This window comes from Anolis carolinensis, chromosome 2 (assembly GCF_035594765.1).
Source record: "Anolis carolinensis isolate JA03-04 chromosome 2, rAnoCar3.1.pri, whole genome shotgun sequence".
In the NCBI taxonomy this organism is placed as follows: domain Eukaryota; kingdom Metazoa; phylum Chordata; class Lepidosauria; order Squamata; family Dactyloidae; genus Anolis; species Anolis carolinensis.
The window spans coordinates 155324083-155396171 of NC_085842.1; the positions used below are offsets into that span (position 1 = coordinate 155324083).

Here is a 72089-nt window from a genome sequence, read left to right on the forward strand (position 1 = left end):
TTCCTACTTGATAGATGCAACTATCTTTCGGGTTGCTAAGTCAGCAACGAGCAGGGGCTATTTTTTTTTTAATTGACGGGTGGTCACCCCACCACGGGCTGGCCTCGAACTCATGACCTCATGGTCAGAGTGATTTATTGCAGCTGGCTACTCACCAGCCTGCGCCACAGCCCAGCCCCTATACATTACATATTCAATTGGTAGCATAGCTCTCCGAACTGTGTGTCACTTCTGTCTGAGGAGACATAGTTAAGACAGAGTTCTTAGTGCTGGAATGATTTCTCAGGGTTCAACTGAGAAAGATCCATGGACAAATGAGATTTGGCCCATGAAGAAATTCTTAAGACAGCTCAAAGCATAGCAAAGAGGAGTCAAACAAAAGGAGACTTCCCCCATGCAGCCTTGAGTCATTACAAGGAAGCGTTAGTTGGATACATATTTATTCATGCCACCCAATTTCCTGTATGTATGAATGAACCACAGCGGGTGTAGCGGTCTACTCGCTTGGGTGTGGAGGTGGGAGGAGTTTACTTGTATGTAGTTACTGATATAGTTTAATGGGTGGTGGCATATCTTTGATGTGGAAAAGGGGTTTAATAAATTTGCTTCTAGTCAATCCTATGAAATATGGATATGAGAAAGAAACATAAAAATCTGAAAGCCTTTGAAATAGTTACATAAACAAGGAAAAAACGAACATTTAAAAAATAAAAACTATGTTAAATAATACACTGTAGTAACACCATAAAATTCAGGTAGTCTGGGGACTGTTGACCTGTCTGTCTGAAAGAACAGTTGGCCCTTTGTGCTTACAGAACTGCATCCATGTATTCTACCACCTATGACTTGAAAATATTTTTTTCAAAATCCAAAAAAAGCAAATATCAATGGCTATTTTATATAAAGGGCACTGTTTTATTATGTCATCATATATAAAGGGAGTTGAACATTCATGGATTTTGGTATCCACAGGAGTTCCTGGAACCAAAGCCCAAGGGTCCAGTGTAGAAGTGTAAGTGATATTTTGCACAATCTTGTATAGAATATATATCCTTCATAATTAGATATGTGGAATTTTATGCAATGCTCCTTGAAACAAGAGACACCCAGCACAGAAGTATATGGTATATTCCACTGGCCAACACACATTTTGGTGCCTCAAATGATAATCCTCTATCTGAGAATATTTGACTGCTGATTCTAAAAATGGCACCAGTTTCCCTCTATCACTTTTAGTTTTTGAGATACAGAACATATGCCATCTACCAATTGCCATCTATTTTCCCATAGAAAATTTTAATAACCATATCGAAGAAACTAGAGCTGAATTTTATGAATCCACTCCCCAAACAATTCCAGAAACAAATACCAAGCCCCCAAGAAAAAAAAATGGTTGGGCTGTGTTATAGTAGGCCATGTTAAATTACTCTGAACATAGACATGTGTAGTTGCTTTAGATAAGTGGTTCCCAACTTTTTTTGACCAGAGACCACTTTGACCAGAGACCACTCTCCAACATTAGTACCAAAAGGGTTACAAATCAGTTTTTGGTTAACTTTAGATTTGGTTTGGTTATTTGGGGTGCTGATTCTGAAAACATCATTGAATAGACCACATCAGCTTTAGTTTCTGATACAGACCATATGCCATCTAGTAGTCACCATCTGCTTGCCCACAGAAACCATATTTAATAATCTAGACCTGATGTGGTCTATCCAATGCAATTTTCTGATTCAACACCCCAAATAATCCCAGGAACAGGCCTAAAAACAAAGACACCAAGCTGCCCCTGCTTCCAGGTACCCCATGGAACAGCTCCGCTTAGAGGGAGGGAGGGAGGAGGAGAAGCAGCAGTCAGGAGGCTTGTTGTCACGCCTTTTGTAGGTAGCCAGCCTCTCCCTTCCTGACACCCCTGTTGTCTCAGCACTATAAAAGGGTTTCACAGGACCAGTCGCTCTGATTGTAACAGTGTAGTAACTATGAGACTACAGACCATATTTTAGTTCTTGGAGACCATTTATGGTCCACAGACCACAGGTTGGGAACCTCTGCTTTAGATCAAGATGGGAATCTTGAGCTAGCATTCTTCACTACATGCTAGACAGACTGGAGCTGATGGGAGTTACTGTACAACAACCTCTGGAGAAAGACTTGATTAATTTAAATCAAAAAAGTTTTTTTCAAGCTTTCATGAAGAACCATATGCCAGAATTCTCCTGATGGAATGTATAGGCAAATTCTTTCATCTTAATCAAGAATGAATGACATTATTTTAAAATACTCTAGTATTTTATTAACTATTAAGCTATATATTAATACATTGTAAAGGAAACTCAGGAAAAAAGGAATTTGCCTTCAGCAGCACCATACAACCTTAAATAACAGACTTCACAGTGAATTGATAACAAGTAAGCTACATGAGAATAAGAAACTTGAAAACAGTCATGGTCCAGACATTGCAGTGCTTCTCAATCTTTGTTGGGATTAATACATCTTTTAAAAAACTCGATCTGGTGTATTAGATCTATAGAAAACTTGAACCTGGTTTCCTTTTCTTTGTGCAAACAGGATTGAGAACATGTCTTAGCAGGTGTGGAATCCAATCTTTATATTCTCTCAACAATCCAGTGGTGGGACTAGCTTTAACAGATGGTTTTTTAAGTATGCTTTAAAAACTACTAAACATGGTCCTTTTGAATAACTTGTTTTATATCAACCTATTATATAAAAAAAGAAACCTACTACATATATGTAGGATATTTTAAAAAAGGAAGATGCTTGGTTATATAGGAATTTACCCATATATACCTTTAGGACAAAACTGTTGAGAATTTCTAGTACTCTCATAAAATGGCAGCAAGGTTGCAAATAGTGCCTGCTGAATGCAAAGTCCAACCCCAAAGCACAGAAATGCCACTTTAGTGTAGGATATACATTTATTAGCCAACAAAGTGAAAAACTAAGCATTATGTCTGAAGGATTAAAATAACTTAAACATATGTGCATTGTTTATTGTATTAAAACACAAATACCAATAAATAATCCAGGAGAATAGCATTTGGCCTCACATTTCCTGCTTGTCTCTTACTATAACACACCACCCAGTTTTTATTTGCAATGTGTACAATGGTGGGGATCCAAATCAGCAATGTCCCCTATTTACTGTTTCTTTGAAGACCCTAACTGGGATGGTTTCTTTGTTTTTGTGGCACTGGTTTCACATAACCTCTTCAAAGTCACAATTCACTTGTCTAAATATTTTTCTCCTAGCCTTTCTCTGTCTTGGGTGTATGTGGATCCTTTCTTCACCCCAAGATTCAAACAGAATGCAATCCTATGCAAGTTTATGAAGTTACTGATGAGCAGGTACCATTGAAGTCAGAAGGTCTTCCTCCCCATTAAGTTTGCATCCTTGGTTATCTTGACTTTCCAGTATTTTGTTGAGACATCCTGTGGGCAGAAGTGACACCAGGAAGAGTGTATACTATGCATCTACTCTTCCCCTATTCCCTAAAAAATCCAGGAGTTATGTGAAGCTTATTGCCTTCATGGCAGCATAAAAAGCCAAGAGAGCAGAAGGAAGTAGACACAGCTTGGCAAAGTCTTCTTTACATTTTTCCCCCCCACCAGTGGACCAAAAAGGGATTAAACAGAATTAAGTACGGTAGTTAGGTTAATAATCACATATACAGAACTACGAAGAACACAAAGGATGGTGATTTGTCACTAGAACTAAGCCAGGACAACTCACCTTTTAAAGGCAAATAGCAGTTGAAAAAAATCTTTTCACTGGTTTTTGGTACTACTTTTGAAAATCTATTCCATTTGAAGTACCACATTTGCTTTCACCATCATATATTTCAGTGACATTGACAGTCAGATTTGACTGTCTGGTAAAGTCACCAAAACAGTCAGATTTGAGTATCTGGTAATGTCACTGAAATATATGATAGTGAAAGTAATATGTACTCTACATGTTTATGGGATTGACACAATCTCATTCCCTGTGTGATCCTTGATTTTTTACAATAAAATTACCACCACCACTATTAACATACAGTGTTCCCTCACTACTTCGCGGTTCACTTTTCACGGATTCGCTGTTCCGCGGTTTTTCAATAAACTCTAAATAACTATTATAAATCATAAAATATTATAATTTGCAGACTAAGGAAGGGAGGAAGGAGAAGTTTAAGGGAGAGAAAAGGAGCCCAAGTGGCAACGGGAGGAGGAGGAGGCGATTTATCAACACACGATTGGTTGATAAAAACTTAAAATAGTGTATAACTACTAAAATAATGTATAAATATTAAAATAAATATAGCGTCCCTACTTCACGGATTTTCACTTATTGCGGGTGTCCATGGAACCTAACCCCAGCAATAAGTAAGGGAACACTGTATAGGTAATACTTATTGGTGGGCCTGGTGGCACAGTGTGTTAAAGCGCTGAGCTGCTGAACTTGCGGCCCAAAAGGTCCCAGGTTCAAATCCCGGGAGTGGAATGAGCGCCCGCTGTTACCTCAGCTCCTGCCAACCTAGCAGTTCAAAAACATGCAAATGTGAGTAGATCAATAGGAACCGCTCCGGCGGGAAGGTAACGGCGCTCCATGTAGTCATGCCGACCACATGACCCTGGAGATGTCTACAGACAACGCCGGCTCTTCAGGTTAGAAATGGAGATGAGCACCAACCCCCAGAGTCGGTCACAACTGGACTTAACGTCAGGGGAAACCTTTACCTTTTAATACTTATTGTCCACATAATGCTGTGGACAGTGTTTGTTTACTGTGTGAATATTACTGGAAGTTTATGGGATCCCCACATCCCAGGACTGATGCAGGAATGCAACCAATGATGCCAAAATGGCAAGAACAGACATAGCAGATCTGAAATCAATGAAGCACTTTGCTTGTAATAAACAAATAAATAACCTTCCTGATTTAGAGCAAGTGTGTCACTTCGTATCCATTCTATTTCACAGCAACTCTGAGACTCTCTTGATATTATGTCACAGATGGAGATCAAAACTTAAGAAGCTGGCTTCTTAAAGCTTGTCCAGCCAACAGGCACAAAACTGCAATATTATCATCTAATCTAAGTCTTAGATCCCAAATGCTGGACTCAACAGCCCTTAGAAGTAAGAACACCTTTCAGCTATGGCTATAATGTTCTATGAAAAAAGTACATACAAGACCATCAGTTTTCTCAACTCAGGTAGACAGGCAAAATGATACACTTATTAATTCATCCCACAAAAAGAATCCCTTGCAGAGCATCATACCACTTATTTTTCCTAAAAAGAAAGCCCTGAATTATCTGCATATGAAAAGACTGGATAAAAGAAGTTGTTTAAGAAGAAAAAGGTGCTTTTTATAATACTGGTCAAAAGACTATGCTGTTAGCTTGTGTTTTCTTTCAATTAATCCCTGTAACATACCAATAGTTACACTATTTGTATTCACTACCATAGAGTATACTATCAGAAAGGCTGAAGTAGTCCTCTGTGCTTGAACCCACAAATCATGACAAAGAAGGTTCCACTGCCATATCCAAATCTGTAAAAAAATCTTGCTTCCAACTGTTAACCTTGCTAATCGAAGGTTGAATGTGGACACCCATCTATGGTCTATGAGCCAATGGATGGAGAGGGAAATTATAGAAGTTATTTTGATCCCATTAATGTATACATGGGACACCTACTCCATGGAGCTGGTTTCAACATAATAGCATAGTTCACCAGATGGAGGATGGTGATCCTCATCTGAAGAAAACTCATAGACCATGCAGACAGGCTTTGGAGTTGCTGTCTCACCACTCTGGCTTCCCTTCGCTAAATCTCCAGTTTCAACACTCTCCAAAACATCTTCATCCGTAGCAGTGTGCAAATGTGAGACATCCTCATATTGACAATTGCCCTCTTGTTCTTCACTGTAGCTTACATATGGATTGTTAATGGAAGCCTCTCCACTGCTGCTACTATAGCTTGTTGAGAGACCAGCATCTGAAATGGTTCCCCCAGCTTCAGATATATCACTTTCTGTTCTAGAAATACAAGGGTGTGACTCAACTGCACATCTATAGCTATAGTTTCTAGAAAGTAAGCCCTCTGGGGAACTTTCATTATCTTTGCTACTGCTTCTAGAAGGACTAACCTCTGAAGCAACTTTGCTTATTTCACTGGCACTTCTAGAGACCCCAGTGGCTTTAAAGCTCTCGCTGTCTTCACTGTGGCTTCTAGAAAGGCTGTGTTCCATAGTGCCTTCATTTCTTTTGTGGAGGGAAATAGGAGTAGATGTTTCCACAGGGCCTTCACTCTCATCACTCTGCATCCTAGAGACGCATCCTGCTGATGTACCTCTACTTCTGGAAATACAAGACTTTAGAACATCTGCCTCTCTATGACCTTTTTCATCTACATATCTTCCACTTACATTGCTATCACTTTCTTTGCTTTTATTGCTATTGCCTCTTAGAAATCCTCCACTTCTGCTGCTTTGGCTTCTGGAAAGACTGTCTTCTGAGATGTCTTTACTTCCAGCACTGGGACTTCTGGACAGGGCACTCTCTGAGACTCTTCTGCTTTCCTTATTAGAGGTTGTGGAAACAGATAATTTTGCAAATCCTCCACTTCCATGACTATGACTTCTAGGAGCTGTAGCTTCTACAAAGCCTTGACTGTCATCATTTGGGCTTTTAGAAAGGCCACCTTCACTTCTACCACTGTGAGTTCTAGCTAAAACACTTTCTGCAAAGTTTCTGCTTCTATTGCTTTGGCTTCTAGAAAAGCTACTCTCACTACTTTCTCTTGCCGCACTGTGAATTCTTGATCTTGGTTCCTCTTGAATCTCTTGCTCAGCATTGCTTGAAGTTCTCATAAAGACACTGTCTGTTAGGTCTGCACTTCTGATGCTCGGTGTCCTAAAACTGCTCCCTTGTGAGGCACCCCTACTTCCACTGCTATGAATTCTAGAAACACCTTCAGTACTACTGGCTCTGGAAACAACAGGCTCAGTGCCACAAAATTTATTTTCACCACTCTGACATCTAGAAAGGCTGCCTTCTACTGACCTATCACTTCTAGAAATGCCACCCACTGGAACACCACCATCTTCGGCACTTCTGGCTTGGGAAACAACAGAGTCAGTATATGATCCACTGCTACGGTTGGCACGAAACTTATTTTTATCACTTTGGCTTCTAGAAAGGTGTCTCTCTGTAGACATGTCCCTGCTTATCCCACATTGATGTCTAGAAATGCCACCCACTGGGACTCCACCATCTTCAGCACTTCTGGATCTGGAAACAGTAGGCTCAACATAATCTTCACTGCCATGAATTTCATTTTCATCACTCTGGCTTCTAGAAAGGCTGCCCCCTGAGATGTCTGTGCTTGTCCCACTCCGATTTCTGGAAATGTCATCCACCAGCACTCCAGCTTCTTCAGCATTTCTGGTTTTGGAAGCAGCAGGGTCAACATAACTATCACTGCCATGGCTGACATGAAAGTCTTTTTCTTCACTCTGGCTTCTAGAAAGACCACCTTCTACATAGGATGTACTGCTACCACTATTGCTTCCCAAAAAACTTCCCTCTGAGATAGCTTCACTTCCACCACTGTGAATTCTAGAAAGGCTGCTGTCTGATTTGTCTCTGCTTCTGCTGCTTTGGCTCCTAGAAGCATTGCCCTTTGGAACATTGCTGTTTCCAGAGCTGAGGTCTCCAGCATGGGTAGTTCCAGAAACAATATTACTTTCTCCACTTTGGATTCTGGAAAAACCAGAGGGTGAAAGTCCTACACTTCTGTGGCTTTGGCTCCTTGAATAGTTGCTCTCTTGTGCACCATCACTTGTACCACTGTCAGTTCTGGCAAATACACTGTCAGTCAGACCACCACTTCTGTTGCTTTGGCTTCTAGAAAGGCAACTCTCTGAGATGCCTCTATTTCCACTACTTGGGCTCATAGAAGGCCTGTCTTCTGGATTATCCCCACTCTTGTTGCTATGAGTTCTGTGACTACCACTCCCATGGCTATGACTTCTAGAAACACTGCTCTCTGTGGTGTCTTCGATATCTGCAAAATTTCCACTTTTATTGCTAGTGCCTCTGGAAGAACCACTCTCCAAGGTACCTCTGTGGCTGGTGCTTCTAAAAGCCTCTGAGACACTGCTACTCATACTGCTATGGCTTCTAGAAAGGCTACCATCTGCTGTACCTGCACTTCTACTGCTATGGCTTTTAGACAAATCACCTCCTGAAACTACCCCAGTTCCACCACTCTGACTTCTGGATAGTCCACTTTGCAAACTGGTTCTACTGTGGCTCATCTTGTCTGGTGAATCTTCTCTTGCTCTGGTTGCCAAATATGAGCTGGTTGTGCTGCAAAAATTTGGTGAAGCTGAAAAAGAAAAATAGAAGGAATTTAGTTATATTTTGGTTGCAAACTTCATATCTTTTAATTTAGTGTTCCCATTTAAATGACATTCCATCTGAGCATTCAATTCAAAATGGTATCCGCAAATCACCCCATTAGAGCAACCTCTTGTTTCTACTCTAGATTAATTCACTAGTGCAGGACATTTTTAATATGAAAAGTTTTTTAGATAATCCAATGAATTTCAAAACAAAACAAACAAACTTACAGAGCTTTGGAGTAGAGTAGATTCTGCTAATAACAGCAGGTGGTGGGGACTCCATGCTGTGAGGAAAGAAAAACAACTTAAATAAGTTAAGTTGTACAATAGGAAGTTATTCTTAAGAAAAATAACGGTTGTTCAGATGAATAACTTGGAATCTGAACTTCTTTAAATAATAGAGTCTGATAAACATAGTCCCTTTGGGGAAAAAGAAGGAGAAGGAACCAACCCAATCTTCACGCCTCCTTCTCCTTTCCTTCCAGTTGTATTATTTGTAATGATAAATCTTTTCATTAGGCCTTCCACTTTTCCTGTCCCACAAAGAATACACAATCAGGGTTTGAATTCCTACTTAGCCATGAAATCCTATTGGGGGGAGTCATATTCTACCTGTTTCAAAGGAAGGCAAAGCTGCCCACCCCAGGAAATCTTGCAAAGAAGCTCCAGTTATAGGCTGTAGACAGGGCTGTAGCAAGGGGGGGGGGGGGGGTACGGGTTCAAACCCCCCCCCCCCATTTTAGGTTGTTGTTTTTTTTAAAAAAAAACTGGTTTACTCATGAATTTTGACTGGTTAACCAAATCCCCATGAGTCCACTGAAGTTTATCTGTCTTGTGTGTCCACTGAAGTTTATCGATTGAGCCTGACTTCTAAATTATTTTGCATAATGGAACTACTCTTCATGATTCTCTAAAAAAAGTTTCAACCCACCCCCCAAATTTTTTTCTGGCTATTGACCTGGTTGTAGAGTCTCATAAGTCAGAAACTACTTGAAGGCAACAACAGCATCAACAACATTGGATACAACGTAAGTGACAATAACCCAGCAAGAATCCAGCTGAATATTCAAAATATTGCTCAAACGTTGAGAATCCCAAGCATCCAGAAAACCTGTCCCCATGTTAATTGCAAGAAGGGGCTCAGTGTGACTAAAGGGTGAATCAGGAAGATCACATAGGTCTTTGGCTCAGACCCCAACATCCAGCACCAATGCACATATAATTCTGTGTAGAGACCTCTGTGTAGACCTCATTTGTCCAAAGAGATCTCAACTAGCCCAGTTTTCTCCTATATGACTTGACCTCGTCACATTTAGGCTAAAAGTTTCAGCTCTGCCATTTGTTCAGTTCAGAGAGGCTCCAAACCAGTTTACCCACCTGATCTCTTCACCTTCCATCAACTTCCTATAGGTGAGAATCTCAATGTCCAAGGCCAGTTTGATGTTCATCAGCTCTTGATATTGCTTAACCAGCTGAGCCAAGTCTTGCTTAGCATTATGAAGGGCTTCCTCCAGTTTGGCCAGTTTTGCTTTGGCATCATTGAGGGCAGTTTCTCCTTGCAAGCCAACATCTTTGATGTTGTCCTCCAGACGCAGACACTACAGTAGACAGGGAGGCAACATGGAAGATGAGTGAGGACATTTTTTTTGTTAACCTTGTCTCTTCTTTTCCTCACTGTTTCACATTTGACCCTGATAAAATGGCTGGATGAAGAGATCAGAAATAGACTTGCTTTGGGAATATGGGTAGGTAAATAAGAGGAAAAGAATCATAGGTTGCTGTGTCTTTTAACAACCCCCCATAAACTCTCTCATTTCCAATATAATGGGCTAATCTGGTAGTTGTTTTCCAAGAATACTTCCAGAAGCATGTTACATTATGAAATCTGTTAATATGGAAAAAAAATTGGACTATAAAAACCCCAAGCCACATTTCTGCCCATGCCTTCACCATGATGAAGCAGAGGCTGTCAGAAATGCAAAAATACCTGCATTGGTGGAACTCTTTTTCTGGGATTAAAGAGTGCCCTTTATAATCAACTGAAATGGTGAATTATCATCCTTGAGGTTTTCTGGGAGGTAAATCACCTTCTTTTTGCCAGAAATAAAGGAAGCTGGCCAAAAAAGATCAGGGGACACCAACCCCCCCCCCCCCCCAAAACAAACAAACAAACAAACGACTTGCAGCAACCTGTGTTCCTCAAGCTGTCCTTTGCCAATCCTTGCACTAATATATCTGTTAATTATTTCACTTTTATTTCCCCATCAGACATTCATTTCTGGGAATGTGTTTAAGGAAGAACCTTTGGGATAGCTCGTATATTCTGGTGAAAAGCATGAGCTTTGAGTGATGACCCCTCACATCTGAATATTGTCAATAGTGACATATATTTTGCCTGCCATTTCACTTTGGTAGACATGATTCCATGATTAATTTTAACAGCTCCCAGTATGGTAACCCCCATATCTAATTTATTTGTCCAAGGCAATACATGCATGTATTTGTGGAAGAACAAGTCCCCCAAAATTCCCAGTGAAGTTCTCAAAAAAACAGAAGAGTTTACAATTTCATCTTTAAAGTGAGGACAATGTATCTTGTATATGAAATTGTACTTTTTTCCTGCTTTTCTTTTATTCAGGTTAGTCTTCAAGTTTTCCATCAGCCACATCTTACCTGACTTTTTAAGGACAAAATGCAAGACCTCATTTTCTGGATCTGTATATTTAACTCTGCAATCGCCCTCCGGTCATGAAGAAGATGGTCCCCATACTTAACTGAAAGTACCTCTCTTTCATTCAGCTGCATAAAAGATACATAGTATATTACATTCTTATCAGCAAAAACGAAACATGGTGGAATCAAGAGATGCAGGGCTCCAAATAATCACATTTCTGAGGAAAAACTGCAACAATGACTGTAGGTATTAATATATAGAGAAATAGACGTATGGGCATGAATGTACAGCTTCCTTATGCTTTAAGAAATTCTAGTCCCCAGTTTTTAGTACACAGAGAACCAGCATAGTGGTTTGAGAACTGGACAACTCTGGAAACGGTTTAGTTATCCACTCAGCTTTGGAAACACATTGGGTGATCTTGGGCAAGTTACATAATTTCAGTCCCAGGAACCCTAGGATAGGTCTGCCTTAGAGACACTGTAAGTTGGAAACAGCTTGGGGGCACACAATTGCTATTAAGCACACATAGATAATATGTGACTAAGATGGGATCACCAGCTCCTCCCCTAAAGAATGTTAGCACAGTCCAAGTGTGTGTGTGTGTGTCTTGGTTGTCCATGGGTGAGCAGATGGCAATTGGTAGATAGATAGCATGTATCTCAAACATTAGAGCTGATAGGGGGAAACTGGTGTCATTTTCGGAACCAGCAAGGCAAATATACTTAGAAACAGGTCTAACATTTCAGGCACCCAAATGTGAGTTAGCAAATGAAATTTGGACCTGCTTGTGCTGGCTGAGTCTGACTTCAAGTACTAATTCAGAGGATTCAGATAGTATGAGAGCCAGAATATATAGTGCTGATCCACACATCCTTGAGATTTCACAAAAATCAAATGCCACACACATTTGTGTGTAGTACCCCTTCTCTACTGTCTTAATATAACTGTGATGTCTTTTGCATCCTTCCACCATGATGGATGTCCACCTTGCAAGGACATACATTGGACAGTCCTCAGTGGCAAGTCAGTGCATACCTTGCTTCTGGTGAGTGCTTCTAATTCTTCCCAGCTTCTTATAGCCAGGGCTTCGTATTGAGCTCTCACATCCTCCACAATCCTGTGTGGATCAGGATTGTATCTGTTGTTGTCGATCCCCAGCACAACTGAAACATCCTTAACCTGTGACATCACTTCTTCAAGTTCCTAAATAAACAGGGGGGAATATTATGACTGAGTTACAACTTGCAGCTAAGCACCAGTTATTAATAACCAGTTATTAATTAACAATTAGCTCTTTAACATTTATTGCCTTTATAAATTCTACAACAACTAAACAGTGCTAAAGTTAGATGGACCTTTAACTGATTGATTGAGTGACTAAAGGTAAAAAGTGTTCACCAATGGTTGTATCTAAGAGTAATGGAGCTATTTCCAGCGCCTTGTGTTGTTTAATATCAATGGTATAAATGATAAAACAAATGTGTGCTTCTCATATCTGCAGATGACACCAAATTAGAAGAATATCTAATACTGCAGTAGAAAGGATCAGCATTCAAAATGAATTTTGCAGATTAGAGAACCTGATCAAAACTAACAATATCAATCCCAACAAGGAACAATATATGGTATTATATACAGAAAGGAAAATGAAATGCACAAATATAGGATGATTACCTCCTGATTTTGAAATAATGCACATGACAGAGGTCTAGGGGCCTTGGGAGACCACAAGCTAAACATGAAAACTATTCATAAGTGGGATCCTATCCAGAGAAGGGTAACCAAGATGATCAAAGCTCTGGAAACCAGCCCTTATGAGGAACTTAGGGATATATTTAGCATGGAAAAGAAAAGAAACGACTGTTGTAAATTTCTGAAGAGATATCACGGAGAAGATAAAATCAGCTTGTTTTCTGCAGTTCCAAAGTAAACTTATATAGCAACATATTCCAATTACAAGAAAATTGACTGCACTTAAACATCAAAAGAAAAAAACTTTAATTTTGGAGGAAATTTTCAACAAAAGAATAAGTTATCCTCATGAGGAAAAGTGGTTATGTTATACTCTACTTGTTTGACCAAAATAAATAAACAAAAAAACCCCAAAAAAAACAAAGACAGTAGAATAAGTTCCTCTAGAGCAGTGGTTCTCAACCTGGGGTCCCCAAACGTTTTTAGTCTTCAACTCCCAGAAATCCTAAAAGCTGGTAAACTGGCTGGGATTTCTGGGAGTTGCAGGCCAAAAACATCTGGGGATCCCAGGTTGAGAACCACTGCTCTAGAGAGTACTCTTCTTCTTAGAAGGCTTTAAAGAAAGACAGACATCTTTCAGTAGTAATTTAGCTATATAGATCTGCATGGCTGAGGCCTAGATTAGATGGCTCTTGTGGTCCCTTCTAGCTCTTGAAATCCTATGATTCTATGGGAAAACCTCTGTTCAATCAGGAACCTCAGCTACAGAAAGTTTTGCACTGTGTGGAAAATTTGAATGAAGAATTACATGTAAAGATATGTGCAGTGTAGCAGAAGCTGCATGGCAGTGTTATGGCACTGGAGGGAGGGTTACTTGGAATAGTCCTTCCTTCCTCCCAACGCTAATGCATTCAACTCAAGAGTTTGTTTCTTAACATGAGACTCATTAATGCATCTGAATCCTCCTTCAGTTCTGTCTCTGTTCAGTTGCTTACCACAAAGGGGAAGGTAAGCAAACCTGGTCTTCCTACTAACCTCTGATTCTACTTCTAGTACTATTGCTAAATGGTAAGCAGAGCTTGGATTTGCACAGCAGTTTGCCTTGTCCTTTTTTTGCTCCCACTTCTTGTGTCTTCCACTTTAATTTTCTTTTATAACAAGAAGCAGTTCCCTGACCTCTGGAACATACCCTTGTGGTAACTGAGGCTGTCAAGATGCAGAGGAAGGGCTCCATGGCCGATCTAATAAAGTCAGATATAACTCAATGACTTTCAAAAGCATCATAATCCCAGTGAGTAAAACCACACACATATGCCAGCATGACTGAGAGGCAGGCAAGAACTAACCTGAAAGATTTCAAAGCCAGATCACCTCTTATGTGTTTTTCCCCTTAATCTTATACTTTTTGAGCCATTGCTTTCCTAAATGCATGCCTGATTTAAGTAGTTATTCACCTCAAAAAAAAAAAAAAGGTGTGTGTGTGTGGAGGGGGGAAACGGTCAATTGTCTTATTCTCTGGCTTCATCAACCAGAATCTTTCTGAGGTGTGCTTTTGTATCCCTTTCAGCCTCTCCTTAGTCTGCCCCACACCTTACCTTCATGAAACAATTTAAAACTGTTTTCTTCTACTGATTCTCGCCTGACTGAGAAGGAACAAAGACTGGAGCTAGAGTACATAGTTTACCCATCGGCAAAGAAGGATGCCTACCATCAAGTCAAGTCTGTAACTCATTACCTCTTCCATTAACATTTAATTCCTTGGTAAACAGGCAGGGCCCTTGCATTTAAACAAGCCTTCGGGGATCACTAGACAGAGGTACATGTGTATGCATGTGCATACATTTGAAATATTCACAGAAACTGGGAAGTGGGATACTGTGACCCTGAAGGAATTAAGATGACCATTTTTGCTAGGGGAATGCCAAGAGGTGAGTCTAGAAGAATCTAGTGCAGATCATGGGTAGAAGCAAGGAATGATGTTTTTCTGCTTTCCAGATCACAGATTTGCTGAATAGATCATGACAGTTATGTCTAAATGAATGGCAATCCTGAAAATAAATTGCCAGATGATTCAGCTATCCCAATAACATCCCACGGAATCATGAGAAACCTTTGAATTTTCCACTCTTCCTCTCTACCAACCATATGGTCAATTTCATTTCAAGTTGACCTTATTGTGTTTTATTGAAAACTTGATCTGCGTTCTGATGTATCAGTAGGGGCAAGATTTCCAACGTTTGTGCTGAAGAAACACAGTTCCTCTGCCCAGAGTTTTAATACTTGATTCTCAAAAGTACCATGTAGAAATCAATAACAAGAACAGTAACCAGAGTTTCCAATTATCTGACTTGGAATGTGAACTTTCATGACCCCTTAATGTTTACCTCAAATCCTTGAATTGTCTTCCATCTCTGATTGAATCCAAACCCAAAGAAGAATATAGTTACTTCTGCCTGCCTGCCTCCACTCATCCATTCTTCCATCTCTTAGTGTGCTTCAACTTCCTCCCTCTAGTTGATCCACATTTGCTAATCTTGTTGGAAGATCCTTTAGCAGCATCCCAGGTGCAAAGATTGCTGTGTAGTTTCCTCTATGTGCCAGAGAGCCATGGGCACTGAAACCTTTGTATTAGCCAAGCCTCTTTTTGTTTGATTCGCTGCTATAGCGGAACAGGAGGAAGAGAAAGGACGCTCTCTCTCTCACTTCCTCTTTCTTTCTCCCTCCTCCCTTCCAGGCCAACAACAACTGTAATGGGCTTTTTTTTTCTCAGGAGTGACTTGAGAAACTGCAAGTCACTTCTGGTGTGAGATAATTGGTGATCTGCAAGAACGTTGCTCAGGGGACGCTCGAATATTTTTTGATGTTTTACCATCCTGTGGGAGGCTTCTCTCATGTCCCCGCAGGGAATGCTGCAGCTGACAGAGGGAAGCTCACCCTGCTGTCCCCAGATTTGAACCGCCAACCTGTTGGTCAGCAGTCCTGCCGGCACAAGGCTTTAACCCTTTGTGTCACCAGGGGCTCTACTGTAATGCGCTGAAAGGAACCGAAGTTTGTGGCCATGCGGATGACAGGGATGGTTGTTTTAGGAGTCAATAGGTTATTAGCTGAAACACCTAAAAGCTCTCCCACGGTTATTTCCCAGGAAGCAATACTGAGAGAAATGCTGTCTCTAGTCCTGAAGACAGCAGATGTAGCCATTCTGACTAGGAGCCTTTGATAGTTTTATCCTCCCTGCATTCAACCCTTTCCCCTTCCAGAACCACCAACGTTGGTGGCCATAGCTTGTGGCATTTCACTATACCTCATGGCATTGTGTGAAGAGGTGCCTCTGACCTTTTGCATGTTCTTAGGCTTCCATTATTCTGCTTTAATGGATGTCCTAGAGCCCAAGCATTTGGGGAAAAGGAACTTGTCACTGTTTGCTTTCTCCAAACCATGAATAAATTTGTATAACACTATTGTATCACCCCTTATTCAACCTTCCCCACCCGAAGCTATGAAGCCTCTGAGGAAAACTGATTGAACCATAGGATAATTTTAGTTGTCCTGCAACTTTTCCAGGATGATGTTACAAATGTTTACAGCACTGAAGGCAACTGGAACTAAATTTGCCAGGCTTCCTTGCACAGAGGGATGGTGCTGTGCATATCTGCAAAGCATTTAAGCCATTGCTTTGAGATCCGCTGTATTCTTGCAAGGAATCTTTTCTGCTACCATTTCCAACCTCTGGGTGCATTTAGGAAAGGAACAGAATTGCAGGGAAGTTTTGTGGCTGGCATGCAGCCCAAGACAATTTTCAGGTGACAAGTGCTCTAGAGGAGACTACCTGGGCTAGATTTTGTGGTGAATTTAGATTCAAGGAGTGCTAAGGCCATGAAGTTGATACCACCCTTTTTTTGACCCTCACCTGATCACCACTCTAATCTAAGGAAAAGATAAGGCAGAGAAGAGGCAGCAAATTATTACTTCTGTGAATAAAGGGTGGGAGAAAAAATGTGGTATGGTGCCAAAGTCAATAAAGCTAAGAGCATATCACAAACCAGCTCAAAGTGGTGGAGTGTGTATGTGTGTGGTGGGGATGGAAAGAGGAATCTGTAGATAAGGAGGCAAACCATGTAAGGCAAGTACTGTCAATTTATAAGTTGGTACAACTTTACACCAACAAAAGATATACCAGTTAAAGCACTCCCACACTCCTAAAGAACATTTTAAATAGCTAAGGCACTATTTCCCCCAGTCAGAATTGAAAGTGTTTTTGATAGTTACAGTGGGAAAGTGACCCATCCGCAGAAAACCCCATCATTTGAGTTTCTTGCCAGTTCACTGTTGTTTGTGTGCCTGCTCCTGGGTGATAGAAACACAGAGAGATATAACAGGCAGCCTCCTCTGAGGACAAATAAGTTGTGGTATTTTGTGTTGGAAGTGATTGAGTGATCAGCTGAAGAAACAAGACAGAAAAATATTCACCAACAGCAGGATGGAAGCTAAAAGAAGGCATGGGCAGTGCAGTAAATCACACAGAGATTCAGTAAATAGCTTTCTCAAAGGAAAAGAGCTCTAGTCTCATAAGAAAATTGATTGATTTCCTTCCTGTGACACAATATCAACTTTCTTATTCCTTAGGAACAAAGGACACTTTACACATTTCAGATGAATAAATGCAAGGATTTTCTGTGGCATGCTTTCACATTTTGATTTAGAAAAATATAAGTAAGAACTGCCAACCGTTCCTTTAAAAATGTTAACAGTTTTGGTCAGGCATGTAGTGGGGGGGGGGGCTTCAGCCCCCCCCCCCCGAAATTCTCAGGGTGGTCCGCGAGAAGGCCTTACATTTATTATTTAAACTGTTATGTTTATTCATATCATGATCTGATTACCATGCTCAAAATATCCCATATGCATGGGGGTATTGGGATAACGATACGAAAGGTTTGCTAGGGTAGATCCTGTCTCACCAGATTCAGCCCCCCCCCCCCCAAATCAAAATCCTGGCTACCCTACTAGTTTTGGGTAAAACACAGGGATTAGGCCTGACAAGTTTCTGAATTCATGTTTTTAGAAAATCAAAATTATCAGAATAGCAAAATTTATGTTGAAATAAACAAACAAATAAATGAATGCATTCAGACTTGGATGAGGCAAATTTACATCCTTTTCCCTGACATTTGATTATGTATGTCCAAATTTTGGGCTATAGTTTTCACAGTCTCTTAGCATTGGCTATGCTGTGTGAAACTGATGGAAATTGTAGGCCAAAACAGCTGGATGGTATGTGTTTCCCACTCTTGGCTTAGTCATGGCATGGGTGAGCGTCAGTCTCTTTGTGCCAAAGCTTTAACTTTCATTAGTCCTCTGAGTACAGCTAAAGGCAAAAGGGCATATTAGGACCTCATCACATGAAGTCGCCCAACATGGATGATGGGGGGGATTAAGCAGGCAGCATGGCGAACCTGGCAGGCACCAGGTGAATCCATCACCTCATGCCCTACATTGCCCACAGCTCTGCTTTCCCCATCACACAAGATAAAGCATTGGTGCCTAGGTTCCCCCCCGGGTTAACCTCGTTGCTCCTTTGTACGATGCTTTTACCACAGTTCAGAGATGGAGCCCCACCAGAAGTAGCTCTACATTGTTTGATGGGATCTAGCAAGCTCCATCCCCAAACTATGGTGAAAGCATCATATGATGGGTAAATTTGGCCATGTGATGAAGTCCTTAATAAGCTTTGCAAAATAGAAGGTGGCCTAAATGGAAAAGTAGAATCACAGGGAAGTGCAAGATACCTATAGGCAAAGGGGAGGAGAAGAGGCTATTAAAAATAATGGGTGTCCCATGGGCAACCTGAAGCCATCTATTACCACAAGGAGCATCACCGTCTTTGCCATGTACCCCAGACATCTCACACTAAACATAAGGAGAGATGGCAACAGACTCATTCTGTCAACAAGTGTTGTGATTAATACGAGGCATCTCCATTCATGTAAAAATAGGAGCGGAGTCCTTGCACTGTTGATGTAGTGGGAGCAATGAAAATGAGAGACCCTAAATAAGTGCCCAAGAAAGTCCAGAACAGCACACCAAGGACCAATATAAGGTCTGCTAGCAGTCTCTTCCTGAAGTCAGTTTATATCTCAAGGCAGAGTTGAGCCCACAGAGCTATTTCGAACATGGGGAAGGAGATGGACACTGAAGGCTGATTACAGAAGTACTAGTTAAAAAATTGTTTTGAGAGGGTTCTGAGGCAAAATATAAAAGAAGGTTGGCATACACATGTCTTCAACTTCACAAAGCACCATTTCCAGTAGCCCCTTTGAAAGACAAAGGAGTTTCAAGAGAACTGGATGAGGCTGAGCATAGTTCTCCTCAAAAACTGACAGGAAGGGGAATGCTAGATTGAGAGTTTGTGGCTAAAGCACTCCGGTAAGCCACCCTCCTTGAGGATATTTCGAGTATTTTGAATTCCGTGTTTTAAAGGTCACAAACTGATTATGAGTGCAGGGTAAGCATGATGAGGATGATAAGGGCAGAGTGAGGGCTGGGGAATTCCTTCCTGAACTCCCTGGAGATAATTGTGGATTGGATCTGGTTGCTGATAAAAGAGCTCATAACTTGGGCAGAATAGAGGCCCTGCTTCTCAAGAAGTGCCATAAGTTAATTTTAAACGAGAGTACATCCATTTTCTTTAGGCATTTTGTCAAGCTAGAGGGTTGTTTAGAAAGCTCATCTATTACTGTACACTTGTAAGGAATACATATTCATTATACATCAACTGTTGATTGCTGGTAGATTTATTGTAACTTTTAAACATTTTCTTGTGCGTTGTTTCCTAACCCTGTTTATTTGCTACAAGTGGATCCAGACAAGCTCTTAAAAATCATTAAATGATGATCCTGAACTTACTATGAAAACAACATATCCCATTGAAATGAATGGCTTCCATCTCCAGAAGTTACCATAAAGTTATGCTGGATTCCTGGATCAGTATTCTATGTATTTATTAGGTCCTCCAGTGTGACTTTTGGCAGAAGGATACAATAGATTTGTCTGGAAAGTTCTATATTTTGTCAGATGCAGGTAGGTGCTAGTTCTGAAGGTATAGGAGTCGTATTTATTTATTTATTTATTTACAGTATTTATATTCCGCCCTTCTCACCCCGAAGGGTACTCAGGGCGGATCACATTACACATATAAGGCAAACATTCAATGCCTTCACGTAGAACAAAGACAAAGACAAATGCAGGCTCCGAGCTGACCTCGAACTCATGACCTCTTGGTCAGAGTGATTGGTCTCAGCTGGCTGCAGCTGGCTGCTCACCAGCTTGTGCCACAGCCCGGGCATTGTAAATGTTGCAGTAAAACTGAATCTTAGAAATGTTTTATAGCCTGATTCCCCATTCCATACAATTTATACCTTATTTATTTATTATGATTATTATTTACCTGTTCTTGGATGTTTTTCATTAACTCCACCCAAGCATGAAGTCCACTCAGCTTTGCTTCCAGTTCAGTTTTGTGTAAGAAGCCATTGTCCAGATCCTGCATCGAACAATAAGAAGAAGCATTTTCCATTTTAGTCCAAAGGATTATCGCATGTTTAAGTTAAAAGGTAAATGAGAAGCAATGTATTATGTGGGAATACTAATGTTAACATTGTGCTGCCCCCTTCTTGGGACAGATCATTACTGTTCAGTTTTGACCAAAAAAGGTATAGGGAAGTGGTTCTCAACCTGTGGGTCCCTAGCAATTGGTAAACTGGCTGGGACTTCTGGGAGTTGTAGGTCAAAACACCTGGGGACCCACAGGTTGAGCACCACTGGTATATGGCAAGGATAGGAAAAGTGGGAATGTTAAGGAGTCTTCATTCTAGGCTTGATTTACATGTCATTTCTCTTCCATTTTGCACTATATAGCCATGACTTCAGCAATACTTTAACAAGGGGGAACAGAGAAAAAGTGTTTGGCCATCCTTTAATTATAAGAAATATCAGACTGCTGAGCAGTAGCTGCAGAGTAAACAGAAAGACATTTGCAAGCAGGTTTCACTAGAGGATGAGCACAGTTAAAAGGTATTTACAATTCATAAAGCAGATCACCATAGAGAACATTTATGATGCCCAACCTGTTCCATCCCCAAAGGTCTCCATAGCAATAGCCTTCAAATAACATTTTAAAGCCATCCCTTCAGAGATGGAGTGAAGCAACTCTCTAGAAGCACAAGAGTGTCATGAAGCTTAAGAGCAGGAAATTCTGGAAAATTCTCTTTGCGTATAACACACCATGATAATCTTGACAATCTTAAGCAGACCGGTTATAATTACTCAGTTTTGGCTCAGACGCTGTTGCCTGAGTGCCAGGTGATGTTGAACAATTACAGGGCGTCTGGCCTGTTTTTGTTTTGATTTGCTTTGTTTTATGAACTCTTGTTTTTAAGTGAATAATCACAATAAGGTCGAAACTGAAGACTTGTTTTTTTATTAATATTGTACTACAGTTGTAGCTATTGCCTCAGATTCAACAGCCTGATGATTTAAAATGCTGATGATTTGATATCAGTATATCACACTTTTCACTTGCTTTACAAGAATAAATACAGCATTTTATATTCCGCCCTTCTCACCCCAAGGGGACTCGGGGCGGATCACATTACACATATAGGCAAACATTCAATGCCTTTTAACATAGAACAAAGACAAACAAACATAGGCTCCGAGCGGGCCTCGAACTCATGACCTCCTGGTCAGAGTGATTCATTGCAGTGATTAATTGCAGCTGCTCTCCAGCCTGCGCCACAGCCCGAGCCCAAGAAGGTACAATGTTGAGTAAACCAAGCCAATGGATTAACTTTTTCAGAAATAAATAGGAGGAAATCCAATTAAATGTTTTAATGCCACTAAAACCACTAATACCAATTTCAGAATTCAGTTGGTTTCACCCTTCTTGTTCAGAGTTTCAGAAATACTTTGCAGTGTTTCAGTGTATTTCTTTATCTCATCTCAGTCTCAACTCTCTTTCTCTCCTCACCTTCTGTGTATGGGTAAATTTAGGTTTAGAAGTAAATAACTGCATTTATTTAGCTGTTCTCAGTATTTCAAGTAAGGCAGAATGTGATACCATCTCATTTTTCTTTCAAGAAAGCCCTGCAATTGAGTTAGGCAAAGTGCTCCCTGGAACCTAATGTGACCCCAAGGCTGGGTTCAGAGGGATCAGGAGGCACAAGCTTTTCCCAAACAATTTTTTCCAGGGAAAAAAGGATTAAAATTTTTCACTGGTTTTCTTATATGAAGGAAACAAACCAAGCTAGCAATTAAAAAAACTGAAAAGACCTGTTCCTTCCATACAAGAGTTGGACTAGACCTACATTGAATTTATTCCCAAGACAATGAGAATGTATTGGTTTGAGCGTTGGACTATGACTCAGAAGAAGCCACTGACCTGTGGGATCCAGCAAGATTCTATTCTTTCTCCCATGCTCTTTAACAGCTCCATGAAACCGCTGGGTGAGGTCATCCGGAGTTTTGGAGTTGAGTGCCATCTCTACGCAGATGACACTCAACTCTACTACTCTTTTCCACCACATTCCAAGGAAGCTCCCTAGATCCTGGACCAGTACCTGACAGCTGTAACAGACTGGATGAGGGCCAACATACTGAAGCTTAATCCAGACAAGACGGAGCTCCTCTTGGTCAGTCGTAAGGTCGATTGGGATATTGGATGGCAACCTGTGCTCGATGGGATTATACACCCCCTGAAGGCACAGGTCTGTAGTTTGAGGATTTCTCCTGGATTCATCATTGGCACTTGAAGCTCAGATGTCAACGGTGGCTGGGAGGGCCTTCGCACAACTAAAACTGGTGCACCAGCTGTGACCTCAGGAGGTCTATGCCTTAGTTACATCTAGAATGAACTACTGCAATGCACTCTATATGGGGCTGCCTTTGAAGACAGCTCAGAAACTGCAGTTAGTGAAAAGATCGGCAGCCAGATTACAAACTGGAGATGTTTGTAGGGAGCACACCATGCCCCTATGAAAGCAGCTCCACTAGCTGCCAATGAGTTTCCAGACCCAATTCAAAGTGCAGGTTATCACCTATAAAGCCCTGTACGTTTCAAGTCCAACTTATCTTTGAGATGTATCCCCTTCTGTGAACCGGCATGAGGTTTAGGATCTACCAGGCAAGTCGTCCTCTCAGTCCCACCTCCATCTCAAATGCGGTTGGTGGGGATGAGAGAGAGGCCTTCTTGGTGGTGCTCCCCCCCCCCCCCCCCAGGTTTGGAATGCCCTCCTGAGGGAGATCAGGCTAGCCCCACCCTCCAAACCTTCTGCACACAATTAAAGACATGGCTTTTACAGCAAGCCTTCGACCAGGTTTAGATTCTTTAATAATATATATGAGGATCTTCAGATTCTTTAGCATTTTACAATTCTTTGATTAAATACTACTGTTTTTGCATACAACAATTGCTTTATTTTTTTTTACTAGGGGTACTGTAAATGTATGATGCTATGTTGACTATTTATTGTTTATGTTTTGTTTTGCACTTGTTGTATTTTGAATGTGCACCTTGAATGTTTTGTGAGCTGCCCTGAGTCCCTCCGGGAGATAGCGGTGGGATATAAATAAAATTTATTATTATTTATTATTTAATTTGGAGGTCTAAAAAGAAGTCTTAGTTTTGCATTTTATAAGTCACAGTACCTCAAAAAGTGATTCAGACCAACCATTTTGGGGGGTGGGCAGTCAAAGGTCTCTCTTTTCCATATAATTTTAACTTAAATCTGTATGTGATCAATCTCTTCTGCTAAATCAGTGTATACTTGTGGCATTAAAATGTTTACATACGCCTACCTTTTTCAGAGCCGTGAAGGTGAATTCCATCCCAGTACGTTTGTTTATTTCTTCCTCATAGCTACAAGAAAAGGGGGGATAATTGGTGTGAATGAAATGACAAAAGGTATCATTTAAGCAGTACATATAATTTGGGTCCTCTATATTTACTTCCTTAATCTGTTTGGGAAATAAAACCAGTGATCATACACATCAACACATACAAAAGCCACACCTGTGCCATCTGCTCATTAATCTGCGAATTACCACAGCTTTTAATGGGTCATATAATGGGCCAATTTTCCTGGATACAATACAATACAATAATGTGAGATATATCCACTTCCAAAAGAATTCCTGGACCTGCTGAAAAATGTGTGGGAGGCTAAATAATGTCAAACATAATCATGCTGGAAATAAGAGTGGAAGATGCCATGGTATGGGATAAGTCTAGAAGAGCTGGAAACAAACCTCAGTCACTGTGGTGGGTGGTTTGTCACAAGCCTCAAACAATGAAAACAATTTCCTCCCAGGATCTCCACCCCATATCCTTCCTTCAACGTTCATTTTTTTAAAATGATCTAGTAGATTAGCAGTTCCACTGTGGTTATTTCATGTATTCCACTGGTAGCACCTGAAGTTCTATGTTTCTACAGAAAGTCCTAGTATTTCCACCTTTCTCTTCTTTGGCATTTATGTTTGAATTTGATTATTGTGCTGGTAACTGGCGCTCGGGACTCCCTCTCTCTGCATGAGTCTCACTTTATAGTCTTGTTCCCACATCCATCCTGCCCATGGAACCTTACCTAGCCCATCCTATTATTCAGTTTTCTCCAAACCTAGATATCATATCTGAGTTGAATTAGAAAAATGTTTTCATACATAGTAAATTTGGATTTAAGCACTGTTATTGTGCATATAAACTTCTAAATAAAGTACATAGCATGTACATACACATGATAAATTTACTTCTTATAGTACAACCTTATAGTAGAGTTCTTATAGTAGAGTAGGGTTCTTATAGTAAAACCCTATTGAAATGAACACCATATGATGGAAGTTACTATAGAGTCACCATGGAGGATGTAAATTACATTAGTGATTGAAAATCACACTCACTCTGAATCTGATGCTGGCAGTCTTCATGACTCACAAGGACTTCCAGTAAGTAATTAGGGCCTGACTTTGCTCTGCACTAAACAAAACTGAAATGCTGGGGTATCCATGGGCTTTGCGGACTAATAGACATTTGGTCTGGGCCCAATCTGTTGTCCACACAGAGACTGCCACCATCTTTCTTTCCCTGCACTGATCAATGCAAGGAAGTGGATAGCCCATCCTTATGTTGTTGGCAGCACCTCTCACTGATCATGGAGCTCCTGTGAGTGCTTGATCAGTGCAGTCATATCTGCTGAGGTTAAATGGGACTTCCACGTGTTCAGAAAGGAAGAGAAGATCTGGAGCATAGGGCTCTGGATTGGCTCTAGATAAAATAGTCAGTATAGAAAATTCCTGGACAGATTCTGTGGTAACTTCTGCTGGAATCAAGCCATAGAATCACCTAGAGTAGGGCTTCTTAAACATTTCCCACAGGTCATCACTATCCACCTGAGAAACTTGTACATGACTCCGGGTATATAAAATGGGTATAAAAATCAAACATTTAATGATAAATCAGCATTTGTAAGACTGACTAAATAGGCTGATTTTCCACTGTAAACACTTCAAGTTGTTGCTAACAGATTTGTGTAAACGGATATTGTTCAGAAACCTATTCCTGTGCCAAATCTTTGTGATTGCAACATTGAACTAAGGGTACTCCATTTGGGATCAGGACTCAAAGTTTAAGAAGCAGTGACTTAGAGGATCTTACAAATTTCCTAGAAAGTTCCACAGGTATGGCAAAGGTAGTGAAGTTGAATAATAAATATTATCTAACCAGTTTTATACAGAATGGCCTGAATCCTATTATGAGTCCCAAATGGAATAGACATATTGAATCAATTGATTTCTCTACCTGTTGTCTCGCTGTTAAATCATCTATTTTGTGGGTTGAATTTAGTCATGACTAACCAACAGGATGCAGGTCCACAACTATGTGCCAACTATAGAATGTACTCTGCCATGATCTCATCACTATTTTATAAACTTTTTCCTGTTGGCCAATTAATGAATGTATTTGAAGCTTGATTTAGTAAATTAAATTAAGAAATTAGCCAACTCTGGGTAAAATACGTTGAAAGGAAATATCATTTGGTGAACAGAATTGTCATTTGATGATTGGTTTGGCAAATGAAATCTAAATACCAGGGTGAATCCTGGCCATAGAATATTGAGAATGAAATCAGCATTCCTACTGAAACTCACAGTGAGATCTGAACTATTTTCAGGGAGCTGAACTTGAAATATTTCTATGGAAATATTTTGAACTGTAACTTGATGAACAGAGAGTCTTGTGGGATGTCAATCTGAGCAGTGCCTGAATGAAACAGCTGTCCAAAAATAACACATTGCAATACTTTCTTGACCACTCTTTGCATTGCATTCCCAATGGAAGCATTGGTTACTAACTGGCACATTTCTTGGAAAGCACTTCCAAATGGCATGAAATCAGGTAGGAGTGGAAGGTCAAGAAAATTAACTTGGTCAGATGGAAATCACTCTCCCTGAACACAGGGGGAGGTAGTTTTCTTAGTCTATGTAATCCAGTTAGGTAAATTTTGACCAAAAATGGGCAACAGTGACTGCATTGTATGTAGCTTTAAACAATTCTTCCTCTGTCCTCCTTATTTAGTATGAACTATGCCCTAATTTTTCTTATATGTACTTTACAGCAGCAATTATGTTAGTAATTCCCAAACATATCAGAGATCAAGCTTTTTGTGCATCTACCCATTTCAAGAATAATCCTGCAAAGTGATAGCAAACTATGCTTCACAATGTCAGCAATTCCAAGACTGAGAGAACTGGATTGATGAGGTGGTGTCCCATTCTTCTTAAGCTCGCAGAAGACATTTCATTAGTGTAGGTGTTCAAAACAGGTTTTTAAAGATCTGAAGATGGGATTGGGACCAAGGCAGCTCAGTTTTTGTGATACTGACAGCCTGCAGTCATGAAGATGCTCATGGCCCATTTTCTTCTCACTAGGAAATCATGGGGTGTAGCTTTGGGTGGCATGTACGAGTCTGTCCCACACTAGCCTCTGAGGCAAGCTTTGAATATAATGAATGACACTAACAGCCCTGCCAAACAACCTTTGTATCATCTAAATAACAAAGAAAAAGCATACTTCTGATGAATTTGAATAAGAGGGACGCTGTGTCATGTTAGATAATACAAATGCTATGTACAGTATTGCAATAAAGTATGACTGTTACTTTATTGACAGTGGATTTGGATACATCTGCTCAGAACCATGAAATATTGCTTGTTCCTTTCTAAAATGCCAGCTGTAAGTTTGCAGTAGTCCTACACCTATCTACTGTGAAATAAGTCCCAGTAATTTCTAGTGGTTTACTCCTTGGTGAGTCAGTTCAAGAGTGCAAGTCAAACACCCTCTTCTTCTTAGTGGCCAAATGGATGCCTTGGGAAGCTCACATGTGGGCAATAGGCTTCTCCCATAGTCATTCTGCAACAACACAGAGCCCCCCAGAGCTATAATTTAATATGCATCGTGATTAGTAGCCCTTGGTATCATAATGTGCCATGAATGTGTCAAACCAGAGCTGTCTATAACTTTGACATACAGTGGCAGAATACACAGAAATGGAAAATGGTGCTTTACGCCAAGTCAGACCATCTGTTTATGTAGCTTACCATTATTGATAGCATTGACTGACAATTTGGACAGTTTCAGGCACAACTCTTCTGCTGCTGTGTCTGCAGATGCCAGAGACTCAACCATGGACTTTATATTCAATAAGCATATGCTGTACCACTGATACAAGTCATTTATTGTGGAACAGTCATTCTTTGTTATTTTTAAAGGCATCTGTATAATGTCATTACCAAACTATTAACCTCATCTGTATTTCTAGGATTCTCCCTTCTTTTATTTAGGACCCCAGAAACAGTATCATAGTATCCACATGTGTGTATTGACTTCATTAGAATTATTCCTGATTTTAAAAAGAGGTTTTTTTTTCAATGTATGTAGATATGTAATGCATGGGTAGACCTGTTACTATACAACTGATCCCTGTTCACTCTTTTTACACAGAGTCTGTGTCAGACTGGAAGTAGGGCTACATAGACAACCTTGACCAATTTCAGACTTGGAATAAAATCTCTTAATTGGAATCAGGAATGCGAAAATTTGTAAAATTCACACACTTCAGGATTTCCTGATCTTTACCTCAAAGCAAGTTCCAACACAATCAATATTGCTGGAGGCTTCTATATATTTTTGCATTTACTTTTCCATATTGTTTCCATTGACTACAGTGTGTCTGTGCATATTCCACCCTCACCCCTAATGTGTGCATTTTTTCTGTGCATGTTCAACTGTGTACATTTTCCAAATATCTTTGGTTGTTAAGTTAATATTGCTAGAGGCTAATATGTATGCAAATTCTGATGAGAGTTTGCCTGCAGGGCTGCATTTGTGTCTAGGAAGGTTGTGAACAAGGAAGTTTGAATGAATTAGTGAACTTAGTCAATTCCTCACATGTCCTTAAGTCAAGGAGGGATGGATGGGCATGAAAGTTTAATGAGTAGATGTTATAGGTCTGTTATTAAGACCAGGGCAGAAATCCAGTATTAAAATGTGCCTTGACCAATTCAGAGTCCACGATGCCGAACACTGCCATGCCCTCATCTTTTTTTGAAGGAAACTCTGAGATCTCAACATACATCAGATCTTGGCAAAATCACAGCCTTGAACTACAAGGCCCTCAATTCAAGCTCTCAAACTGCAAAACCAGCAACATGCCTGTTGCAGATTTAGTAAGTGTAAATTAAAAACAAGCAAGTATCAACCAACAGAAACAGCCTATGGCTTAGGGAAGAAGTAGCTCTTCCAAACAGAAGGGTACTGACAGAATCTCCTCCCCACCCTGGGAGCTACCTATTTCATAAGTCCCATTACATGGATGCTGATGGTAGAAATGTTGGTTCTTCTGGTTTTTCTTGCTCCTTGGGCTGGAATGTTTGACACAAAGCCAGGGTACACATGCTGCGTTTAATTACAGCCTACCTCATCCTCCAAGCTCAGATCTTTTATACCTCATCTGGTTATCTCCTGGTTTCATCCAAATCATTAAGAAGACTTTATGTCCTGCAAGGTTCTCTGACATAATTTGACAGTGTGGGGAGTAAATGGGAGGCCTGTCAGCCTTGAAGAAATAACAAATCTCTCTTCTCAAAGCCCATAATACTCAACCATATGCTTTTGACTAGGGGTGTGTTTGCAGAGAAGTTTCTGGGATCAAGAAGGTGGATTTAGGAGACAATTCATGTGGAAGCAAACTGTTCCTTCCAAGCAATAATAGTTTACATTCCTTATGGAGAACCATGTGTTTTTGGCAACTGTAAGAAATGGGTACACAAATAAGCCATCTTATTTATAAAGAATTTTAACCCAAGATTTAAAAGATTTATGTGTGCAACAGAGAGTTCTTCTTGTGCTTTTTCTTTGCTAACATTCTCTATATGTATCGATGTCTAATGTCCTAAAGGATGCTCAGCATGGCCTGCCTTGTGTTTTAAAAGAATGGAATGTAGTGAATAAAAGCAACACACAAGGCAGACGATACAAATTTATGTAATAGCAAATATGGGAGAATTAGTTTGCTTGAAGAAGAGTTGACCTACTGATATCCATCCCATCTTCTCCAGCCCATAGTAATGTAGTTCTTATTCATTCATTCATTTAAAAATCTCTAGAAAGTGTGCATCTGGAAGAAAAGACTCCTCTTTGTGACAGAGGGCATTTGGACAGATCATGCAATTGATGGGTTTAAACCTTAAGGCTGTAATGAAAAAAAAATGTAGTCGACAGTCTGTATGTAGCTTCCAAGACTGTTTTTTAGGCCACTGGATTAAAAGAGATTTGTTAATCTATTCAAAAACCCTCAAAGAAATTCAGAAGAGGGAGAGAAGAAGGAAAAGAGGCCTACCTGTTCCGAACATTATCCATGGCATCCAACACTTCATCAAGTTCTGCATCTAGCTGTTCCTTCTCATTATCGATAGAGCGGATCTCGAGCCGCAGTCTGTTCATGTACTGGTCGTAGAGGAGTTTGATGTCCAAATCAGAAAGGGAATTGTCTTGTTCTCTCAAAAAGTTCCATCTGGTGAGCAAGACTTGGTTGTGCTGCTCCAGATTCTGGACCTGTGGGTTGTTTACAAGAATAGGAAGTTGAAGATGACCAGAATGATCCCTTTGACAACTTACCTGCAACTATGTGTTAATTGTTGGAGGGTTTTTGTGCCTTCAAATCATTTCTGACTTCTGGGGACCTTGAAATGGAACTAATCAAAGATTTTCTTGGAAAGATTTGTTCAGAGCAATCCTGGATGTTACAATTCTACAATATGTACCTTTGCCTTCCTCTGAGACTGAAAGAATGTGACTTTCCCTAGGACATCCTGTAGATTTTTATAGCTAAGCAGGGATGTTAACCCTGTCTCCAGAGTCATGGCACAGTGCTCAAAACACCATGCCATGTTGGCTCTACTGCTCTCTGAAGGAACTGCTACTGCTTAATGATGCAACATTAGAACATGTTGACCATCTCCTCTACCTTAGCAGCCACCTTTCCATAAAAATCAACATCGACACTGAAATACAACACCACCTGAGCTCAGTGAGTGCAGTATTTTTCCAAATGAAGCAGAGAGTGTTTGAGGTTTGGGACATCTGTAGGGATACCAAGATGCTTGTTTATAAAGCTATTGTCCTCCCAACCCTCTTATATGCTTGCAAAACGTGGACCATCTACAGATGTCACTCTTAACTCCTGGAAAGATTCCATCAAGGTTGCCTCCAAAAATCCTGCAAATATCTTGGGAAGACAGGTGGACAAATGCCACTGTGCTGGAAGAAGCACAGACCACCAGCACTGAAGCGATAAGCCTCCACCATCAACTTCAATGGACTGGCCACGTTGTCTAGTGGACATGCAGAAATGCTTAGTGGGACTCTTTGGGCAATAGCTATTGCTATTATGATTATGTATTTGATTCTGGATAGAAATTTAATTGATATTGTCAACTGACAGTATCATTCCCAATATTGGTTTAAACCCAAGTATTTGTTTTACTATATAGATTGCTATATTTATATTATAATGGAGGGATTCAATAGAGGCACCAGACCAAAGTCGCAAGCTGAAAGTATCTGTAGTGCCCATGATCATTACACATACCAGTACAATATACTTTCAGTTAACTGGAACTCTAAAACAACAGGCAAAAAAAGTCCAAAAGTAGCACTATAAATAAAAATGTAAATCATATTAATGAAGTTCATTAATCTGAAAAGTTTATTGATGCCACTTAATTAAAATTGCATAATGCATTCACAATCAAGTTTGATAATACAGTAAAATTATGTTACATTAAGTTTGTCTTTCTTTGGTTTTAATTACTGTATTTCAATTTTATATCAAACCAATACATAGTTTATGGTATGGTATAGTATGGGGTGTAGTATTAGTTATGTCTATTTTAATAGTAACTCTCAAGCAACCAGAAACTAAATTTATCCCATATGTACCAATTTCCCATGGGTGCTAGTTAAGTCTACTATGCATTCTAATGGGCAGTGTGCCTAATGATGTTTCATATTGGGAGATACAAATATGGTGTATTGATCTGAATGCTGAATGGTCAAAGGGAGGCAATGGAAACATCACTCTGCACAAATCTTGCCAACAAAATCCTATGTAGGTTGATCTTAGGGTTGCCATTAGTTGGAAATGCCCTAAAGGCAGCAATAACAAAATGGAAGGTTTATCATTCATCAGACTTACCAAAGCACATCCCTGTGGATGTCATCTCAGAAATTCATTGAGCCCAAAGTTCCTTGCAGGATTGCAGATTACTTATTCTCAATTAATCCAATTGTGTACAATGAGGCTTGCTTAAGTTTGGATGAATTAGACAACGTATGGTTCATTCAAATTTGTTTACTTCTAAAGCATTTGTATTCCATTTCTATCTTAATTGATTTTTTTAAAAACCCACTTATAAAACTCATAAAACCCCAAATGTATTTTTAATTGCATTTTAAAAAAAATTTCACCTGTTTTGCGCTTAGAACTACATGAAAATGTTTTGGAAACATGCAGATTATTATTTTGGACCTGTGTATTAGTGGAAGGTGCAATCATCTCAACCCATACTGAAGTTTGTTCTCTGATATTTTTCACCATGGGTAACCTTCACACTTGAAATTGATTCTGTGAACATATACATCATGCTTCATCTCTCCCTGTCCTCAAAACTTTCTTAAAACACCACTAAGATCGCCCCTGTGCAACCTCTGGTCCAGTCACTCTATGCTATTCTATGTTCTTCTTTTCCTATTGGCACAAAACTCAAGTAATAAAACTTAACCAAATCCATGTTCTCTCCCCTTTGTATCCTAATGAGCCCTGGGTGGCGCAGTGGATTAAACCCTTGTGTTGGCAGGACTGGTGACTGGAAGGTTGGGTTGCTGACCTGAAGGTTGCCGGTTCAAATCCAACCTGGGGAGAGCATGGATGAGCTCCCTTTATCAGCACCAGCTCCATGCAGGAACATGAGGAAAGCCCCCCACAAGGATGGTAAAAACATTAAAACATCCGGGAGTCCCCTGGACAACATCCTCACAGATGGCCAATTCTCTCACACCAGAAGCAACTTGCAGTTTCTCAAGTCAGTCCTGATATGGAAAAAAAAAATCCTAATGATGACACACCAATACATTGATTCTGAGCCTGCAGGGGTGACACATGACATTCTGCTACATGAGAAGTGAAGCTTAATGGTGATTATTCCTTCTGTCCAAAGTGCCAAAAGCCAAGATGTCAGCAACAGTGCCCACAACAATGAATAGTGTTCATTACTTCCATCTATTAAGAAAGATCCTCTTGCTAGTATATTTCCTTTTATTTAATCAATACAATGGTAAAATGGCACAAATATCAAACTAGTTTTAGACTGTTAGGTGAAAATGGTTGCTGGTACACTATGTCAGATAGCAGAAACATTTTCAGAGAAGGGAAAGAAAAGTCAAAACACCATAACCTATCCCTAATGAAGGAGGAACAGAATAACATTTTCATCCCTTCATGTATTTTTTTAAAAAACCCACAGAGATAATGAAACCACGCACCCAAACAGGGGAGGGGGGAATATCCTAAGACATCAGAAAAGACAACTTGAAATACATTGGATTCATCTGTGTCCATTGTGCTATGAAAATAAATCATAAGATACTATCCACTGAAAGCAAAGCAGGAAATTGATGGGAGAGGCCAAAAATACATGGTAGCTCAAATTATCAGGAGTTCTGAAATACTATGATTTTCTCGTGCTCAAAATACTTGGGCTTGTCATAAAAAAATCATTGCAGTCAGAAAATAATAATCAGTGGCTCCAGTAGTGTTGAGTCAAATTTGCTGACACACTATAGAAATGCTTACCAAAAAATTCTATGGAAACTAAAATGGTATTATACATGGAGTCATCACAAAAATGTATGTTGGTGCATGTGTGTGTGACAAATGGATCATCAACAGCAAGGAAGGCAAACTGTTTCATTGTTGAGGTTTGGTTTATTGCAGCTGCATTCTAATAATGGAGCAATAGCTGATATTATAAAATGTGACTGCAACAACTACTACCACAACCAGGCCCGTAGCCAGGATTTTGATTTGGGTGGGGCTGGGATTTAGGTTCGGGGGGGGGGGGGGCTGAGTCTGTGTGAGAGAGGATCTACCCTAGCAAACCTTTTGTATCATTATCACAATACCCCCATGCACACTCCTCTTCCATGTTCTGCTGAGGAAGAAAGCAGAGTGGAGAAAATGGCATCAATTAATCAGAACAAGGGGGAATAAAGGGGACATGGCTTGGAGAAAGTCCACGCTTCTGGACTGAGTCAGGTGGCATGCCTGATTAGACACCAAAGTGCAAAGCTTTGCTTGGAGGATACCAGAATTCACAACCTATTCCATTTTCTTTCAATGCCATGCCTCAGATTGATCTTTAAATGTGAAGGTAACAGCACAGATTTTAAAACTTAATGGACTTCCCCCGTTTTTTAAATTATAAATTCCCACTTCTTCCAAAATTATAGGTAGAACACATTTATCCATGAGAGCAATGTCACTAAAAGGCACTAAATGCTCCCCAACAATTAACGTAATGTCTTTTTCAAAGGGGTGGTGCAAGAAACTACACGCATACTTTCCCCAACAGGCTTTGGATTTGTGATCAGGGATGAAAAAACACTCTCTTTAAGAGTTGTTTTAGATCCATCTCATTATAAAATTATAAGACCAGAAAGAAACAAAAAAGAGTGAGAAAGCTTGATTTGGACAGATCTTTGTGGTGAGAACCCATCATCTATGGCCTTTGGACACACAGAGATTGTGAGCATTAGCACATCCTATACTTAAATTGAAATGTATGGCAATTATGGTATTGGAATAAAGCTTGTCTGCAGCTGGATACTACTGATGACTTTAGATAATCTGCAGTGATTGTGTAAATGGATGCTGTGCTAAAAATGACTGCCAGAAATCTATACTGGCATATGCCAACAATGATAAAATTATTTCCAAAATGGCTAGCTCAAGGAGCAGGAATGAGGGATAGACTCATTTCCTGAACAGCTTACTTTTTCCAACAAGTCTATTTATTTATTTATTGTGTCAGAAGCAAATTGAGAACACAGTTATAATATATAGAAAAACCACAAACAAAATTAAAAACTTGGCATTGTATAAAATGTCCTTTGACCAGTAGCTGACGACTTGGAGTACCTCTGGTGTTGCTGTAAGAAGGTTCTCCATTGTGCATATGGCAGGGCTCAGACCACACACTAGTAGGTGGTCTGTGGTTTGCTCTTCTCCACACTCGCATGTCATGGACTCCACCTAGCCCCTTGTTTCACTTGTTTCAAACAAGTGAAACAAATAGAAAAACAACAACAAATTGTTTGAGTCACTAATGATCGATAGGCTTATAAACACAAACTGAATCACTGCTGATTTGTGGAATGAAATTTTTAGACCTATATGAATCTAAAATATAACAGCAAAAAGGTAAGAATAGGAACCACAATTCTACTTTCTGGCTCACTAGAGAAGATATCCTCATCTCAGATTTCTAAACTAGCAGTAATGGATAATGGTTCTAATGTGTGGGTTTAGTGTGAACTTTGAAAGAGATGTCCAGAGCCCTGAAACCGATCACAAAAGTAGGCTCAGCACCTTGGATAACTCCTTTAATGTTCAGACTAAAGCAGACTCTCCAGGTGTTTTGGACTTAATATCCCATAATTCCCAACAGCCGGTCAGCTGGCTGGGATTTCTGGGAGTTGACGTCCAAAACACCCGAAGAACTGAAGTTTGCCCGTGCAAAAGGATTTTGAGATCGGAGACAAAGGCCATCACTGCTGTCAAGAGACTCTTCTGCTCCCACAGATTTTCTTTCTTTTGCACTGTAGTTTGGGAAGAGAAAAAAGCAGGCATTTCTTCAGCTTTTTATTTCATTCTCCAAACTGCATTAGAAGCAAAAAAAAAAAAGTTCTTTCTTCCCCTCAATGCTTGCTCAATGTCTTGAGAGAGCGAAGAGATCCTTGTCTCACTTGAAACCCAGTTTGGATTAAGATCAGAAATAGTGGGACAATCTTGTGCTTTTTCTCACCTCTAGATCTCTTTAGAAAGAGCTTGATAGAGAGATTAGTTTTTACCTCACTTGCACAATATAAGAAATAGCTAGCTTTTATTTTATTTTATTTTACTTCATTATGCAAAACACTCCTTGTATAAAACAGCTTTATCCCTTCTATATTATTTGATATATATATATATATATATATACACACACACACACACACACACACACACACACATACACACACACACACATATAATGTTTGTTCTTTCACTTATTTCCTTATCATTTAATAGACCACCTTAAAACATTCAAGTGGTTTACAATACCACATTAACAACAGAAAACAAAGTTAGAGATGATGACTAATAAGTGCAGCTTCCACCATTTACATCAGGTATCAACTAAAACAAATTACATCAATCACTCCAAGGGGGGGGGGGGGGACAAGATTAAATGCTGTACAAAGTAGAAAGAGGACAATAATCTCAAATAAACTGCTATGGGAACATCCCATGGACTTAGATGTCTCTATGTTAATGCCAAACACATGGGAAATAAACAAGATGAACTGGAACTTTTAGCATAACAAAACAGTTACAATGTAATAAGCATAACTGAAACCTGGTGGGATAAGTGCTATAATTGGAATCTAGTGGTTCTCAAGGAAGCTGGACCTTCCTGGCAGCTTGAGGAAATGGAATAACAGTGTGGAAAATTACACATATACCTTGCATTTTATATATCATAGTGCAAATGAAAGAAAATCTTCCTCTCTTGAAAGGCTTCTGCCTATAGTGGGAGGAATCATTAAAGGGGATGAGAGAAAAGCAAATTAGCCACTTTAGCAGACAGGCAAAATTTCCCATCTTATGCCGATTGCACCTTTCCTCAAACATGGAGCCCTTCGGCTCCCATCCCACAACGTTGATCTACTTCCGTCAGGACTCCATACCTAAAGAGGTGTGAAATCAGCATGGTAGCCAGTGGTGGCAACATGGGTGGCTTCCTGTGTTGCTTTGAAAACAATAGGGGGAAACCAGGCAGTGACCCTTCCCCCTGTGGGATTAGGTGATGGGGAAGACAGGTGATGCGGGTTGTGGAATGGCAGGTTCCCCATGCCCCCTACCCAGCCCTGATGGATTTGCCATGGTCTGTGGTGAATTGGGGGATTTATGTGATGATATACTAAGCTGATATGTAGCAAGATGACCACTGGTGAAACTAGATATTTCTAGAGACCATATTGATCAAATCTGTCACTAATCAAATTCCTAAAAGTTAAACCTGCATGTTTATATGTGTGTGTATACCTTTCTGCAATTTCAGTTTTATACTTTCAATAATCTCATACTAACTTCTTACAGCTGTATCGTCACATATATGCTTTATATGCTCATGGGAAATTACTGTTGTAGCTTATTTTACAACATTTGGCTCTTGGAGCCCATTACAAAACATTCTGGGGTTGGATTATCAGTGGCATAAAATGAGCAAACCTCAGACTGAAATGCAACGTGTAACAGTGACTTCTCATCACAACTGAAAGGTACATCCAGAGTAGAGATATAAATCTTTACTTATCTTGTTCACACAAGAAAGAATTAAGATTTTCAAGTTTTCTCTTCTCTCGGCAAGATTACAAGAGATTACAAAAGATTAAGGAAGATTTTGCTTGTGATTTTTTGCATGTCATTTCATTTGCACACACAAACAGAAGGGTGAATCCAGGCATGCATCCAAGCTTCAGACCTGCATCTTCAGAAAGTGTATAATATCATCCATCACAGATTGAATGTTTGTCCTCTGAGGTGTATTTTAATTGTCCTAAAGCAGCTCTGCCTTGTCTGGATTCAGTTTCTATTTTTCTGCTTCCATCCCATCCAGTATGGATGACAGTCACTGATTTAGGACTGAAATATCTTCAATAGACTGTGGTAGAAAGGAGTAACAGATGCTCCATCTTGACTGACCATTTAAGTCAGTTTGGGGATGGATCAGCCCAAAGGTGGCCACAAAATACATGTGGGTTGATCTGGATTAACCCTGGGAAAGTTGTTTAATGTGATTAATATAACTTCGGGGAATACCTGAATAATGCACCAAAGTTGGATTTTCCCCTGAGTTATAGCAGCCGGCCATGAAAGCCTTCGACAACAAAATGCATTATATTTGGAAATAAGATTCATTGGCAATGTTTCCATTGATTTCACTTGATAATTGTGGTTCATGCTTAATTTCCAAACTAAATAAAACAGAATCCCCTGTACATTTCAATGAAAACTTCATATGTAAATTTTCATTGCATATTTCAATCTACACATTCTTCATATCTAGTCAGTTAGCTTTGATGGTTGGCTTCAGCTCAGACTGTTGTGATAACAGGCCTGCAAACCTATGTTTAGTGCATTATCTTTCCAAAGAGCATCTGCTGTTCTTTATCCAAAGATTACAAATGGTAGAAGATTTGCCCTTTCGTTTGGCAACCTCTTCTTAAATTAAATTACCACCATCAGTTCTTGCTTCTAATATTTGTTTGGATTACACATGAATAACTAAGGAAAGTTTTTTGATAGGTTACTTCCTCTTAATCCTCTTATATAGCACCTAGAGCAATATTATTATCCCATTGGGCAAGACTTTGTACCAGCCTGGAAAGAACACAAGCTCAAAAACATCTCAAGTTAAGAGGCACATGCAAACCTGGAGGGATTAGAGCCAACTCTGAAGTAAAACACATAGAACAAAAGAAACAGGAATGTCCCAGATCTTACATTTTCACTCTAGCCAGTACAAATATATGTTTTACTGAATACAGTTATCATGCAACCATAGTGTGAAGTCAGATAGTGTGAAGTAGGCTTGTGCATTTCAGCTGAACCTCTGTCCATTTCTGCTGGCTGGATTCCGGTAGACCCCCGCATCCATTTTTCTGTGCCTCCCAAAAATGGCCAGGTAGTTGGATAACAATTTTTGGTCCACAGCCAAAAGATACAGCTAGATCTGGCCCTTTGGCAGTAATGGGGAACTTTATGAGGCTCCCCTTTCTGTTCCTGGGACCCTTTCCTTTCTTCCCTTCAAGGGAACCTGGCTTTCAGCAACATGGTTAAAGAAGCAGACACAGTTTGTGTAAGACATGTACTGAATAGGGGAGCAATCTGCTAATGTTTAAGGCAGTAACTCTATGCAGATGTTACATTATCTATATTTACATTTACCCTGTCCATCTATCATAGCTCTTTTTACATGTGGAGTGAAAATCTGAAGAAATGCTTCTTTATGCATAGGGTTTCCAACAGTGTAGAAAATTGTTCATGCAAGGAGGGGGCTTCTCCTCAAACTCTTATTGTCCTTATTGGGTGATGACAAGAGTATTTTTCCTCATGCAGTTAATGGATTATGACATAATGTCTGAGTAGAATTACTATCATTTTCCAATCCTAGCATGACCATAGTTCATCCTTGAGGCCACACACAGACCCCAATGTTTGATTGTTTTTTCAGTTCCCAATCCATACTTCTCTCCCTATCCCCACCTTCTTCAGTAAAAGGCAAGAAATTTTCACTGTCATTAATTAGTAGAATATCTCCTTCTAATAAATCAATAAATCCTTGCTCGGATGAACATTTTAAAGAGATCTAATTTGTCAAAATGAGGAATGGACTTCTGGCCACTTTCAATTTGAAGGGCAGAGAGAGTTAACATTTTTGACAACCATATACATTCCCAAGAGCAGAAAGATAGCCCACCATAATTGATATAATCCTTACTCAATCTTCTTACATAGTTGACACATTTAGGTTAATGCTTTGAGATTAAAAACTTTAACATATACTAAATCAGGGCACCAAAACTCTTCCTGAATACTTATTTGAACCATCAAAGCTTCCTTGTGTGCAGTCACTATTCTGATCTAGACCAAAATTCATTACTGGCCAACTAAAAGCCTCTCTAAAGTGTGTGTGTGTGGTGGGGAGATTATTCTTAGATTTGCCAAATGAGATCTGGAGAAAACCAGAGAGAATTAGAACTGCTAAAACGCTAGTGATCAATGTCAGAAATGCTGCATGTAAAACATGTACTTCCATTTATTTTCATCATGTAGAGTTGAGATACTGCATAAAATTATTAGTATGGCCTTAAGGCTACATAAATCATGTTACAGTTTTCATAATGAGGATGGAAGAACATTTTTCAACACACATATACATTGAATTTAAGAATGTGGTATGTAACAATGGTATAGTGTGCTGTAGCTAAATATATGCAAATGCATTAATATAGCAAACACTGTTTAATATTAGATCATAAAGTGATTTATATCCATTCTTTGACATTATTAGGGATTATAATGTTTAAATGGTTATAATTGTTTTCAAGCCATCAAATAGTTGCCTATGTGTAAAGCCACTTTGAGTCACCTCCAGGGTTGAGAAAGGTGGGCTAGAAATGTCATAAATAAATAAATAAATAAATTATAGAGAGAATAATTTTGATATTATTTCCTAATAAAACAACTTTATTGAAAGTTTGGGGGTAAAGACATTGGGAACTGTGTAGTCATGTTTCTCATTTGGCAGAAATAAAACAGTTCTAGAGATGACCAGCTACGTAGATTGTCATATAATATTGAACTGCTCAGGTGGCAAGTCCTGATCAAAATTGGAGGGCAGGGTCAGAAGGATACTGAAATCTTGGAAATGGCTGCCCACTATATCAGTGACTGCCTCGTTCAGCTAATGTGTCTCTTTGCTCCAAAGAAATACTTGAACATGAAAGGTTATTGTGCAAACTGCCCTCCAGGGAACAAGTTGATGAAATTTCTAACTAAGTTTCTCAAATGATAGGTTAAAAGGATGGATAAAAACCAAATTAACCAAGTTAGCCACATCGGTCAATGAGAAGAAAACAAAACTGAAACCTGCAGGCGATTGCTGCTTTCATTTAATAAAGAGCATGAGGGCCAAATGAAATTGAACATAAGTGTGCAGCCTTTTGGACTTGCCCAGTCTCTTTCTCCAGGCTTAAATGAAGACCTTATAGCCAGAACAACACCCTGGCCATTTTTTAAATTTCCATCCTCCTCTCCACTCCTTGTAAAATATTAAAACAATAACATAATTTCTTAATCATCTAGCCAGATTGATAATGAAGAAAGAAAAAAGACAATGAAGAAGGCAGTGATCTGAGCATTCGGCTTGGTCTCTAGGAGCCCCTGGTTGAGATCCTTATTTTGTCTTGGATCATGGGAAAGGCACACTCTCAGCTTCTGAATAGATAGTACTAAAATGCTATGAGAGAGCTGCATTAAAGTCAGATTGATGTGAAAGCACATATCAGCAGTAGCAACAACAACAACAACAACAACAACAAAAAACAGATGAAGACTTCTGAAGAACTTGAATTCTGCACACCTGAAGAACTTTAGATACCCCTGATAATGATATTGTCCACATCTAGATTTTGAGTTATTATGGTGAACATGTACCTTCTCTGCTTATCTCACCAATGATTTTCATTTTTTAAAATGTCCATCTTGTGCTCTCAATTCCTACCTCTAGTGAAACAAGAGGAAGACGGAGACATTCTAAGTATCACTGTGAATGTTACACATTTTTTCAAAAATTATAGCAGAGAATGGAGAATGGCTTGTTTTGATGGTTGTTTCACAAACCTTGTTATTATGTAGTTTGACTTCCAGGCCTAAATCTAGTCCTTTATTAACTAGAACAATAAACCTCAGTAAACAATTTCCACAACGTTGAACTTCTCTAAACTTGCTACCAAAGAAACTTGTATTGGAAGTAGTAGAGGATTCTGGGAAATGTTGTTCAGTATATACAACTTTATTCACTATTCAAGATCATGATTTGTGCATTTCTTGAAGCTTTTGCCTATTTGGACATTTTTTGGGAAAAAATAATCAAAAATGTATTGTGGGGAAAAACATTTTCCTGAAAACTAGTGTTATTTCTACAAAGACATTTTTCATACAAAAGCTAAGCCTGTGTGTTTTGCTAAAAATAACATTTTTTGTGCAAAAACATGTTAGTGAAATTTTCCCTGGAAAGTCCCCAGTTGTGAAGAAATCTTGCATTGACTGACAACTGTTTCAGTGTGGAATCTCAACATGAAAAAAACCCTGTCTATATTGTTAGCATGTCCACTCTGTATTCTAGTTCATGCTGGTTGGCTGGTTCATCTCTGTGTCCTTGATTTTCTCAAAGATGCCACTCTTTTATAGTTTTACTTTCCATGGAGAGATCAGTAGTGGTAGGCAGGCTGCTCTTCAAGGAAGATCTTTCACCATTATGGTTCATATTATGGAGTTATTCCCGGTTAACTTTCTATTGGGCTAGTGAGGGTCCCTCGGCACAGTTTATAAACTAGTCTGAAGAAGAACATTTTGATTCACAGTGTTCCAAGATATACATTTAAGAGGTATGTGATTAAATTGTCATGAGTGGCATTTGAAAAAGCTTGATTAAAATTCCTTTGCCTTGTATCTGCTATCCTACCTTTTATCGCACAAAACAGACATGTCTGCACAATTCTCCTTTTGCATATCATAAACATTGGGTGTAGCATTCACATAAATGAGATATATAAACAGTCTCATAAAATTATATGAAAGTGATACTGATAGATACCAATATGCTCTTGCTGCCCACATTAGACATTTCTGTGAAGCAATCCTGCAGATTATCATCTGTTTACAGAATATGAGGCTTTGCAGGAACCTGCCTTGTGTAGTCAAACTGCTGTGCTTTGAAAACAATCTTTTGTTGTCCTTATTGGTTTTCACTATACTTTATTGTAAGATGGACTGCGAGACTGTGTTACCACAGTGACATCTCGTCTTCTAAAGGTTTTCACTCCAGTAAATCTAATGGTGTAATGGTGTAGTGTGTGTGTGTGTGTGTGTGTGTGTGTGTGTGTGTGCATTTCTGACCAGTCTATGTCAATCATTCATTTATTTTTCTCTGTGTAAAATGCCAGATGCACTAAGAATGGAACTAGATCTTTGCCCTACTTCATAAGGTCACCCATGCTATCTGACAAAAGTCATCACTGTCAACAATGATCAAGTCATTACACAAAATAGGATGGAAACATGATAGCATTTTTAAAATTATGGTAGCAGTCAGTCCATGTTCACCTGAAATCCAGCCTGGATTCAAATCCATAACTGGCCTACCTCTCTCAGCATAAATCAAGGACCACCTCTCTCAGCATAAATCAAACCATCAACCAATTATATTTGCTGGAGGTCCTTATGCTGCCTTGAGCCCCTTCTGGGAATAAATAAGATATATTTAACTCAGTGGTTCTCAACCTGTCGGCCTCCAGGTGTTTTGGCCTACAACTCCCAGAAATCCCAGCCAGTTTACCAGCTGTTAGGATTTCTGGGAGTTGAAGGCCCAAAACATCTGAGGATCCTAGGTTGAGAACCACTGATCTAACTAGAGGAAGGAACCTTTCAGTGGTAGGGCCCAAATTATAAAATTTCCTTTCATTAGCATCCTTTGGCAGTTGTAAACAACAAATGGTGCAGCAAGTCACAACTGCTCTTTTTAATTAATGCCTCAGTAACTAGTGTATTTTGTTATTTTTGCTATGTATCTGTTGTTTCTGTTTGATGATTGGTAATGATGATAGTGATAATATTTTATTCCTAGCTGCTAGACAGATGATAGCTAGTTGGCTAGATAGATAGATAGATAGATAGATAGATAGATAGATAGATAGATAGATAGATAGATAGATAGATAGACAGACAGATAGACAGATAAAAGACAATTTGGAGTATGTCACAGACTGCAGGTAGGATGGGCATGCAATGTTTATAAATAGTTTATTTCACGTAGTAACACCAGGACCAGAATAGTTTGAGTGCTGGATCAGGACACTGGGAGGCAAGGGTTCAAATCCCCGATCTGCCATCAAAACCTATTGGGAACATTATGTTCTTTCAGCTGCAGACAATATGACAAAATCTTGCAAAGAATATGCAATGACAGGTTCACCATAGGGTCACCATAAGTCAAAAATGATTTGAAGGAGAAGGACACCATATATAATAACTAAGCCTATGAAAAGCAACTTTATTCCTGATGTGCTTCTGTACATGATGGGGTCAATTTACTTGGACATGCATCTGAATGTATGGCACTCTACCACAATATGAAATGTCGCAGCCTACAATTCTGTTATCTCAATGTACCCTAAACTGTTTATTTATTTTAAACATTTCAACAACGCAAAAGGAAGGATGAGTGAGGGCGGGGAGAAAAACTGGAAAATCCATACACTAAATTCCACTGAGAACAGTAAACTTGTTCTGCATAGTGGTTTGTTTGTTTTTTATATTGTAGCAACACTTGAAGATGAAGAGGTATGGAAGAGTAAAGTGTAAATTACACTGAACCACTACTAGAGTCTCACACTTTTCTGATATATAAAGATTTCAGTAGCAAGAACAACAACAATTTAAAATAGAATAGAAAGGATAGATAAAACACTCAGAGATGCTCATGGATTAGGATGCTTATGACATGATTCAGTTTTGGCAGGAGTTTGCACTCTGTAGCATCTTTAGCATGACAATGTTTGGAAAGCCAGAACAAAAATATTCAAAAAAGTATTAAAATGTGAGGGAATGGTTGGTTCCCAAAAACAACATTTTATTGGATGAGTCTTCTTTATCCAAAATACTTAGGAGCAGAAGTGTTCTGAATTTTGCCCCCCCCTCCCCCCTGCTTTTGGAATATCTGTACATACATACACTCAAAACATGAACTTTGTTTCATATATACCTTATACACATAGCCTGAAGATAATTGTATACAGTAATTTTTAATCATTGTGTTCACAAAAGAAAATTAGTTTACACTGAACCACGAGAAAGCAAAGCTATCAGCATCTCAGCCACACTTGTAGACAATTTTGAAATTCTGGATAAGGAATTCTCAACTCTATTTTGTTTCCAAATAAATTGTTAGGATGTATATTTAACTGACACGAGACCTTTTAAACAATTATTACATCTGTCTAAAGATTCTTGAAATCCATCTGCTTGTAGAAGCAGAGGAATCATTTGTGGTTTTAAAAAAATTCTAAGTATCCTCCAAAAGAGCCATGGCAGATAAACTACTATACTAAAGATCATATAAATATGTACTATTGGCTATAGGATGACTACTCAGTATGCAGACTTGGAGGGAGTTTCTTCACCATTCAAACTGATTTTCTTCAAACAGACACAGACATGATGCAATTTCCCCGCCATTTGGCATGTCAGTTGCTTTTTGATTTCTTTGTGGGATGGGCCTCTCTGAATGACACACTCATGTTTTCAACAGTGCCTGTAACGTTATTTGTGAATAACATATGACATAATTTCTCCCCCATTAACAACAATTTTGTATCCTCCACCCTGTGTTTTTTTTTTTGCCCCATCTGAGTGTGGGAGTATTTGTGTAGTCCTTGCCAGACTGTACCTGCCAGTTTTCAGAACTGGTTTTTTTTTTAAGTTACATACTTTCCTGAACTTAATAGCCCACATCAGTTCATACCTCTTTTAAAGACCAGACACTGTAGTAAATGACTGTCATAGAGCCTCTAGATTACATAGAATAGTCATACTTCCCCCATATACATATTAACCAAGGATAGGATACTTTATAATTGTCATAGATTTTAACTAATACGAAAAGAAAATCTTTGCTTTTGTGTCCCTGCAAGACAAGAGGTTGGACTGGATGGCCCTTGGGGATTCTTCTAACTCTAATATTTTATGATTCTGTATATTGGCACTAGAAAGAAATTCCATTTTTAAGCAGCATATATCAACTGCATTTGGGTTGCATCAAGCTCTCCTGGAGCATAACATCTAAATGATGAGACAGCAAAAGCAATTGTGATGGTGCGAAAAATAATCATCCATGAAGAGTGCCCAGCTGAGAGTCTGGGTCTATGGATAGCTCACACACCCACATGCCAGACTAGGCCCAGACCTGCACTTTGGTCAACATAAAGAGAGATGTTATCTTACCTTCCCAATTAAGGAGGCAAATTGGTTATTGAGTGTCTTGATCTCCTCTTTCTCCTTGTTCCTGATTGCCTGGAAGGCGGGATCAATTTCCAGGTGTAGCGGTGTCAAGAGTCGCTGGTTGATGGTAACTTTGGGGTAAGCATGGTGGCCATACCCAGTCAAGCTCGAAGAGCTGAAGTTCCTTCTGGCGGGTTCTCCCCTGGTGGGGTTGCAGCAGGCCCCATACCTTGAGGAAGGGGAGCAGGAACGCCCTCTCCTCACATTGTAGGATGCTCCTGGAGAGGTGAGGGAGCGGCTACTGAGTCTGCTGAAGTCCCTGGAACGGCTAGTCATTGTGCCAATGGAGATCCCCTGGGAGCACTAGGCCAGCTTGCTGCGACTGAAACAGACAAGAAACACGTTGGGAAGCAGCCTCGGTGTAATTCCCGTCTGTGCTGAGCTCAGTTTAGCTAATGAATTACAAACACCTGTTCTGCTATGTTCATAAAGTCAGGAGGGTGTGACTGTTGATGTAATCCAGATCAACCTGTTGGCTCTCTCTCTCTCTCTCTCTCTCTCTCTCTCTTTCCCTTCCTCCTTCCCTCCTGTCTTTTGTAGTTTGTTTGTGATGTAAGCACACATGCACGGGCACAGACGCTTGTAGGAAGGAGGGGGGGGGGAGAAGTCCAAAACAAAAATTATTCACTTGCCTCTTTGTACAGGCAACCTGAGCAGTGGAGGAAGAAATCTTACTCCTTAAATGGCAAAAGAGTGTGTTGAAAGGGGAAATGAGGTCACATATTGGTTGATCATACAGGATTGCGTTCAGCCTTAAAGAACAGTATTTCACCACATTTAATGCCTGTTTCTTCAATAATGGCAAGAACTTAGGGAATCAAAAGATTTGTATAGTGTACTCCTATGGGTGGATTGAGCAACATTGTGTCCATGGCCCATAAGCAGCTCTTAGTTTGTGGAAGCCCCTCCCCAAGCCCCCAGACTCATAAAAATATTTTCTAAATCCTTTGGGGTACATTGCATCCTTCTCCCATGTGCCTCAAAGACAGAAACTTGCTTCTCCTGGTGCTCCAAAACCTATTCACTCAAAAACTCTCAAAAACCCAAAGGAAAATTTTTAAATGCTGAAATTCAGCCACAATGGAAGCCAAAAGTAATATCACTTTGGTCACGCTAAAATGTACCCAATTTCTACCCCACGTGGTGAGTGCAGGGTGAAAAAATGCCCCCCGTCTCAGTACAGTTACCCATCCCTGTGATATAGCTAAGAAGGAGGGAATCTGCCCTTCCTGTTCTTTCAGTTTCAGACACTTTAAACACCAAAAGAGAGAGAGCTGCCGTCTGTTTTTTTTTTGGGGGGGGGGGGCTAATAATCAACCATTGTGAATTCTTGATTAAAGCAATAGAAAACAAAGGGCTTCACGCCATAAAGATTTTTTCCCCCATATGGGTGAAGTGAAGCTTGATATCTTAGAGAACCTGCAGTCAACCTGGGATAAGGGATGCTTTAATGACGTGGGACTACAAAAATCACATACCCTCTCTTCTCTGGAGGCTTTTAAGCAGTGGCTGGATGACAATCTGACAGGAGACATCTGACTGCATGGCAGGGGCTTTGAATTGATGCCCTCTATGATTCTATGACTACTAGACATGTGGTGCCCCTCCCCCATACACACACACTTTGTTGTCATGGGGGAAGGAGATAGAGATGGTCAGAACTGGTTGGTGGGAAGTGAACATTCCCGACAGGATGAAGTTCTTTCCTAGGTTCAATTTTAACCTTTTTAAAGAGAAGAAATGCATGTGTTTGGATATTTGCATATCACTACTGGCACATCTTTGCTTAACAAAAATATGCTTAATCACACGCGTGATGAAAAAAACAAACAAACAAAAAGCAGAAAATCCATGACTGCGTGGCTGGAAATAATGCAAAGGACTGTAAATGTGAACATCCTCTGACAGAAAGGTGAGGTCACCAGGAGGAAATGTGTAGCTGGTTATGATGATCTCACCACGATATGCGTAGAATTTGTAGGGTCATATAAACGAGGAAAAACCAATGCCAAACTGATTTTTGTCAGTGTAGGCAAGTCCTTGTGATTTGCATAATGATATTAATTGCCTTGAGCCATTTATCACTTGAGCTATGTATCTCTGGGACTTATTTACACATCAGAACATAACTGTCTTTTCAAAGTGTGTTTACGCAAATCTAAGGTGCACTTTTTTTTTGCCTAAATGACTATGCAAAAATTGACGTGTACATTACATTCGCGTAATATTTTTGGAAATTGTATGTGGGCATCGAATTGCTGCCGCTTGTGAGACCACCCTGAATTTCCCTCTGGGGATGAGAAAGGCAGGATATAAGTATGGGAAATAAATAAATAAAAGTGTGGGTGGGCAGGCACGCAGGTGCGTGCACAGGAAAGGCAGCAGGAGCACGTGCTGGTCTCCGTGCCTGCCACATGTCGGTGCTGCTTTTGCCACCTCCGCCTTTACTCCCAGAACCTGCCGCCTTGCTAAAACCAGGGCCACCCCCATTGGCTTTGCACCACTTTCCTGGGGTGGTGCTGGCGGGAAGGGGATCGTATCCATAAGGATCCAGTTGAGACTATGATCAAGGAAGGGGTCCTGACCACCAGCAGAAGGAGGCAGCCCTGGCTCTGGTACTCAGAATCAAAGGGGGTGGGCCCTGGGATTGGAGGTGGAGGAGGAGGCAAAACCAGCCAGGGAGAGAGGCTGGCGCACGCTCCCACTGCCTCTTCTGTGTGTGCAACTTGGGGTAGGCAGGGAGGCTGGTCTGTTCTCCCGCTGCCCACCCACCCACCTGCCCACCCGCCCTTTTTAATCTTTCTTTCTGTCCTTTCCACCTTTACCTACCTTTCAGTTTTTTCCTTCCTTACCTTCTTTCTCTCTCCCTTCCACACTTCCCTCTCCCTTTTCTTTTCATTTTCTGCCATCTTTCTATCCTCCATCCATCTTCTCCTTTCTTCCCTCTCATCCTGCTTTTTTCTTTTCCTTCCTTCTTCCCTCCTTCCAATTTTCCCCGTCTTCCACTATCTTCTTTCCTTCCCGTCAAGGGTTCCCTAATTCTCTGGTGTTAATTTCCATTGCTGGAAGATTTAGTGATCTAACACTTTTTACTTTTAAAGAAGGAATTCTAAGCGCACAGCAACTGTAATACACACCTTTTTGGAAAAAATTACACACTTTTTTACCGCTGCGCATTACATTCGACAGCAAATACGTTTTTGGTTTCAGGCTTCGAAAATTGAGCTGCGCATTAGATATAATGGCGCACTAGATTTGAATAAATGTGGTATTTTATATATTTTTTAAATGTTGTGATCAAGTTTTTAGCTTAAAATGTATCTAAAACATATTTAGGTATGAGGGGTTGTTTTAAAAATGGGATACTATTAGTTTAATAATGTGTTTATTGACTAAACATCCAGACATTCACCACTGAAGAGATCTGTCAATTTTACAGGGTGAAATATATTCCAAAATACACATTTTACACATAAACTTTCCCATGAATTTCTCTATGTTAAAATAAATATGATGGAAGTGGCACAGCTGAGTATATATATAAGAGTCACTCACCAGAAATAAGCTCATTGGTCCATCTCTAGTATGAATAGAAGCCCTATCTATCACCCAGTAAGGTCATCCTATACACCAGAATTTTTTTTCTAGTCATGATGACAACTTTTCATCTGAGAAATTTTTATGTGAACCCCAGGTATATAAAATAGGTATAGTAATCAAATATTTACTGATAAAAATAAACAAATTTCTTTAAAAATAATTATTTGATGTATATATGCAATTTTACCATTTTTAAAGATAAAAGCAAATTTGCATATTAATGAGGTACATGGCTTGCTTATTTTTACATAAAGAATTAAATCTTGGCTGAATAAACGGCTCCGGTCCAATTTACCTATCCGAACGTATCTCCTCCTATGAGCCCACGAGAACCTCAAGATCATCTGGGGAGGCCCTGCTCTCGATCCCACCTGCCTCACAAGCACGGCTGATGGGGACGCGAGACAGGGCCTTCTCGGTGGTGGCTCCTCGGCTGTGGAACTCCCTCCCCAGTGACATCCGGCAGGCTCCTTCCCTTTTAGGGGTCAGAAAAAAACTAAAGACATGGCTATGTGCTCAAGTGTTTAATGAATAAACCTTCGAGCTTGGCACGGTCGGTTTTTAAGACTCTGGATTAACAAGGTCTAGTGAATGAAAGGACATTACCTCAGTGCATGGTAATGTTCATTATTGTATATTGGTTTTTATGATGTTTTAAATGTTTTTAGTTTTTAATGCCTATTGTATTGTTGATGTGATGGCACTGTGTTACCAACTTGTAAGCCGCCCTGAGTCCCCTAGAGGAGAAGGGCGGGGTAGAAACACCAAAAATAAATAAATAAATAAATACTGCAAATGTAGTGCATCTTCAATGTTTTTCAGAGTTGATTAACATTTTGAATTTATAATCCTCAATGCTTACAATGCTGCTTTGCACAAATAGGTGGTACAAAATGTCAGAGGTATGTTTAGGGCTACTTCAGAAATTATTGGAAATTTGATCTAATCCCAAGCCAAACACAATGTAATGATTTTTAAGGAAATTCAAGGTTTAACCTTATATTGGCAAATTCTTGAACTTTTAATGGCAGATGTATTTGATTTCAATGGAGTATGGTTTATGAACCAATTAATTTATTTAGAATCAAAAATTTCAAGAAGTCTTTCTGAAACTGCATCTCTGGTCATGTTTGCAATCCCCCAATTCAGTTACATGAGCCATATGGGGGTCACAACCCATAGTTTAAAGAAGGCAATCTGTAGACAACCTTGGTGAAATGATAGGAGAGCGACGGATAGGAGAGCTCATCCTCCTTTCTGCATTCTTCATGGGGCTAGGTAGCAACAACAACTCTGGGTACAGGTTTTTTTCTTCTTAGGGCCTTCTATTATTTAATGGATAGCAAGAAGCTTTATTTCTGTCATAGAAATGTGTTGCCAACTCTTGAGTCACAGGAGCTCATCACACTTACCTTTTTCTAGAATGTGAAAGGGACAGCCCAGTGATGGATGGCCATGTTGCCCATCACATGACATCACTGGACTTTCCATTGAAGCTCCGTTTCCAACCGGAGTGGAAGCATCATAGGACGTTCCTCTCTTAACATGGGAAGACTCCTGTGTTGTACATTCCCTTCTCTCTGTCATACATTCATAATACCAAATTATCCCAGGAACAGGATCTCGTGTTCTGGCTTGCTTATTACAACAGATAGCATGGTCAATGTACATGAAATCCAATCAACAAGAACTATGATGGCTGTTTACATTCAGAGAATCTGCTACTGTAAACAAGGAGTTTTAATTAACACTTATAAATCAGAGAGAGGAAAATAAAACTCCCTTTCCCACTTTCTCATCAACATGTCATAATCTAGGAGTGATCTGGGTTTGCCTACATGACCCTATTGCTTCAAAGGAGAAGATAATTCAATGAAAGTTTATTTCTGTTAATTAATATTTCCATCACAGTTTACATTCATGATCCTTTGGTTGGACACATTTTCACCAAAGGTTGACCACCTATGGAGATGGAATAAGGAATCAAAGAAAGATAGTTTTCCTAGGTGAAAATAAACCACTTCAAACAATGAAATACTCTCTGGCACCATCTACACTGCCCTATAATGTAGTTTCAGAATACAGTTTAAACCTGATTATATGAGTCTACACTATCAAATAATCCAGTTCAATGCAGTTAAACTGCATTATATGGCAGTGTAGATGGAGCCTCAAACTGTCCTGATTTGACACAAACAGTCTAGATTAGGGGTCTAACTAAGGCCCGTGGGCCGGATGCGGCCCTCCAAGGTCATTGACCTGGCCCCTGTCCTAAACTTTAGACTTCGGGTTGACCTAAGTCTGAAATGACTTGAAGGCACACAACAACAACAATCCTAATTTTGGACTATTTCATGATAGCCCGGCTTCCCAACAGTCTGAGGGACTGTGAACCAGCCCTCCACTTAAAAAGTTTGAGGACCCCTGATCTAAATAAATCCTCTGCCACCTCATTTTTCAACTGCTTACAAAATACCTCCACTTATCTGTCTCCAGTCGCTCCACTTTTCCTTAGCATACCTCCATTGTGCAAATCCAGCTGAAAAAAATAAAAGTAGTTTGATGTGTTGTCGAAGGCTTTCATGGCCGGGATCACAGGGTTGTTGTATGTCTTTCGGGCTGTGTGGCCATGTTCCAGAAGTATTCTGGAAAGTAGTTTGTATTCAAATTGAATACAAACTACAAAAGTAGTTTGTATTCAATTAATTCAGAGAGAGAAAGGTGAGACAGAGAGTGGATTTTCGATGCACCTTGTAGGCTCAGGCAAAAAAAACAAACCACTGTAGTCTCTCCAAGTTTGTGTCATCTGTTGATATCAAAGGAACTTCAGTATTAAATTGTAAAATCTAAGATGTTTTAAAAATTATATAAAAAATAGAACAAGAAATCAAGAACACTGTGGAAGATTAGTCAGAAGAACAGTTGATATAGGAAAGGCTGAGATTTGAGGGAAGTTATTATCATGTCTGTCTGGCCCTTTGTAATAAAATAATATATAATTATATGTTTACCTTGACTTAAACACTGTGGTATTTAGAGAAGAATGTCTGCCGAGCCTTATGAAGTAGCAAACAAATATTTGAGGGAAAAACAACTATGAAGTATCTTGATGATAAGGAATGAGAACTAACTGCCACCACTATCTGCAGGTAGAAACCTGTAAATATTTGTGTATTTCTTTATGAAGTATTTGAGTGTGGTATGTTCTCAATTCACCTATTACTTTGGTGCAGCCTTGTAACATTGTAAGTTTTTCCACACTACTATTTTTTTTCTTTCCCCAGCAGCAGGATTAGGGATCACACTTTCTGTCTTGCCAGTTTGAACTTGCATACAAAACATGGAAAGGGATTATCTTTCTTTCTTTGTTTCATTTTTTAAAAAGTATTTCCCTAAGGAGATCTGATAGTAATTAATAAACAATAATCATTGCAAACATCTGAATTAAGTTTGACTCTGATAGACTAATGGCCTAATGGCTTTTCAAAAGCAAGACATGGTTAACCACAGTTCACTGAGGTTGTCAGATTTGTGGCTTGGCACCCTCAGAAGCATTGCACATAATAGTATGACACTTAAGAAAAAGAAGCCAGGAGGCCACAATGATCAGACCTCTTGCTTCATCATGGCTCCTTCAAACTGAAAATTTCAAGGCTATGTTATTGTTGGCTCCCATGCCTGTGCTGCAGTGAATCTGCTCTGGGATTCAGTCCGCATATTAAAGGACCTAGACAATATGGTTTAACTTTGTGGAGAACAGGACTCGGCATGTTGGATTTCTCATTTAAAGTTCATCTAAAATTCAGAGTATATCCAACTCTTACTGACATGGAGGTCACTAGGAACAATTGTTTGAAGTGTGAGGTTGAGGGCTGTATAAAAGGTGCCTTAGGGGGCTGGATATGTTTAGCTTTGGGAAGAGAAGATTAAAAGGGTCATGATAGCGATGTTTAAAATGTGAAGATGGAGCAACTCTGCATTCTTCTGCTAAAGAGACAAGGGACATCATCCCACTGTATTCTTATTGTAGTGTTTTTAAGAAAAACCTCTGTCATATGTGATGGGCTCTGTCCATTTCTTGACAAATCCCTTGTTAACTGAGCTATCACATGAGGAAGTGTAGTCTCCGCATGTGCCACTTACTTTTTCTTTTTAATTAAAAAAAAGAGAAACCTCGCAATTGCGGGAGTCTGAAACCAAAATTAAGGTCCTTTGAAATACTGGTTACTTACTGTGTTGTCGAAGGCTTTCATGGCCGGGATCACAGGGTTGTTGTATGTCTTTCGGGCTGTGTGGCCATGTTCCAGAAGCATTCTCTCCTGATGTTTCGCCCACATCTATGGCAGGCATCCTCAGAGGTTGTGAGGTTACTTACTACTTCAAGGATTTTAAAGAAGAACACCCTTGATATTTCCAACTTTGAAAAAAAGGGGAGGAAGGGAAACAATAACACATTATGTCCAAATAATAAATCCCAGGTCTACAAAAAAGAGAGAAAAATATAGGTACAAGCAAAGCAGCAATATATCAACACTGTACATTTCCTGAAGAAAATGTTTAATTAAAATTACTGTTAAAGTTGCATGCAAGATGATCTCTGGAGATAAAAGGAACACCAAGGTACATTCCAAGAATGCCCACAAAAACATCCACACTTTAACATCACTAAAACAATATAAATTAGAGAAATTTGACAGTTACCATCCCACCTTAATATAAGCATCTTTAACCATTTCTTTGCAAACAGATAGGTGTGGAATCTATTGTTCTCCAACTCCAAAACCTGTCTCTCTCTACATATTTTGGAGATATTTTAAAGATTGAATCCCACAGGGAACTGTCAGAAGTACTTTTGCATTGTTTGATGGGCTTCACAGGACTCGGTTTTTAAAATGACTTTAAAGTGTAGAAATGGGGGGAAGCCAGCATATGATGAGGTTCTAGAAAACAGAGGAATGGATTCTAACTACAGCAAAAGAGATTCACCTAAACCTTAGGAAGAACTTCCTGATTGTAAAAGCTGTTTGATGGTGGAATACACTTCCACAAAGTATGGTCAAGGCTCCTTCCCTGAAAGTTTTTAAATAGAGGCTGGATGGCCATCTGTTGGGGGTTCTTGACAGAATAATGTTGGACTGAATTGCCCTTGCAGTCTTTTCGAACTCTATGATTTTAAGTTGTTACCAGCTTCACATTAGATTCTGGATGGGATGTTGTAAGACTTGGCAGACACAGCAGGCCAATAGCCAATTGGGTTGTTCTTTTCTAGATCCTGTGCCGGTTTCATCACACAAAGGAGACTGGGTTGGTGAGTACAAAGAAGAGGCTCACTTCACTGGCAACTCTGGATACAGCTTGCTAAGGGAATGTATTAAGACTTTACCTTGCAATCTTCAAAAGCATCAAAAGACACCACAATTTCTACAGGATTTACTTAGTGTTCAGTGTTGATGGTTTTATTGGTTATTTCTATTTTTAAAAAATTGAATAGTGCTTGTTTCATATGCTCACCTTGGATGGACTCAGTCCTTAAAGAGGACTAGTTTTACACCCATCCATCCATGCATCCATATTTTCAAGAATAAGAATATTCTGTTTCCCATACCCTTCATATGTCCCAATTTAGCAGAGACAGTCATCTGATTAATTTTCTGTTATTACACTTTTGCACCTGATTTTAAAATATTTCAGTTTCTCCTTTCTGGGACACATTTTGTTGGTGCACATGTGTCCCAGTTTTAATCTATGAAAGTTTGGAGGCTATGAAATGATGAGCCCTCCATGTGATCTTAGCTCAAAGGCTAAGAGGCAATATAATCTCACATCTATCTTATATGTTTTTATTACCAGTTCAACTACTTTATCTTAATTATGTCTGCATGTGATACTGGCTTGTTTTTGTGGTAGCATGCCAGAACCTGGTTGCCTAATGCAGAAGAAACATGAAATTAGGAACAGACATGGTTCTTAATTCCTCTGCATCAGGAAGTTCATAGAAGAATGTCATGACCAAGAACATCCTTCTTTACAAGGACATGCAAAGAATTTGGCAATCCCACTTTACCTTCATCAGTTTTTGATATAAGGAAACTAAGGAGACTGAGGGTTGTTGTATGTCTTTCGGGCTGTGTGGCCATGTTCCAGAAGCATTCTCTCCTGACGTTTCGCCCACATCTATGGCAGGCATCCTCAGAGGTTGTGAGGATGCCTGCCATAGATGTGGGCGAAACGTCAGGAGAGAATGCTTCTGGAACATGGCCACACAGCCCGAAAGACATACAACAACCCTGTGATCCCGGCCATGAAAGCCTTCGACAACATAAGGAGACTGATTTTATAAATCAGGTTGGATAAATACAGAGTAAAATGCCAAGAGATGTTTTCAAAGATAGCACATAGTATCTCAGGAATATTTCAGCTTTTGGAATTTTGCATAAGTGATACTCAACCTGTAGTAGGCAAAGAGCATGTAAAGGCATTTCCTAAGTTACAAACTTCTGTTTTACAAATGACTCATAGTTAAGAATGGGGGTGAGGCAACAGGCAGTGAGAGAAATCTACCCCCAGAATGGAAATTCACTCCTCAAAGAGTTATCAAGTGGAAAAGGTGTATCCACTGAAGCTTTATCACCACCAATGCACTTATCAACAATCCTTGTTTCTGCAGCAAGCCAAATTTTTCGAAATGCAATTATCAAGGGAAAGAAAGGGTGGCGAGATCTTCTGAACAGGGGCACAGACAGCAAAAGCAACACCACAGGGGTGTTAACCCTTCTCTGTGCTAGCCAAAGTATGTGCGCCTGCGCACGCGTGCGCGCGCGCACACACACACACACACACACATATATATGGAGTTACATCATAAAATGTACCTGTTCCAACTTACATACAAATTCAACTTAAGAACAAACCTACAGAACCTATCTTGTTCATAACATTTGGACTGCCTGTAACTCAAATCAATCTTCCTAAATGAGAAGCTTTTCAATTACTTTTCAATTATTTCACATGAATACCTGACTAAAGGTGAGGAGTGGAAAGTAAGGAGGAGCGGAGTGGAAAGTAAAGAACTTACATATGCATTTACAGAGCAAACTAATTAACACTTCTGGCACTAAACAGAGTCTGTCTGAAACAGCCAAAATAAACTGCCTTTCTCAGAGATGAATTGACTTCAGGGTTGGCTCCAGGATGGCTTTGTTTTTAGTCACATCCAAAGCTAGAGATTAAGCTGTTGCAAGCGTAAGGTGGAATTAAGATGGGCAAAAGAGACTGGTTTTATAGATCAGGTTGGAAACATGTAGACTAAAATGCCAAGAGAAGATTTCAAATGCAGCACATACAACCTCCTCCTCTGTTTGCTTCAATTGTAGGTTTAACTAGGGATTTCATCTACAGATAAATTTACCCATTGTATGACACTTTCACCATAATTTGGTGATGGAGCCCTCCAGAACCCATCAAATAACATAGAGCTATTTCCAGTAGGACTCCATCCCCGGACTGTGGTGAAAGGGTCGAATGACAGAGCAACAAGATTTTGGGAGACTTCCCGTGTTCTCATTGCCTTCATGGGGGAGCATGGGGTGAAGCTGGGCAGTGACGCCTTTCCCCCATGGGATGGAAAAGGTAGCACTTAGGGAGCTGTAGGGCGAAAGATTCCCCCACTGACCACTGGATTTGTCATGCTGCCTGTGGATCCCCTTGCTATCTGCCACGTTGGGCGACTTCATGTGATGAAGTCCAAAGTTATTTCCCTTTTCTCCATGCCAATTTTCACAGTCCAGAGATCTTCTCAGTCTCCTTTACTCAGTTCCCCTACCCATTTCCAAAAGAATTTCCCTGAATTGCATGAACAAATAGGGCCTTCGCTTACTCTTTTTTTTTTATCTTCTGTGTTATTTTTAGCCTGTTTTCTTCCTTGTGCATAACTACCCTGTTTCACGTCTTTCTTGAAACACAAGCTGGGAGAAATGTTGACAAAAATGGAATAACATCTCCCCCACCTGATATAGCCAATACAAACACCTTACATGCCCTCATTCCTCTGAGCATGCACCAATATTTTTGTCATTATATTTTTGGGGATATTGATAAGGGTAGTATAGCAACATTAAGAAAATTAGTGATGAACTTAATCTGTCTTTCTAGGATGCTTGTTGTATAATTAAGAAGGCAGCAATTTTGGTCTTTTATTGACTTGCTGTAGATAGTGTTGCCAGAATGAAAACTGGAAAGGGCTTCTAATGATTGTGTAGAAGAGGGAATTTCAGCTGATACTGTTTGTTACCTGATTGCATGTAACACTTCTGGTCATCTGTCTTCTCCAGTTTTTACTATGGCAATCCTATGACACTTTTAGTATTATGTACATCTCTATCATACACCACTTTCCCCAAAAATAGAAAATTTAATAAATTTAAATCACAGTTCTAACATACCTATTAGAAATACTTCTCAAATGTCCTTTTTATAGTTGATAAGGGCCTCTTCGACACAGCTGAATATATTCCCACATTATCTGCTTTGAACTGGAATATATGGCAGTGTGGACTCAGATAACCCAGTTCAACGCAGATATTGTAAGATTTTCTGCATTGATATTCTAGGTTATATGGTTGTGTGGAAGGGCCCAAAGATTGCTAAATGCTCTTCTCTGACTGTTGAACATAGAATTCATTCAGTTTGCAGTAGACTGACATGAAGTGATAAAAAAGCATGTGCAAATTGTTGTTGAAAGTATACTTTAAGAACATATCTATCAGATAATACAATACAACTCCTGTATCCATGGGGCCAGAACACCTTGAAATTACTGTATATAAGACGTGGGCATTATGCCAGGAGGGAGGAGGACGAGACAGGTGGTGGCCGAGAATGCTCCAGAGAGCTCTCAGCCACCGCGTGCCATCCTCTACCTGTCCTCCTGGCATAAGGACGGGGCCACTTGCAAATGTCTTTATGCCGGGAGGAAGGCGGGACATGTGGCGACTGCCCCGATCCTCCTACGCTGATCCTCTTGGCATTATGCCAGGAAGGAGGAGGACAAGACAGGTGGTGGCCGAGAATGCTCCAGAGGGCTCTCAGCCACCGCATACCATCCTCGAGCTGCCCTTCCGGCATAAGGACGGGGCCACTTGCATCATCTTTATGCTAGTAAGAGGGCGAGACATGTGGTGTCTGAGCATGCTCCAGAGGGCTCTCAGCTGCTGAGTGCCTTCCTCCCCTGTCTTTTTTGCCATAAAGACACATTAGGCTGCCATGTCCTTATGCCAAGAGAACAGGGAAAAAGAGGAGGGCTTGAGGGAAGCACCTAGAGGGCTGCAGCTGGCCCCTGGGCCTTCCTTTGCCCATGCCTGCTGTGTATCCTTGAGTATAACCTAAGTTTTCCAGCCCCTTTTAGGGCTGAAAAAACTCCCCTTAGCTTATACTCAAGTGAGGGTCCTGGCTGGCTTATATTTGGGTTGGCTTATACTCGAGTATATAGGTAATCAGGGTTGGACATCTTACCTTATTAAAGTCTTATTATTATTTATTTATTTACCGCATTTGTAGCCCGCCTTTCTCCACCCCAAAGGGGACTCAAGGTGCTTACACAGGCACTTGTTCAATGCCTACAGAACACATATCCGATATAGATTTAATATATCACAAAATTAAAATTCAAACAATAACATTAAAAACTTGACAATCAATTAAAATTACACTGTCCGAGAGACATAGTCTAAGCCATTCTATGATCATTGCACATCTTAAATTACAGATTTATGTAAATATTCAAAAACATTTAACCTACTGATGCCTCAATTAATGTAGTTTTTTGGTATCTATTTTTTAATTCTTGCCAGTAGCTGCTGCATTTCCCACCCTCGTCTTATACTCGAGTCAATAAGTTTTCCCATTTTTTGTGGTAAAATTAGGTGCCTCGGCTTATATTCAGGTCGGCTTATACTAGAGTATATATGGTAAATAAGATTCACTATTATCTGCAATTTTACATATCCATTCAAAGTCTGGAAATGTATTCCCTGTGGATACAGGGGTTATTCTGTATGTTATCATCAGTTCCATCAGATGCAGCATGTAAAAGTGCCGACTTCATACACTGATGTGCTGCATAAGGCAAGATCCATTAGAAGTGGTAGAAAATATTACTAGACTCTGGAGTACGTCTTAATGTTGATGGGCGTGTATTCACATGCATGTATCCTAGAGACAAATCACCTATGCTATATTGTTAAGATAGGAAATAGAAATCTTCAGGAATTTATGTCAGGGAAAATTTTTAAAAGGCATCTGTGTGATCTTGCAAAAAGCCAAAGCAGGAGCACTGATATAATTTGCCACATACATCTGCTTGAAAATTGGGACTCCTCCACTTATGCAGGCAAGATTACAACAATGTACAAGTTCAAATACTTATTTTGGGATGGAGTGGAGTGGTGGTGCACAATTTCAAACTCTTCATCTTAAATTTCTGCATAGAGACATTATTTCTTGCCTCAACGACCTCTAAGTTTAATTGGCATGTCTTTCTAGCTTTTGTCTACCTGCTAGGTATTGGGACAATTCTGTACATTCTCAATTTCACAAAATACCGTGTGTTGACTGGAAAATATTGACTCAGACCTTGGGGAGAATGCAAAAAACAGCAAGGCATTGTATGGGAGGAGAAAGGTTTTGTTATTTGACTGTGACATGGAATTTCCTGCTTTTTGGCCTCCTGGAGTCTCTTATAGCGTGGGAGTGTTACATTCTTACAAGGGTGTTTCCCAACCTTTCCTGTTTACATTGCCACCCATGTCTATACCAAATATTTGGTGCAATTTGGAAAGGCATGAGTCTGATAGTCCTAATTAACTATATTTGGGGAAAGAATGAAGGAGTCAGGATCCAAAAAGAAGCTGACAAACAAAGCTGGCATAAAGCTACTTGGTACATGGCTTTGGGAAATAAAGACTAGTACCTACATTATTTTATTAAAGCAATATTCTACTCTCTGAGAAGAAGTAATTCTGGTGAGAGAAACATTCACTTGAATAAAATAAGGGTGTACGGTGTTTCCTTACTACTTCACGGTTTGCTTTTTGTAAATTCACTGTTTCACGGTTTTTCAATAAACTCTAAAATAATATTATAAATCATAAAAAATTACAATTTACAGCCTAAGGAAGGGTGGAAAGAAAAGGAAGGGTGGAAAGGGAAAGAAAAGGAGCCCAAGCAGCAACAGGAGGAACAGGAGGCGATTTATCAACATACGATTGGTTGATAAAGACTTAAAATAGTGTATAACTACTAATATAATGTATAAATATATAGCATCCCAACTCTGCAGATTTTCATTTATTGTGGGTGGTCCTGGAACCTAACCCCTGCAATAAGTGAGGGAACACTGTATACTGAAAACAATGCTAGCAATATGGTGCAATAAATTCTAAATTACTTTCAGTTAGAGAACTACAGTGGAGAAATAATACTTTTTGCTACACATATTTCAGCCTTGTGTATTTTTGTTATTACTGAGTAGATTTCAGAACTAAGATGGAAAGTATCAAGCACAGACACACACTTTGTGACAAAGCTTTGCTCAGCCAGATTTGTAGATACAGTAGAATCTCACTTATCCAACATAAATGGGCTGGCAGAATGTTGGATAAGCGAATATGTTGGATAATAAGGAGGCATTAAGGAAAAGCCTATTAAACATCAAATTAGGTTATGATTTTACAAATGAAGCACCAAAACATCATGTTAGACAACAAATTTGGCATAAAAAGTAGTTAAATACGCAGTAATGCTATGTAGTAATTACTATATTTATGAATTTAGCACCAAAATATCACGATATATTGAAAACATTGACTACAAAAATGCGTTGGATAATTCGGAGTGTTGGATAAGTGAGTGTTGGATAAGTGAGACTCTACTGTAATTCAATAAAGGAATGGAAACCACATAATCTTAGTTTTTAAGGACTTTATTCTTTATTCTTTATAAAAATAATTTCACTTTTAACCACTATATCGAGGACATAAATCGCAAAATACACATAGCTGGCATCTTTTATGTCATTGAGAAACCCCAATTCAGCACAAATACATCTAGTCTGCCATGTACAATCTCAGCTCACAAAAAGTTCCTTTTGTGCTGGATCTTATAGGCTTTTAAACATTCCCAGTTTAAATGACCTATGTATATAGATATGAACACCTGACACTGGCTCAAAGCACCAGCCTTACCAGTTTTGTTGTTGATGTGTGCCTTCAACTAATTTTCAACAACTTATGACAACCCTAAGGTGAACCTATCATGGGATTTTCTTGGCATAAAATAGAAGATCTGCCTTCGGCTTCTTTAGCTGAAAAACATTGTGATTTGCTTAAAGTTACTCCAAGGTTTCCATGACTGAATGGGGATTCAGTCCTGGTCTCCTGGGCTGATCCAGGATTGAGAATGCCAGATCAGCCTGGGATGGTTTAGATCATTTAACACCCCACCCCCTCACCTTGAATGCTGTGGAAGTGGGAAGATGCCCTCACTGTGTCCACTGGTACCAAACTTGGTTCAACACCACCAAACAGCCATCCTTAACATCTCCCTCCCATTCTCCACATCACAGTGATTAGCAAATACAACACGGATTGTGTCGCTTACTTGTCTTTTGTAGAGACATTGGCTTGGGCACTAAAGCGAAGAAGGAGCTGGGTGCCCCAGCTAGTGCATCATCAGATGAATAGTGACAAGTGGGACCATTGAACTGAATTATATGGCAGTGTGGACACAGATAACCCAGTTTAAAGCAGATATTATGGACTATCTACCTTGATATTCTGGGTTATATAGCTGTGTGGAAAAGTCCTTTGTTCACATACCCATGTAATTACCCTTCTCTCCCAAAATAGGGAGCTCTCGGTGGCACGGCAGATTAAACCACTGACCTGCTGAACTTGCTGACCAAAAGGTCTGTGGTTCAAATCCAGGGAGCAGGGTGAGCTCCCACTGTTAGCCCCAGCTTATGCCAACCTAGCAGTTCGAAAACATGCAAATGGAGTAGATCAATAGGTACTGCTCCAAAGGGAAGGTAACAGCACTCCATGCAGTCATGCTGGCCACATGACCTTGGAGACTCCTACGGACAACGCCAGTTTTCAACTTAGAAATGGAGATGAACACCAACCCTCAGAGTCGGACACGACTAGACTTAATGTCAGCCAAAAACCTTTACCTTACACAAAATAGAAATTTATTACCATAGAAACAAAATATCACACCAATAAGATATACTTGGCTGTTGAATATATTTTCTTTTGAGTTTAAGGAAGAAGACATGCATTACGTTAAAATTTTGTAATTGCCAGGAGCAATTTTCTTCTAAAACATGTTATTCCAGAATTTCTTCAAGTTGAGAAGTAAAAGGAGATTATTCTTGTCAAGTGAATTATGGTCACAAAGCTGCCATTAGCTGTCTTCAACTGATGAGTCAGTCCCCCCCACCACAAAAAAACAGCCATTGACCAGGCCCTATTTTGCCAGATCCTGAAAGAAATATTTTCCACATTACTCTATTTTTTAGATGTTCATATCTATAAATGTAACATTTTCAGAAGTACTGAAGCTACCAGAGCAGTAGACTTTTTTCCCTGTTCCACCCCACCCCACCCTGCTCAGCTTTATTGAAAATACAGAGAAATCACCATTCTTTACAGATTGAAAATTATAAAAACTTTGTATACAGAACATAAAAATATACAGTTTCATTTGGTAAAATTACTTATTTGGTATATTAAAATGCGGTTTATTCAGATAATAATTGCAAATTAAATGTTCTTTTTTTACAGTTTTAGTTTTAAATTTTGTGAAACTGCAAGCAACCATTTTAAGTATAGTGGGCCCTTGGTATCCGCTGGGGTTTGGCTCCACGACACCCCACCTTTATGGATGGATATTTTCCAACTACAGATAGTTGAATCCATGGATATAAGGAGCTGACTGTATATTTGTAAAATGGATTTTCTATTATGTTAATAATTGCTTGCTTAGTGCTACAAAAAAAGCTATATATTCTTCTCTGTACTGGTAATTCCATATTTATCCATAAAGCATAATCGTTGTTGTTCCCAGATTGGATCATTGTTTCAACCAAAAGATCTAGAAACATTTTCCATCCACACTGCCATATAAAATCTGCATTTTCTGCTTTGAACTGGATTATATGAGTCTACATTTCCATATATTCCAGTTCAAAGCAGATAATCTGGATTTTATAAGGCAGTGTAGATGGGGCCACAGAGGCCAATCCCTCTTTTTCTGTCAAGCAATATGGGTCTCTTTGGGGTGGAAGGGCATTTATTTATTTATTTATTTACAGCATTTATATTCCGCCCTTCTCACCCCGAAGGGGACTCAGGGCGGATCACATTATACATATAGGCAAACATTCAATGACTTTTAACATAGAACAAAGACAAGACAAACATAGGCTCCGAGCGGGCCTCGAACTCATGACCTCCTGGTCAGAGTGATTCATTGCAGCTGGTTGCAGCTGGCTTGCTCTCCAGCCTGCGCCAGAGCCTGGCTTCCTGCTGTGAAGTTCACAATTAGTTTCTGCCAAACTGAGAGCTTATGTATATCCAGGATCTGCAGCTGGCCTTGTGGACCATGGGAACACTGATCCAGACTACCCTGTGCTGGATCAGCATCACCATTTGTGGCCCGTGTAGGTGGCCTATCAGTCAATTTCCAGCCCATATTTAGTAAAGGTAAAGGTTTTTGCCTGGCATTAAGTCCAGTCATGTCTGACTCTGTGGGTTGGTGCTCATCTCCATTTCTAAGCCGAAGAGCCGGCATTGTCCGTAGACACCTCCAAGGTCATGTGGCCGGCATGATTGCATGGAGTGCCGTTACATTGGCATGTTTTCGAACTGCTAGGTTGGCAGAAGCTGGAGCTAATAGCGAGTGCTCACTCCACTCCTGGGAATTGTACCTGTGACCTTTCGGTCTACAAGTTCAGCAGCTCAGTGCTTTAAAACACCATATTTACTTAACTATAAATCTATTCCATTCACTTTATACTTGCATCTGCACAATCCCTCCATTATTTTTATTTTTATTATCTATGTTAGCCAGTCCAAGATATAAAATTTAGATATATTATTTAAAAGTATACTTGTGTGACTATATGTGTTAGAGGTAGGGGAATAAGAGAGAAAGGTCATCAACCAGTGGGGGGAGCTTTTTAGAGCAGATTGTTTAATTAGAGTTACTCAGGGCCCTTCCACACAGCCATATAACCCAGAATATCGAGACAGATAATCCACAATATCTGTTTTGAACTGGATTATCTGAGTCCACACTGCCATATAATCCAGTTCAATGTGGATTTTATACAGCTGTGTAGAAGGGACCTCAATCACCTCAGCAATAAAATTTGGATCACAAATCCCCCCTCCCATGCCCATGCTCATTCAGAAAACGTGTCCATGGATCCTGCTTTGAACTCTCAGTAAACCCTACAGCAATGAAACACACCCTTTGGTACTATCAGCATTCGGAAAGACAGATTCATAGTGGAGAGTCCTACCTACAGTTACATTATGATTACTAATCAGTTCAATTGAACTGTATGTTGTAGAAAGGAAGTCTCATTATGTTTAATTGGCTTGGTCCCAGGTAAACCAGATAGATAGGATTCCACTTGTAATACGGTGTAATTTGCTGATTACCCTGCACCTTTAGATGTACAGGATTCCTCATGCTATCTGTTCTACTTGTTTCTTAATGTAAATAGTTCCTCTAGTCCAGGGGTCACCAAACTAAGGCCCGGGGGCCGGATGCAGCCCTCCAAGGTCATTTACCTGGCCCCCCGCCCTCAGTTTTATAATATATTATTATATCAGTTTTAATAATATAATATATTGTATATACATATAATATTGATAATAATATTAAAATGTAATACAATATAATGCTAATAATTATACCATATAATAATATTAATTATATGTTATATATTACATATAATATTACAGTATAGTGATATAGTTCAATATAGTAATATATAATGCTAATATTGTGCTATGCTAATAATATAATATATTGTATGTACGTACAGCTGCTCTGAGTCCCCTTTAGGGTGAGAAGGGTGGTATATAAATGTAGTAAGTAAGTAAATAAATAAATAATTTTAAACTTAGGCTCGGCCCAAAGTCTGAAATGACTTGAAGGCATACAACAACAACAATCCTAATTAACTTGACTGTCTTATTGGTCAGAAGCAGACCCACACTTTACATTACATCCTGATAGGTTTATGTTGGTTAAAATTGTTTTTATTTTTAAATATTGCCCTTTCATTGTTGTTGGGGTTTTGTTTTGGTTTTTTTGCACTACAAATAAGACATGTGCAGTGTGCATAGGAATTTGCTTGTTTTTTTTTTTCAAATGATAATTTGGCCCCTCAACAGTCTGAAGGATTGTGGACTGGCCCTCTGCTTTAAAAGTTTGAGGACCCCTGCTCTAGTCATTCAACCTTCTTTTCACAAGTTCAGTGGTACATCTTACAACAGTAATGAAATCTGTGTCAGATATTGGGCTACTTTATTTGTTTTCTGCGACAAAAGCAAGGTTTTTTTTTTTACATTATATTGTAATACAGTGATACCTGGACTTAAAAGTTTAATTTGTTCTGCGACCAAGCTCTTAACTCAAATTGCTCTTATCTCAAAGCAAAATCTCCCATTGAAATGTTCGTAATCGGTTCCAGCACCCACCCACCCCAAATTGTTAAGTGTTTTAAATAAGAAAATGTACTTTCTTATGGAACAATAAAAAGGAAGATCCATTTTAAAATGGTAGAAGAACAAAGTTGTGACAAGGAAGCACAAAGTGAAGAGGCAGAAACATCCTTTTCTTCATCCTGTCCTCTTTCCAGCCTCCCTCCCTCTCTTGCTCTCTCTCCCTCCCTCTCTTCATGAAGCCAAACATACCAAGAATAAAAACCGCACATTTGCCCTATCAACACCACATGCAGTAATAGTCACATCATAATAAGGTTGTCTTAAACGGCCACAAGTGTCCTGTAGGCAAACTTACCTCAATGTTAGCTTGTTTGTGAAAACCACTCCTCTTTGCACTATTGGCAGCTGCACAGAAGTAGCCATTTTCTTTGTTTCTTTCTGCATGCATGCATAACATAATTTTGGCCTGAGATGTCTTTAACCATCAAATAATGTGGAGGTGTGTTGTCGAAGGCTTTCATGGCTGGGATCACAGGGTCGTTGTATGTCTTTCGGGCTGTATGGCCATGTTCCAGAAGTATTCTCTCCTGACGTTTCGCCCACATCTATGGCAGGCATCCTCAGAGGTTGTGAGGTATGGATGTGTTCTAATATTGATATATGAGTATATTGAGATACAATTATCATACATGTTACTTTAAGAAAGATAAAACTTCAACTATGACTGAGACCACTTCCTGAGCTGTTGGCCTTTGTCCTTTCCTCCCAAACATTTTGGGTTACAGTAGAGTCTCACTTATCTAACACTCACTTATCCAACGTTCTGGATTATCCAATGCATTTTTGTAGTCAGTGTTTTCAATATATCATGATATTTTAGTGCTAAATTCATAAATACAGTAATTACTACATAGCATTAATGTGTAATGAACTACTTTTTCTGTCAAATTTGTTGTATAACATGATATTTTGGTGCTTAATTTGTAAAATCATAACCTATTTTGATGTTTAATAGGCTTTTTCTTAATCTCTCCTTATTATCCAACATATTCACTTATCCAACATTCTACCAGCCCGTTTATGTTGGATACGTGAGACTCCACTTCTTCCCCAGCTCAAATCCAAAGCCACTTTTTGGAGATGGCCACATGAAAAAAAATCCTGCAAAGTGTTCATAATGGAGTCCTACCTACCTTCAGCTAGAATATGGGGTAAAAGGCAATTCATAAAGCAGTTTGAGGGCCAAAGAATTGGTTGGGCTAAGAATGATCATGGATTTGGTGTGTCAGGATAATAGCCAATTTGTATGTGTGTGTGTGTGTGTGTGTAGACTGAATATGCATTTACATGTACTCTGAAACCTGGGGCTGAGCTGGAGCATTTCTGCTTTGTACTTGTCCCAGAGTCAGTGGAACTGTTCACTCTGTCCCCAATTATGGACCTTATCACACTAGAGCATGGATCCACTTTAAATCTGGTTCCTATCCCCTGAAGAATTCTGGGGTGTGTAGTTTAGGGACTGCTCAGTCAGACATGTCCTGGGCTTCACTAAACTACAAACCACAGAATTCTGCAGCAGGCCGAAACCAGATTTCAAGTGGACCCATGCGCTAGTGTGATGAGACATGAACATCAGCCAAGGCTTCCGTGTGACCAGGGAAAAGGAGAGGACTCTTTGCCAGCTGCTCTTTCTTGACTGCTGAGGTGACAAGGATGATGTGGTTCTGATTCATCTGCTTTTCCTGAGCAGCGGAGCACACAGAAAGAGTGATGAAGTGTGTGGCTATGTGGACAGTGGACCAGTTTGAATTAGAATTGAAATATTCCCCATCCTTTACTGTGTGTGACCAACTGGATGTCCCTGGACATCAAGGAGCAACTTCTGATAGAAACTGAGGCATAGCGCTAGTTTATGCATAGATATAGATAAGCCCAGGGCCTTTGAATTTAAATTGGATTGTTTTCACCCTTTGGATATATAACACTAGAGTTCCACCTCTTGTGTTTAATTAAGATGGTGGTAAAACTGCCAGAAAATGTTCACAAGCTTGCCTATTGAATCATCTACATTTCCAACTTTTCAGATATTTTGAAATTTACACTATAAAAATAAGAGCAAATAACACCAATATTTTATAGAGGGTGAGCCTTTAGCTTTAGTTTTCACATTCACATTATAGGAGGTTTTCAACCTGTTTGTGGCTCTTTTCCCACAAAATATTTGGAATGTTAGAGAAAAGCAATAAGCAGCAATTAGTCCAGGAAGAAATACTTAATCTCATCTTTCTATTTGGTGACTTATTTTTATTTCATAGACAAGGTTGGTTCCACAGAAATGGCTTAGATCCCTTACACAATACTATTTCAAAACATGCCATTTCCTCAAAATACAATGGTTACACCTTATTCTCTAGGACCTTATCTAATTCAATCTACATTTGTTTGTTTTCTTGCATTCGTATTTTAGCAAAAACTATTAGGTGCCATCATACCTACAGCTGAATTTGTCCCATAGAATTCCTCAGAACATGCTTCTAAGGAAAAAATAAATGGCATCAAGCTACACTGCCTTTTATTTTATTTTTTTGCTTCTATTTTACTTCCTATGCTCAAATTGCTCAAGCATCCAGTTGAACACACCTTCTCACATACAACTCATTAATCATGTCTACACTTTCCTGTTCTCCCTGGTTTCACATGCTGCAACTAAGCTTAGGTTTCACCTTGCCAACATTACATCACCACCTTGACTAATGACACACTCTAATATGGTCTTTACTGTCATTGTCTCACAGTTTATGGCAGGGAAAATGAATGGTTGCCTACAGCACGATGGACAAGATTCTGTAAAAGTTACTGGTTTACAAGAATATATGGATATTTATGAGGCCCTGCTTGAAGATCACACAAGTAGCTGGCATGAATGTGCTCACATTGCATCTGAATACTCCTTGAATTGCCCTCAAAACAAAAATGGTAACTTGCAATTTCTGCATTCTGGTGATCTATCAAAGCACACCCCTGTATACTTTCATGAACAGTTGAACAGTGTGAGTAATGCAGGCTATTAATATCCACTGCGGTTTGTTTCCAGGGCCCAGTGGGTGGTGGAGGGAAGCTGTTGGCCCCACCTCGCATTGCCCCCCTTTCCCCTCACCCACTGCCCAGCTTCCATTGTTTCCTATGCAACCTAGAAAGCCTCCCGTGTTGTTTTCACTTCACTTGCAGCACGGATCCCTGCTGGAAACTGATCAATATAGTGCGATGGAAGCCAGTGGGCTCTGTGGTGCAAGTAAGTGGAGGTGTCATCCAATGGGCAATTTTGCCTGTCTGATGAGCCTGTTAGCCTTAAATGGGGCAAAGCTGGTTTAATCCAGGAAAAGCTGCAATATTCACAGAGATAATCAAACATCATAAAAACAGCCAGGGTGATCTGTTGTGACCTCATCAGAAGTGATGTTGCCAACAAGGCTCTGCCGGAGAATTGCTTTTTGCTGGTGAGTGAGTGGAGGTGACCCTCAGGAGGGCAAGGCATAAGTGCCAATGCACTGTTGACCCAACAGAACATGTGGACTTCAAAAGAGCTTTGGAGCACTTTTGTACCAGTATATGTGGACTCCCTGTTGTATATCCTGGGCAGCTCTGGAGCACATTTCTGTTGCGTATTTCATTTAATGTAAATGCAATCTCAAACTCAAATTTCTGTTCAGTCAAAAACCACTGTGAATGATCTTGAACCAGACTATGTCTGCAACCAACCTAATCCACAGAGTTATTTAAGGCTGTAAGGGATATCCCACCCTGAGCATTGAAGGAAGATTGTGGTCATACCCAGATAGGTAAAGGTTGATATTATAACCCCAGGACCATATCCCTGAGGTTTTTGTGGAAAAGATGAGATACAAATGGTATAGACAGATAATGTTTAACTGATCACATCTCCTTGATCAAACCTACTGGGGCCCTGAGATTTTCAGGAGAGATTCTTCTCTCAGTCCCACCACCATCACAAGGTTAGTTGGTAGGGATGTGAGAGAGCCTTCCTCAATGGCTACCCCTTGACTCTGGATCTACCTTCTTCCCAGGGAAGCCAGAACGGCCCTCTCCCTGTTCATCAGACAGACTAAATTCCCCATTGTACAATGGTCCTACTCTATTTGTGCCATGGAGCCTGTTGACTCCAATCCCATAACATCAAACTACTTCTGGCAGGGCTCCATGGCACAAATAGAGTAGGACCATCGTACTCTGCCACCACGGCAACACAGGAGGCTCACCATATTGGATTGCCAACAACAGGGGAAGCCAAGTGGCAGATGTTTCCCCCTGTGAGGTGGGATAAGGGGGAAGCTGGGTGATGTGGAGTGTGGAGCGACAGGTTCTCTATGCCCCACACTAGGTCCCAATGGATACATCACACATGGCGAATCCCATAGGTAATGTGATGAGATAGTAAAACCTTATTATTCAGGCAGGCTTTTAGAGAAATGCTTCTGGAACATAGTCATACAGTCTGAAAAATCCATAGCAACCCAATAGTAATCATAATACAAGGCTTGTCTGTCTCTAACTGCTTTTTATTTATTTGTTTGTTTGTTTTTTTACAAATCTTCTCTGAAAATAATCCCTCTGAGGTTTTGGAAAGTGGAAACATTGTCAAGTGCTGAAAAACAGTTTGTTTAAAAAGCCCTCTGTAATCCTTGCTGCCACATCTAGTGCCACCTGCTGTCCTGATGTGTCACCGGCATCACATGGGCCCTCTTTTAAATGTGTGTTTAACTAAAAAATACATAGACTGCAGATTCTTTATAGGCAATGCTTGGAGTCAATGAGTAAAATCATTGCCCTTGTTGATCTGAAGAGGGGCTATTACGAAAGAGTGCAAAAAACTAAATAAGGGGATTGCTAAGAAGCATTAGCAGAGAGCAGGCTGCCTAGATTTCTTTTGGCAAACCCCAAAGAACAAATCAAAACAATTCAACTTATGGTCAGAATAGAAGTCATGCTAACCTGGCACTTTGAGCTATCTTTCCCACTTTATTCTTATGAAAAAAAACTTAAACAATTTGGGAACGTAAGACATGAAGAAGTATAAATAAGTTTGCAAATCAGAGGCCATAAAAACTGCTAGGTTTGATGTGGACTCTCCTATTGGATTCCTCCAGTAATTGAGCAGATTTGGCTCAACCTGCTTTTTGTTGAAGATGGAAAGTGAAGTGGCCAAAGGCTACAAATGGCCCTAATCAGCATCTTCTGGCAAATTTTTATTTTCCCACAATTGCTAAAAAGCAACCAGCTCTATCCAGTCCAGTAGAGCAAATCATTTATTTTTCGCACACCACACCCTGATCTTATAGGTATGGGTGATAACCTTTCCCCTCTAGTGTATACACTGGTGTGTTCTCAGTAGCAGGAATGTTCCAGCAGACATCCAAGCCTGAAGAGGCATGCAACCAGCAGCTTTTTCTCTGCATCTCTCCACTCTCTGAACTGACTATGTTACGGTGCTAGTCTGGTTGTTTTCACCAGTGCAAGACAAGCTTTTTCACCTCTTTCCTACTAATTCCCACTATAGATATTTTTGGGAGAGTTAAAGAGAAGCCAGGGATGAGTACTGAATATGAACAAGAAATTGTCATTTTGTATCTGGGAATTCAGGGTGCAACAGTCAATACAGCTGTATTGAACTACTTGGAATTAACCAATCCAAAAATAGTCCACCTTTATTGTGGTCTACTAACATTATTATTTCTTCTTTCAGTGGTCTCGTATACTACAAATGTCCCACTTTATCAGGTATAGCCAGAATTCATCCTTCATTGTCACATTTCTTCAGCTGCTTTAAAAATGCCCCTATTTCTTCCTCCTCCTCCCACTTGCCCTTTTGTCCTCAGCTTACTTCAGTTGCTACAGACTGTTTAAAACTGCAGAAGCAATTTGCATTCACGAGGTTGCTGTGAGTCTTCCAGACTTTATGGACATCTTCCATAAGCATTGTTTTCTGACGTTTTGCCCACATCTATGGCAGGCATCCTTAGAGGTTGTGAAATATATTGGTTTGAAATGTCCAGGGCAGGAGAAAGAACACTTGTCTGTTTGAGACAAGTGTGAATGTTGCTATTGGTCACCTTGATTAGCATCGAATGGCCTTGCAGCTTCAAAGCCTGGCTGTTTCCTGCTGGAGGCAATCCTTTGTTGGGAGG

General features: G+C 39.7%; 1 protein-coding gene across 3 annotated transcripts; it reads right to left on the minus strand.

Annotated features, from left to right (window-relative positions):
- Positions 1-3133: 3133 nt before the first annotated feature.
- Positions 3134-46011, minus strand: krt80 (keratin 80). 3 transcript variants are annotated; one of them, XM_008104089.3, is made up of 10 exons: positions 45494-46011; positions 29726-29940; positions 23631-23691; positions 20224-20319; positions 12126-12293; positions 11087-11212; positions 9791-10011; positions 8642-8697; positions 8251-8397; positions 3134-3450 (listed from the first exon to the last, which is right to left on the minus strand). In XM_008104089.3, the coding sequence occupies exons 1-10, from the start codon at positions 45824-45826 to the stop codon at positions 3353-3355; spliced, it is 1521 nt and encodes a 506-aa protein (XP_008102296.1). In that variant the 5' UTR covers positions 45827-46011; the 3' UTR covers positions 3134-3352. The 3 variants fall into 3 exon arrangements, with proteins under 3 accessions (XP_008102296.1, XP_008102295.2, XP_008102289.2); XM_008104088.3 differs by having other exon boundaries at positions 8215-8397; XM_008104082.3 differs by lacking the exon at positions 3134-3450 and having other exon boundaries at positions 5220-8397; positions 45494-45998.
- Between the last annotated feature and the right edge of the window lie 26078 nt (positions 46012-72089).

Bases quoted from the DNA above. Each gene is read 5' to 3' on its own strand.
- krt80 (XM_008104082.3), bottom strand. From the start codon at position 45,826: ATGACTAGCCGTTCCAGGGACTTCAGCAGACTCAGTAGCCGCTCCCTC. The intron at 11,213-12,125 runs GTATGCACTGAC...TCTTTTATGCAG, and splicing joins AAGCACTCACCAGAAGCAAG to CTGAATGAAAGAGAGGTACT. The intron at 8,698-9,790 runs GTGGGTAAACTG...CTTTCCTCACAG, and splicing joins ATGGAAGGTGAAGAGATCAG to CATGGAGTCCCCACCACCTG.